This window comes from Trichosurus vulpecula, chromosome 6, assembly GCF_011100635.1.
Source record: "Trichosurus vulpecula isolate mTriVul1 chromosome 6, mTriVul1.pri, whole genome shotgun sequence".
Classification (NCBI taxonomy): domain Eukaryota; kingdom Metazoa; phylum Chordata; class Mammalia; order Diprotodontia; family Phalangeridae; genus Trichosurus; species Trichosurus vulpecula.
The window spans coordinates 116,418,425-116,490,513 of NC_050578.1; positions in this window are offsets into that span (position 1 = coordinate 116,418,425).

A 72,089-nucleotide genomic window follows, 5' to 3' on the forward strand; every position below is an offset into this window, starting at 1 on the left:
TCAGACTCAACTGAAACAAGTGAATAGCAATAAATGCTTGTTGAATGAATTAATTGATCAATGAATCAGAGGGATGATTTTCATAGTATGGTCTCCCCTCTCTCTATCCATCTGCTCCAGTTGTCCTTCTGAGCTTCCCCTCTTGGTGCTACTGGTCATGATGACGGCTCTATGTAACAGGTACCCACAAAAACAGTTCCTGCTTCCACCTTGTAGCACCTTCTCGCTTGAGGGGCATCTGGGAGACTGGGCCTCCCCGCTGTAGTCCTATACTGCTGGTTGATGCCAGTGAAAGTGCCCCTTAATGAATCAGGCTATTGGACTCTGTACTAGCTCAGTTTTGACCCCTGGGGACATTTGCCTAGAGACAGGAGGAAACTAGGGTAATAGCTCCTAGCAGTTCTTTACATTGACTCTTCAGTTCACTAATTAAAGCCTCTGAAATCCTCAGGTATTGTCAAAGATATAGCTAACAATTTTGGTGCCTTGGGCAAGCAGATTAAAAGATACATGGAAATCAATTTTGAAAAGACAACATTTGTTGAGGAGAGGGTAAAAAAGATGCCTACGGAAGGATCTATAACCTCAGGACACTCTTCTATGTTAGTTAGACTAGGGCAATGGCCCCTAATTGTGGAGAATCTGGGATCCCAGTTGGAGAGGGAACATAGTGTGGCTAGGCTGGGAGGGAGCTCATGTGGGCTATAGAAGGAAATATGCCATCTGATACCTTCCTATTTTAATGAATTCTTTTGGTTAACTAGTTGCTAAGTTTAGTTATTTCTACCTGCTGAAAAAGTTTAGGTGCTCTTGGCACCCTTGAAATTCCAGTGCCCAGAGGCAAGTCCTAAGTCACCCCACCACTGTTATAGATCTAGAAACTATGCTTTATTTGTAGACACCTTTATTTGGGGGGCATTGATGACCAAGAGTGACTGAGAATTAAGAATCCAAAAAGGCCTGCCTGATGGAGACTTCTCCAGGTTAACCCCTCAGATACATTTCACATTTGGCACAACCATGAAGGGTAGACATATTTCTTTTCATTTTTGATATAAAAATAACAATAGAAACACCTGCAAACAGCCCTGGAGGGGCAACGAGAGAGGTTCCTAGCAAACCTCTGATAGATATTGCAGTGAGGGGAGGCTATAAAAAACAAGGGTGAGGAAGGTCCTGTTAGTTAGAGATGGTGGCTGCTGTTTTAGTTGGGGATCTGGCTGATAGCTTGACAGGTCCCACATGACCCAGTGGGCTGAAGACATAGAATTCTCCAGAGGCAAAGTGTGTGTGTGTGTGTGTGTGTGTGTGTGTGTGTGTGTGTGTGTTTTAAAAGTCTTTCCAGTATAAAGTTTTTGTGACAGCCCCTGTGTCATGAGCAGTGATGAAAAGTATTTGGAAATACAGTATTATTCAAAGTTTGAAGCCAAGTTTCTTTGGAAGATGATTATTCTCTTTTATGGATGGCTTATTTCTTTGCATAATTGAGGTGACTTTTTTTTCAACCAGCAAATACTTATTAAGCTCCTACTATGTGCCAGACCACACTCTGGTAGGGTCCAGGGCCATAAGTACAAAGAATGAATCACTTCCTATTTACAAGGAGCTTACATTCTTTAAAATAAAAAAATTGCATTTCCAACAGCATTAACACAAATTCTCCAAAATAAAGCCTTACATTTTTATATTTTTTTTCTGGTGGTTAAGAATTGTAGAGCACCAGCTTCATAGTCAGGACCATCAAGGTAGAATCTCAGTTCTGACACCAGCTTTGTAACTTTGGGAAAGTCACTTAACTTTTCCAACCTGAGATAACTAATTCTATAAGCCGTTCCTCCATCTATGATACACTGAGCACATCTCACTTGATTCTCAGTTCTAGGAGGTTACGGGTGAGGGCAGGGGCAGCTATTGCTATTCCTGTCCTACAACTGAGAAAATGGAGTCTCATCAAATTGAAGTGACTTGTCTGAGGTCACAAAGTAATGCTGTTGTCAGGGCTGCAATCCCAGTTTACAGACCTACCATTGTTTTCAAGCTGCTACTCTGACAACCTCTTGCCCTTTTAAATGACACAGAGTAGGTAGAATTCCATTTTAATTATCTTGATGGGACATCAGAATTGTTTCCAAGTCTTATTAAATTGGAAGGCTACTGCTATGGACTAATAATAATATTGGACACTTACATAACACTTTAGGGTTTGCAAAGTGCTTTTTGTATGTTACACAGCCCGAGCCTGTAGCTTCAAATATTTGCAAAATGCTCAGTGCCTGGAATGTAGTAGATACTATATTAACAATTAATTAATCATATATAAGTTAATTAGGCACTATATTAGTAAACAGATTAATAATGCATATTATTATTATTATTATTATAGTATAGAGGAGAAGAGCATTGAGTTGCTTATTTTATTTAAAATTTAAAATTTATTAAAATTTTATTTTATTGAAAATTGGAAGGGTCTGACAAAAGGGTAAGTGTTGTTAGTTCCAAGGAAGTGGTGCCTGAGAAGGTAAATACTGATTCCTTATATGTCTATATTAGATCTTCTTAATTATATTTGAAGTGTTTCTCAAAATGTTGGAGCTTTATTTTTGGGGTGGGGGGTGTGAGGAATTTATTTTATTTTTGCAGTTTGTTTAGTTGCTTCCTGGCTTCCTAGCACAAAGATGCCTCGTAGAAAAACTTGGAAGTGCTATCTTCTATTTGGTGAAGGGTCATCTTTATATTAAGCTGGCCACAATTTATATTGCTAGGTACTTCATTCAAAGTGTTTTGATGGTACCTGTAACTCCTTTCCAAAAGTCCAGAAATGGTCCAGGCATAGGAGTCCTACAATTACTCAAATTTAAGCAAAATGAGGGAAGAGGAATTAAAGGACTACGTAAGGCAAACCTGAAACCCGGAGGTCATACCAAATTTAAATGCCTTGGATCTTTGCTCCAATGGGTGCTCAACTCTGAAAACTTATCACATATGTCACCAGAGGCAACCTGGTGTAGATTAGATTATTATACTTGAACTCAGTAAGCCCTGGTTACTACTTTTGTGATCTTGGGCAAGTCACTTAACCTCTATGTGCCTCTAGCAACTCCCCAGGACTTACTTAGGTTTATGTGGTGGAGTCAAATCTGTGTTGTTAGAGGAAGTTTACGTAGTGAGAATTCCCTGTGCTAAGGAAAACCCAGAACCTCATTCACATAAGATTTCCAATGGAATTAGAGGAGAGCTTGAGCTAGAGGCTACCTCAGAGGTCATTTAGTCTAAACTTCTCATTTTTGCAGATAAGAATCTGTGGTCCAAGATGATGAAGCAACTTTCCCAAGGTTCCCATGGTTCAGTTTGGTTGTTGTCCTTTATTCTCTTGAAGAGGACCAAAATGACACCACTTGACTAGAGTCAAGTTATAGTGTGTCCAACTGTGGCTGATCAGACCAATATGAGCTCAAACGTTCTAACACAGGTCAGGCACAAATAGTCCACATGAACCTTACATTTCTTTTGAGCTATTTCAATTCTGCTTTGCTCGTAGAGCACCTTCTTTGGTGAGGGCACGCCATGCTGAGCGGTCCTGTGCCAGTGTCTCCCATGTCATGCAATCAATTCCAAAGGTCATACAGGTTAATAAACCTCAGAGGTGGGATTTAAACCCAGATCTTCTGATTCCCAAACCAGGACTTTTTCTAACCGTACCTGGGTCAACTTATTGTACATAGAGAGTGTCAAAATGACAGAATCTTAACTAAATGGTTATTGCTGCTGCTGTTCAGTTGTTTTAGTCATGTCCGACTCTTCATGACCTCATGGACTTCTGTCCATGGGGTTTTCTTGGCAGAGATACTGGATTGGTTTACCATTTTCTTCTCCAGCTCATTTTATAGATGAGGAAACTGAGGCAAGCAGGGTGAAATGACTTGTACCCAGCTAGTAAGTATCTAGCTAAATGGATAGACTGCTAAATGGAGTGGGACTTCAGAATCCATCTCTTAAAAACTGATTTTATTTTTATATCACTTTTATTTTTATTTTTTATATATTATTCTTTCTCCTCCCCCACCCCAGAAACCTATTTTCTATGAGAAAGATGAAAAAAGAAATAGGAAAAACCCCAACCGTTCAGCAAAATGAACTAACCAATAAATCATACCGGACAGTAGACACAGTGCGTGGAATGCATCTGTTAAACAGAATGTTTTCGATATACATGAATAAAGTCAAGTTTTAATTTGGGCTGTCAGTTGGGACAGGGGAAAAATCAGTCAATCAACTAATTAACAGACATTTATTAGGTACTGACTAGTGCTAGGTGCTGGGGATGCAAACAAAAGTGAGACAATCCCTTCCCTCAAGGAGCTTACATTTTAAGGGAGAGAAAGGAGAGAGAAAGACAGAACTAATACTGTTGCATTAAAATGGGCATTTTACTTTTTGATAATATTTCATTCCCCCCCCAATTACATGTAAAGACAATTTTTAACATTCATTTAAAAAAATTTTGAGTTCCAAATTTTCTCCTCCCTTAGTTCCCTCCTTCCTTAGATGGTAAGCAATTTTCTATAGTTTATATATGTTCAGTCATGCAAAACATATTACCATAATTAGTCATGTTGTAAAAGAAGAGAGACCCAAAGAAGAAAAAAATATGAAAAAATAAAGAAAGTGAAAAATGGTATGCTTCAATCTGCTTTCAGTCTCTAACAGTCCTTTATCTGGAGGTGGATGGCATTTTTCCATGAGTCCTTTGGAATTGTCTTTGATCATTGTATTGCTGGGAATAGCTAAGTCATTCACAGTTGCTCATGATACAGTATTGCTGTTCCTGTATACAGTGTTCTCCTGGTTCTGTTAATTTCATTTTGCATCAGTTCATGTAAGTCTTTCCAGGTTTTTCTGAAATCCGCCAGCTCATCATTTCTCATAGCACAGTAGTAATCCATTCCAATCATATACTACAACTTGTTCAGCCATTCCCAAATTGATGAGTATCCCCTGCATTTCTAATTCTTTGCCACCACAAAAGAGCTACTATAAATATTTTGGCATAAATAGTTCCTTTCCCCTTTTATTTGATATCTTTGGGATACAGCCCTAGAAGTGGTGTTGCTGTATCAAAGGGTATGTACAGTTTTATAGCTCTTTGGGCATAATTCCAGATTGCTCTCCAGAATGGTTGGATCATGAACTGGACATTTTAGAAGGAGTTGTTAACAGGATTCTACTTATCTATAGGAATGACACTGACATTTCAAACATGTCGATATAATTTTGTGCTTTGTACTACTGCTACTACGAGATGATAGTCCCATGATTGTTCAGTTCCCCAGTTCCTCATCTTCATTTTCCATTGCTATCTTCAGTTTTAAAACTGCTGCTGTTTCTCTTTGATTGCTCAAGCCCCAAGCCCCAGGACCCCTGTGGAGAGAAGACCACAAGTTTCTCTACATTGCCTTCCTGCCATACTTCTTGTTATCAGCACATGGTCTCTTAGGTATTTTCAGAGAATTTATTATGGATGAATTACCGGGGAATATACAATGGCAGGGGAGGGGTTTGTGTTACATTAACAGGATGAACAGATTATAAATCCACAGTTATCGAGGCTCTTATGCCTAATCCCCTGCCAGACAAGGGTCATTTGCTCTACTTTAAACCAGGGATTGTTTACTTGAGGTCCATGAACTTGTTTAAATTTTTTTTCAATAGCTGTATTTCAATATACTTGTTTTTTAATAACCCTATGTGTTTTATTTTATGTACTTAAAATATTATTCTGAGAAGGGGTCTATAAGTTTCACCAGACTGCCAAAGGGATCTACTGCACAAAAAAAGTTAAAGACCCTTGCTTTATATGTAGTGTCATAGAGAGTTTCAGTTCCCTGAAAGACTGGTCTGGTAATGTTATTAGATAGATTCGCCTTTATCCAGATTCTGAAGAGGCTGGTGATCTTTTTGTTCTGCTCTGTCTGGGAGAACTGCCCTCTATAGAAGACCTCTGCAGCCAAAGCTTTAACTAGGGCTGGGCAATCGGAGTATTGCCCCATGGTGCAGAATTTAAAGGACACAGCAATACTTGAGGTTCTTCAGCTGTTTAGAAATAAGAAAGCTTAACATATAATTAGCAAAAACAATTAGTTATTTCACTCTGGGGACTGCACCCCAGCTGCCTCCCTCTACTCCCCCATCCCCTCCTGTGGCCTTTCCTGTATCCTCCTTATTTGCCATGGAGCAAAGGCTGCTGGTTATGTTTTTGTCTTTAGTTTTTAATTTTTCCTTTCTCTATCTCTCCCGCCTCCCTCCTCCTCCGCCCTCTGCAGGCCTCACTTTTCTTCTGTACCCTCTTTATTCCTTTGCCCACATGGGACCTCCTGAGACATCATCTATAGTTCTCCTTTGCCCTCCCCCACTTTCTTTCCATATTTAGATCATGCAGAAAATGGCTATATTGCTTATACATTGAGAAGTTTTCCTTTCAAACAGTGATGATTAGGTTTCATATTCAAAATGAATGAAAGTGATTTTCTTTCCTTTCCCATTAGATTATCTATGCAGTCTAGAAAACAACATTTCTATTTAAGAGAAAAAGAAACATTTGGCAAGCAAAATCTTTTCACTCTTTACCATCTACTGACAGCAAACAGGAGCACTACACTGCCCCTTCCCCTTTCATCCACCCAATTAGCCAGCCCTTCTCTCACCTCCTTCCTCCTAACCTGGTCCTCCTCATCCATCTTTAAGCCTCAATGTCCCCCAGGTGAACAAGGTGATAGATAATCAGTGAGAGAATGTTCCAGCCCAGTTTTAAGCTGCAGCCGCATAACACCGCTTAAATGGAGTTAAACACCTCTGTGACCCTGTGCTTTTTCCCTTGGGCAATGCAGTCCTAAGCCAGCTTGATCATTGGCCTTACCGTGTCCCTCTCTGCAAGACACCAGAGATGCAGGAGGGATGAGACGGCCTTGTTGCTTCCCAGCAGCTGCTGACGCGCTCTGAAATTCAATCTCCACAAGATAATTCCCTAGCTCACAGAAAGGTTTTCGGCAACCAAGTGTGGATTGCATGCAGCCCACTCAGAACAGGTTAGCAAAGGTCTTACCGAGCTCCCACAGACACCAAAGTGGGAGAATGGGGCAGTGCATTCTTTTAACCCTGGCTTTTGAGGGTCTTTTAGGGATTTCTATTTCTAGGATACATACAAATCTAAAAAAGCTCCCCTCTGGGTCAGTCTTAAAACTACTTTTGTCTCCTTCCGATTCAGAATGACCTTAAGCCTGGCTAGACCAGTAAGCTTGCCCCAGTCTTCATATGTTTTCCTAGTTTATGTTGAATGCCACCCCACTAATAGTATTGGAGAGGTCAAGGGTTGGGGGCACTCAGGCTTATTATGCTTAGTAGCAGTACCAAGACTGAGGCGTAGTTTCCAAAGGATGTGGGGTAAAAGAACGTGCACTGGATGTGGAGGGAGGAAGCTTGAATTTGAATACTTTCAAATGCCACTGCTTCTTACTACCCAGGAATCCTTGGGCAAATCACTTGAGTTCTCTTTGGGTCTCATTTTCTTCACCTACCAAGTGAGATGTTTGGATCAAATGACCTCTGAGTTTCTTTTAAACCTTTCATTCTATAATCCTGGTCTGCTTGTATAACCTTGGGAAAGTCCTTTTCTGGGTTGAAATTCAAACCTCTTCATAATCTATCTTCAGCTTTTCTTTCTTATCTGATTTTCCACATTCCTCCCTTCATGATCAATCAATCACTCAACCAACAAGCATTTATTAAGTGCTTACTGTGTGCTGGGTGTTGTCCTAAGTGCTGGGGATTCAAAGAAAAAACTAGAACAGTCACTTGTCCTTAAGACCTTACATTTGGATTGGAGAGACAACATGCATAAAAATAAGTGTTTACAAGATACATACAAATTAGACTTAAGGCAGCCTTAGAAGGAAAGACATTAGTAGCTGGGGACAGCCAGAAAGGCTCTAAAGGGCAGAGGCGTGAGAAATGGCTGGTGCAGAGGAACGGACGCAGGAGACACAGTTATGTTAGCCGAACTGGCCTACTTGCAGTTCCCCCCAAAAGACATTGTACCCTCTTGAACAGGCTATCCTTCTCCCTCCTTAGCCTTGCTCCTTTCTAGGCTATGCTCAGGTTCCACTAGAAGAGGCCTTTTCTCACCCCCTAAGTCATAATTGCCTCCTGAAATTCCTGTTTTTTATTTAGCATATGTCTTCTCTGAATACATGTGGTTTTCCTCCAGTAGAATATAGGCTTCTTGAGGGCAGGAACTATTTTTTTTTTAACCTTTGCTCCCACAGTGCCCGGCACACGAAAGGAATTTAATAAATTCTTGCTGACTTGTTCAATCGAACCGAATTGGGCCCCAGTTTCTACATCTGTAAAATGAGGGACTTAGGCTACTTACTACCTTTGTGACCTTGGCCAGATCCCTGCGCTTTAATTTCTTTGTCAGTAAAATGAGGGAGGTCCCTATACAAAACTTCTGGGATCTTTTCCAGCATTCTGTACTCCAATCCTATGTTGCCAGTGTGACCTTAGGCAAGTCTTTGTCCATATAAAATGAGGAGGCTGGACTAGAGACTGTCTGTGGCCCCCACGAGCTCTAAATCTCTGATGGGGGTGGGGTGGGGGTGGCTGTGGCTACGCTCTGTTTGCCATCTCCATATAGGCTGGTGGAGAATGGACCCTCTGCAAGACAGCACGGATGACCAGGCTTTTGGGAACATCTCAGTGGGAAAGACAACGTGTCCTAGATTATTTGGAACTCTTCTCTGCCCTTAAAATCCCTATGCTTCAAGATGATTATTTTTAGAGTAAGCGCAGTTCCCTCTTCCCCTTTTCCCTTCCTCTCCCACCCTGTGAGGGGAGAGAACTAGTCCAAGCTGGCGTAGTACAGATGCTCCGCTTGTCCCTCTGTGCCCCTCTTAAAGCAACTGCTTTGTTGTGTGAGGATCGGAATGTCCTTGTCTCCTAAAGCTGCACCACAGAGTCTCACGATGTGTTTTGGCAAGTGCAAAATCCGATCGTCATTGAATCCCTGATAATCTTTTATGCCCCGTAGAAGTATGTTTTTATTCATCCGTTTCTTCAGGAGGTAGGAAATAAAGCTGTTCCATTCTTGGCATAAATTAGCATTTGTAACAATGCAGCACAAAAAAATGTAATTTAAATAGGACTGATTAGAATTTGGATAGGGCACAGAGGATCCTCTAAACAAATGCTGATCAGGTAATGAGTGGAACAAGCCATTTATTTTAGTGGTTCAGCTATCTATTCAATGATTGGGTCACAGTTTTCCAAACATCTACGGTGACTGTTCATTAATTATGCACTTCTCACTCAGTAATTGTCCAATTTAGCAATGAACTGTAAGCTTATGTGCAAGGCCACAGAAGACAGCAGAGGGAGATCTAAGTAGCAGGCTAGATAAAAGTATGCTTTCTTCTGCAAAAACATTTAGTTGTTCAAGGACTAGAAAAAAAGGACTATTGTCAGAATTTGGCCTTGGAATTGCCTGAGTACAGGTTTTGGTGTGTGTGTGTGTGGGAGGGAATCATTCATTTGTGACACGTGGACATTTCAGCCTCTTGGTGCTGGGGTTTTCAAAGGCAAAAATATACAGTTTAGCTAGCATTTAAGCCATTTTTTGGGGGAAAATGACCCTGGTATGGTGGGTAGCAAATCTTATCTTAGGGAGGGCAGGAAGGAGGCAGAGCCATACCTAGTGATTTTTGCACCTGAGAAAGTGTCACAAGATATGTACTTAAATACTGAGGGAGAGAGAATCAATGTAGGGGGTGCTTTGGGGAGGGAGGCGGGTTAAACAGATTGGACAGAAGGAGAACTCACCTTAGGTGCTTACCCCAGGCAGAGGAAGCATGTGGGGTACCATGTTATAGCCATCTCCTTTAAATAATTATTCTGGACAACTAGATCCTAAATTCAATTGTTTCTATGCTGCTGTAAGGAGACAGTATGGTTTAGTTGAAAGTGTGCCAAACTTGGAATCACTGTATTCAAATCTCACCACCAACAGCCTCTACTTACCTGACCTTGGGTAGGTCAGCTTCCCTGAGGCTCTATTTCCTTGGCTGCAAAATGAAGGGGTATAGATAGACTAAAAGTCTCTTCCCCTTCTATATCTATGGCTAAGTATTTTTCTTCTTTGAGGCCTCATAGATATTTTTCCTTTGGCTGCTAAAGCAAGAAATGCTTCTATTTTACTTTATAAGAAAGTTCAAATGACTTTCTTAAATTTACTCTTGCTGGTATTCCATATTCATGAGCTATGATTTTACATAGATACTGACCCACAAAGTGCCTCAACATTGCAGTAATTATTGGTGTCAGAGTGTAAAGAGGTCCCCGGTTGTTAAAGAAATGTACCAAGAGAATTGTAATTTTCATTACCTAGTGTCTTTTTCACTGCTTCAATCATTTCCCCCTCATGAATCTTCAAATTCTAATCAACTGTTTCCTTCCCTATTGTTTTCAAAAATGCTCTTTTCCAGCCATCCTTAAAAAGTAACAACAAAACTTTACCAGACCCTACTATTCCCTCAAGCTATTGTTCTGTATCTCTCCTCGGTTTCTCAGTTAAACTCCTTGAAATAGTTGTCTATACTCATTCCATCTACTTTCTCTCCTCTCACTCCTCAGCTCTGAAATCTGGCTTCCAAACTCATCGCTCAAGTGAAACTGCTCTCTCCAAAGTTACTTCTCAATCCCCAAATCTGCTGGTCCTTTCTCAGTCCTAATCCTTCTTGATTTATCTGATGTATTTGACATCAGTGAGCACTATCTCTTCCTCTATCCTTTGCTCTCTGGATTTTCAGGATACTACTCTCTCCTGGTTTGCCTTCTACCTGTCTGATTGCTCGTTCTCAGTGTTTCTTTCTCTTCCTTTCACTCTTACTTTTTCTCTTTTTCTCTCCGTTCTCTTTTTCTCCCATCCTTCCTTCCTTCCTTCCTTCCTTCCTTCCTTCCTTCCTTCCTTCCTTCCTTCCTTCCTTCCTTCCTTCCTTCCTTCCTTCCTTCCTTCCTTCTTTCCTGCCTGCCTGCCTGCCTGCCTGCCTGCCTGCCTTCATCTTTAGCCATGTCAGAGGCAACTAGGTGGCACAGTGGATAGAATGCCTGGCTTGGAGTCAGGAAGACTCATCTTCCTGAGTTCAAATATGGCCTCAGACACTTACTAGCTAGGTGACCTTGGGCAAATCACTTCACTCTGTTTGCCTCAGTTTCCTCATCTGTAAAAGGAGCTGGAGAGGGAAATGGCAAACCACTTCCATTTCCTTGCCAAAAAAAACTCCAAATGAGGTCACGAAGAGTCAGACATGACTGTAAAACAACTGAACAACAATGTCATATCCACTAACTGTTGGTGCCACCTAAGGTTTGGTCACAGATCCTCTTCACTTCTCCCTCTATACTCTCTCAGCAGTCTCATCAGCATCAATAGGTTTAGATATCATCGCTATGCAAATAACTCCAAGATCTATATATTCAGTCACAACCTCTCCCCTGAGCTTAAGTCTCACATCACAAAATGCCATATTGGATATCTCACACTGGTTATCCTGGAGATATCTTAGACTCATCAAGTCTAAAATGGAACTCTTTTATCTTCCCCCCCAAATTCTCCACTTTTCTTTACTTCTTTACTTCTTTACTTCCATACTTCTGTCAGAGGTAACACAGTGCTCCCAAGTTGGCAATCTAGTCATCATTCTGGATTCTCATTCTCTCCCGCTCCACGGATCTGACCAGTTGCCAAGGCTTATCATTTCTACCTTCATAGCCTCTCTCTCATCCAACCTTTTCTCTCTACCACTCTTCCCGCAGCTACCACTCACCTTAATTTAGACTCTTACCATCTCTTTCCAAGATTATTTCAACAGCCGCCTAATTGATCTCCCTGTCTCAAAAATCTCATCACCGCAGTCCATAATACACATCGCTGCCAAGGTAATTTTTCTTAAGTGCATATCTGACCATGTGACTCCCTACTCAACCAATTCCAGTGACTTCCCACTGACACCAGAATAAAATATAAACATTTCTGTTTAGCCATTAAAGTCCTACTTATCTTGCTCCTAAACTATCCTTCCAGCCTCCTTGGGCATTACTCCCTCATTGTGATCCAGCTAAATTGACCTTCTCTCTGTTCCTCACACACTCCATATCACATCTCTGTGGTTTTTGCTGGCTATTTCTCATTCTTGATGAGAAATCTTTCCTTGCCTTCACCTCAGAGTCCCGCCCCCCCTTCTAGAATGCAGCTCAAGCACAATTTTCATCATGAAACTTTTCTAATCCCTCCAACTTCTAGTGCCTTCCCTCCCAAACTATTTTGTATTTAACTACTTTTTGTATATTTGTATTTATTCACTTCATATTTTTGTTGTATATATTTATATATGTACTTGCCTACCCCATTAGAATGTCAGCTTCTTGTGAGTAGGGATTGTTTCATTCTTTTTATTTGTAATCCTAGTTCCTAGCACGGTGCTTGGCACATAGCAGGTGCTTAATAAAAATCAAATGGAAAATAGATAAAATACGATATTGGGTTAATTCACAATAGTCATTTATTTTCTCTGGTTATAACTATTTTTTGATCCAATAACCAGATAATTATAAAAAAGTAAACCCAGTCTTAGTCACAATATCTCCACCTTCTTAATGGACCATCCCATATGAACCTTTGCTCTCTTCATTCATTCATTTATTTCTAATTCATCCACTTATTTATTTATTTTTTCATTAATTTATTTATTTATCTTTCTATTAATCAATTCCTCCATTGATTTATTTATCTCTGTTTCACTTCACCTTGGTCTTTACACTCTTTGTGACTCAATAAGCTAAAGAGAACTGAAATTGCAAAATGTCTGAGCTAAGATTATAAGCTTTTGAAAACCATAGCAGAAACTCCAGCTGCACATTTATTCTCAGCAGATATCCATGTATCTTTTGGTTTTTATGTCGTGCTTACTTTCCAATCACCGAATTCCATGTGATTATGTCTCCATTCTTTTGGTGGGCGTATTAGAACTGATTGTTACTCTCAGCAGCCCTCTGCCTCCCCCCGTGATGGCTCCACAGCTTACCTTATCATAATATTGGAAAGTAATTTCTTTTGACTGCTGTGAACCAATGCCAGAAATCCAAAATGCTGCTACAGTCATTAAGTGATTTCCAATTAGTTAATTGGCTTCACAGGCTGCATCTTTCTAAACTACATCTTAAATGAAAAGCAGAGCCATCCATTTCAAAAAGGGACAAAATCCTGGAGTCTTTTGGTTTTTAAAAACCTGAAACAGAATTGCATCATGGAGGAAGCTTCACTGAAAACAGGAGGCTAGAACTACAAAAAAAAAGCCTATTGCAGATGGGTGGATGCGTGGGTGAGAGTGTGGCGGGCAGCAGGGAAGGAGCGGTGTGTCTCTTCTAGACTATAAAAATTATCCGGAGTTGATTTACAAGCTTTAGTTTTAAATCAAAGAAAGTAAAAGAAGTTATTTGGGGTATTATACAACCACTAAGAGACTGAAGATGACTGAATCTTTTCCAGAAAACACTTTGAAGGCTTTATAACATGTACCTCTGCAAGGACATTACTCTGGCTAGCTCTCTGCCTCCTCCCTCCCCCAACCCTGCTCTCTCCCAGTTTTAGTCTCTCTTACACATCCCTCATAGATTTATCTTCCTAATGTACATATCTAAACACTTCATTTCTTGGCTAAAAAGCCTCCTCTAACTTCTTATTGCTTATTGAATAAAGTCCAAAACTCTTAGCTGAATATTCTAGGACCTCCATAATCTGGCATCATCCTGCTATCTCAGCCTTCTTTTACAACTTTCCTTTTCAAATGCCCTGAACTTTAGCTAAACTACTTTTTGTATATTTGTATTTATTCACTTCATATTTTTGTTGTATATATTTATATATGTACTTGCCTACCCCATTAGAATGTCAACTTCTTGTGAGTAGGGATTGTTTCATTCTTTTTATTTGTAGTCCTAGTTCCTAGCACGGTGCTTGGCACATAGCAGGTGCTTAATAAAAATCAAATGGAAAATAGATAAAATACAATATTGGGTTAATTCACAGTAGTCCAATAGAGCCATCCATGCTGGGGCTCTCACACACAGTCCCTACATTTTCCCACCCCTGTATTTTCTCTGACCTTTTAGAATGCCCTACTTCCCACCCCATCTCTGCCTGTTAAAATTCCACAAGGTCCATCAACTTCTATTCCTTCTATGAAAACTTCTTTGATTCTCCAATTGGAAATGATCTCTTCCTCTATGAATTCTCATAACACTGTGTACTTTTCTTGTAGAGAAAGGCAACTTTGTTAGATTTAAGGGTGTACAAGTTTTATGTCTGCTTTCAGAGAATAATCCCTTGAGAAAAGACACTGTATCTTATTCATCGTGGTAGCCTCCTTTGCTCTGAGCACGGTGTTTTGTATCTAGGAGGTACTCAAATTTTTTGTTGAAAAAAAAAAAACAAACAAACCGAAAGAAATATTAACAAAACTATACTAAAAGTACTCTTTCCATTCTACACTGCCTCCCATTTACTACTTCTGTGACCTTGGGCAGATGATTCTCTCAGGGACTTGGTTTCATCATCTGTGAAATGAAGTGACTAGCCTTTGTGATCCCTTCCACGTCTATGAAGGGGCTAGCTGGCTTGTGAGATATCTTCCAGGTATAGATCTATAATCCTATGACTGGGTGGTATCTGGACCCACTTTCACCTCTTGATAAATAACCCTTGAGCATTAAAAAATCACCTTCTACATCCCTGTGCAGTTCCCTCATTTCTATCATAGCAAAGAGAAAATCCTTTATTCTTACTTTAAGACATACAGGTATGATGTTCTCTTAGGAGGCACTGGGGAAGATCTGAGTCTGAGTGGACAAATATTTTCCTTCCTGGATGCGTCTACCTGAATGCTTTGGGGCGAAGACTACCTGGATCACCATTTCCTTGGAAAGTCACTTTCAAGACTCTTTGGCCTAAAGCCATCCAAGAGATATCATCCACAGGAAGAGTATTTGCCTGCTCAAATACAGGTTGGCCCCCAGACCTTTTGTGTGGAACATGGATCTGCTATTAAAAATAACCTTTCTTTAAAAAAATATATTTTGATTAGTATCTTTTGTTTTTATATCACCAAATTTCCCCTTAAAGAAACACTGTCTATGAGTGATCTTGACTTAATCCTTCAAGTAACTAACCAGAATAAAATGAAGCATGTGACAAAGGAAATCGTCATTGATGTTTTCTAAAAAGGCGAATGTTTTCTTGCAATGAAATTTTTTCAAGGATTGGTTTAATAGTAATAGCTGGCATTTATAAAGCGTTTTAGGATGTATAAAGTGCTTTACAACTATCATCTCATTAGACTCTCATAACAATCCTGGAAAGTACTAATTATTATTATATGACAGACAAAGAAACTGAGGTTGAGAGGAATTGGATGACTTGCTCAGGGTCATAACAGTAGTAAGTTTCTGAGTCAGGATATGAATTCAATCCTTTTTGATTCCAAGTCTACCTCTCTGTCCATTAGGTGACACTGGTTTTTATGGGGCATGAAAATATTAAAGTCTCAAATGCTAAACTGATTAACCAGAGACCTTGTCTGGGGGCATGTTTTATGAGCCTTTTATTCTTTCTCTATGGATCTCATAGCTTATCTCCCAAGGGCAGAACTGGGACAGCACCCGGGGCTTTCTTTTTGCCTGCTCCTCAGACGAAGAACTTGGTCTACATCCCTACTGGTTGTAATCACCTGGTGTGGCTCCCTGGGAGAGACAGCTTGGCAGACTCCAGGGGCTAAGCTTTCCTCATCTCCCACAGTGGAGCTTTGGATATAATCGACTAAGAATTTGGGATCTAATGAATTAGTGTCTTAGGACCCAATGAAATAAAATTGATGGAGGAATAGTAGTGCAGCAGAAAAAGGGCTGATTTTGCAATGAGAGGATCTTAGGTTTGAATCCTGACTTTATTGCATACTGTCTATGTGACCTTAGGCAAATCACTCAAGTTTTCTGGGCCTCCTCTTCCTTATTTATAAAATGAGGAAGTTGGACAAGAAGATTTCCAAGGCATCTTTCACCTCAAACACTTTGATCCTATGATGATGTGCCCCTTTTTGCTTCCCTCTTTTTTTTACATTATTTCTCCTTTGTGGGAAATAAGATACTCTATTCTCAGAGACAGAGGAGACCGGGGGAGTTAGACATTTAAATCCATTGACAAGCTGAAAAGAGGGTTTCCCTAGAGTTGTTACCTGGGTAGGAAGAGTGTGTGTGAAACATCCTCCATCCTAACAAGAGTTAACTCCTAAAAAAAGCAGTGAGCTCAAGACTATTGACGGTCATGGACCAAATAAGCCTGCAATGGATCTCCTGAGGTTAAGGCAAGGAAGATGAGTACTCTGGGATAGGAGAATGCCATCTGTTAATCACAGGATTAGAGCCACAATTCAATTACACGGGGGTACCACTAAAAGCAAAGCTGCCCTCATGCTCGTCTTACAGAGTGTCTTTTCCATTTTGGAAAGCAGCAGAAAGCTGCCCACATGGTCGATGCATGTAGAAAAGCCTGATTAATTGTATTGTGGTGTGCATGGAATATTTGAGTCTCTGGGTATTATTTATGTTGAGACAGGAACTAGTCTCGGGGGATTGCAAATGCATTAAACTATACATACTTAACTGATTATCTTTAGCTTCCAGATAGGCTAGAAGTTGTTGTTTGGGCTCTACTGGCCCTGAGTAAGCTCTTGGCTTCTTCCTGACCTGCATTAAACTTGATCTTGGTGCTGGAGCTTGATCTGAAATAAACAAAATGTACTCGTTTGAATCGATACCAAGCATTAAGTGGCTCCTGGGCTGTGCACCCGGCTCTCTCTGATAGGAACAGCCATCCTCAAATTGCACTGGGTTTTTGGCAACAGCCAGTGTTACATTTAAGATGGGATGAAAGTTTTTACTGCTTGCCACAGTCAGTCCTGAGCATCGTTCTCTAGGGAAGTCCCAGGACACGAAGAATGGGGGGAGGTGAGCAGCAACCCACAGTGGAAAGATTTGGGTTGGAATCCTACTTTTGCTCCTTGCTAGATACGTGACAATGGGAAAGTCACTGACCTTCTCTGACCTTTAGCTCCCTCATAAAAGAGAAATGATAATACCTGCATGATATACTTTGTGAGGATCACAAGAAATAACGTACTTAGAATGCTTTACAAACCTTAAAACTATATAAACGTCCGCTGTTATGGATCTTTAGGGAAGGGATCAAGCATTTATTAAGCACCTACTGTGTGCTAGTACCTACTGTGGAGGGTAGCTGGGTGGTGAAGTGGATAGAGTACTGGGCCTGGAGTCTGGAAGAATCACCTTCCTTGAGTTCAAATTCAGCCTTAGATGCTTCCTAGCTGTGTGACCCTGGGTAAGTCACTTAACCTTGTTTGCCTCAGTTTCCTCATCTGTAAAATGAGCTGGAGAAGGAAATGGCAAACCACACCAGTATCTTTGTCAAGAAAAATCCAGATGGGGTCATGCAGAAGTGAACACAGCTGAGCAACAAAAGCAAAACAACTGTGTGCCAGGGACAGTGCCAAGCACTTGGCCTGTTATCTCATTTTATCTTTACCTCTGTATTTATTAGGTATTTTTTTTTTTGGTCTTGAGTTCATAATACTGAATTGGATCCCTTTGTTGCTCCAGGTCTCAGACTTTTTGTAAAATTCTTTTGTCAGTGAAGTGTAGTAGCTGGAGAGCTGTCTTTAAAGTCCGAAAGACCTGGTTCCAGTGTGACCTCTGACACCTACTGCATGTGTGATGCTGGCAAATTTCATGATCTCTCAGTGCTCTAGGTCCATGGTGTCAAACTTAAGAAGAAAGTGGGCCAGTAAACTGTAGTTTAGGGATAAACATAAGGAGGCCTGGGGACTGCATATTGACTTGGAAACCTCCCTATTAAAATGATTGGTTCTAATGAATTTTTATTTATTTTGTTAAAAATATTCCTAATTATATTTTAATTTGGTTCAGACTAGACTGCGGAGTGTTGTGGGTTGCGTGTAGCCATAGGCCTTGAGGTTGATCTCTCTTCTAAGTCGGTAAGTTGGAAGTTCTCTTCATGAATGTAATCACCGATTTAGTCTCTATCCTCATATTCTAGGATATTCCAAACTGGAGAAGGGGGAATAAATATAAGATAAAATATTCATAGATTGTAAGCTTCTTGAGAACAGGGATTATTCTATTTTCTGGCCTTGCACTCCCAGTGGTGCCTAGCATGGGGTTTGGAGAGAAGAGCTACTCTTCCCTGGAATTTCATGTAACCCTAGAAGTGAGCTGCCAGATGATGCAGTGCAGCATGGTGCGGAGGCCAGGGTACCTGAGCTGGGCCCCAGGGGACCCTTGTTCTCATCCTCCTCTGCCTACTGTAGTTTTGTGTGACCTTGGTTAAGTGATTCTACTTTCTGTACCAACCAACATTTATTAAATGTCTATGATGTGCAAAAGTAACTAGCTAAAATGCAGGGAATAGACTAGAATCTAATAATCTCCAATTTGAGGTCCCTTCTGGTGCTACCTTTCTGTGTTCTATGAGATATTTGGGCTGTAATTAGATTGGAGTAATAGTGGCATTTCTCTATGGTACTATGATTTAACACAGCTCCTACGGTAACTCATTTTTCCAGCAGTCTACGTGAATTTGTCTTACTTTTTTTTCTTTTCTTTTTTTCCTGAATTTGTCTTAATTACCTTCCCATCCTGAATGGCCACCAAAATGGACTTGAAGGTCAATATCCTACTGCTTTCTTTAGGTGCCCTATATCATCCTTGTACTGGGGCTGTTTTCTGCTGCTTCATCGAGGAGCCAAAATCTCTAGTTTAATTCTGGAAAGATCTCTTACTCCCTTTAAAATACTTTGTGAAAACAATATTTTACCAGGAACAGGGCCTTTCTAGAGTCATATTTATTGCATGGAAGTAAAATTCTGCTGCAGTGAAAGGCAGATCTGGTAGAAGGGCTCAGGTGAGTTGGTCTATGTTGGGCTAACTGAAAACATTGGACGATTATTCCACAGGAACGAGCTTTCTTAGTTTTATCCTCATCATTGTGGTAGCCAAGAATGTATCCACCCAGTGAGCTGGATACATTGGTCTGGATGGTACTCTTACTGTGATGGTTGGGTTTCAAATGAAGATTTCAAATATTCAATGACAGCCGCACATGAAAAAAAAAAAAGAGACAGCGTGATACAGTCACTGCGGTGTCAGACACAGAAGCAGGAAGACCTGGGGGCTTGTCCTGCCTCTGACACTTACTAGCTGTTCACTAAACCTCTCTCAGACTCCTCTCTCTCATCTGTAGAATGAGGATAATAAAATCTGTATTATAAGTACCTTACAGCAGTGGTGTCAGATTCAAATAGAAACAGCTGTATATTGCCTCAGAAAACCACATAATAATATTATCTCTATTCTATTGTATTTTAAAATTTATTTTGTTGCATATTTTCCAATTACATTTTAATCTGGTTGGGACTGTACTTGTTGTAGAAATGGAGCTGGCCAGTGTCCTGTTGGATACCTCTGCCTTACAGGGTTTTTGGGAAATCAAAGTGGGATAATGTATGTAAAATGCTTTACAACTTTAAAGTGTTGTAGAATTGTCAGCTGGCATCACTTTCCTTAGTCAACACATCTATATATCATTTATCTTTATATATTCCTGTTTTGTGCCTGTCATTCATTCTTTCAACAAGATTTATTATGCACCTACTCTTTGCGAAGCACTATGCTAGGTACTGGAGACATGAAAGCAAAAATGAAACAAAACAAAACAAAACAAAAAACCCCAACCCATCCCTGATTTTCAGGCCTGGCACACAGTAGGTGCTTAAGAATTTATTAAGCGATTGAAAATAGCTGGTTTTAGTCCTGGGAAATAATATATGTATATATACATATACATACACCTATATTTATATACACATTACACATATGTGTGTGTATAGCTCTATATATCTATATCTATCTTAGATAAATGCTTAAATATAAGATAATTTGAAGGGTAGGGATCATGAGTAGGTGGCATCTTGAGTTGGAGAGGACCTAAGTATGGAAGAGTAAAGTATTCAAGGGAATGCATTTACATTTTGGGGTCACTATTGTGACCGGTATCTCCCTATTGTGAGATATCGTATCTAGAGCTGGAGGAGTCCTTGGAGAACAGGACCCCAGTTCCCTCACTGAAGGCCAAATAGGTGAATTGAGTTGCTCAAGGTCACACAGGTTGTAAGTCATGGAGCCAAGATTTGAACCCAGTAAAATTTTTGCTCTGTTGCCAGAGGATCTGTCTGGCTGCACAGCTTGAAGCAAAGTCGAGATCTGGCCATTATCCATTTCATTTACTTGCTCTGGACAGTCAGACAATCAATTCAGGCCAAGAAATGCCCATTCTCCTTCCAAAAAAAGAAAACCGCACCTACAAGCCTTGCTGTACAGGGGCTGGAATTCTCTAGGTTCATTGCCCACGTTTGTCAGCTGAGCTGAAGAGCTGCCAGCCCCCCATATCACTTTGTGCTCTGCAGACGGAGCCTAAGATAGATGTTAGACCACAGACTCCAGGGGGTGGCAGGGCCAATGTATACGACCCACTGCCAGCTTTCCTAGCTCTGTGACATTGTGCTTTGGCAGAGTTCCTGCCGCACACTCTGCAGAATGGATATCACATGGGAGACGCTGTGGCCTGCCAAAGTACAGAGATGGGGACCAACCGAAGGATAATGGCTGTAAATTCCAAACAGCGGGCAAAGACAGAAATGTCAGCAAAAGAAAAAAAAAACAACAAAAAACCTCCAACCCACATTGTGTGTCTCCACAGCACCATCCTCACCAGATAGCAAAGCAGAGGGAGTAAGAAAGCAAAGATGTTTAAAAAGGCCAAATTCATCAGAACCAGCTGTGACAGGACAGTTGGAGGACATGTCAGTCAAAGTCCAAATACCTTGCTCAGAGAGGCTTCAGGTACCAGCTTCTTAAAACAGAAAATGTCGACATAGATTCACTTGATACTTACTTTTAAGTTAACCATTATTGAAAATGAAATTAGGTCAGGGATTTTTAGCCAGTAAAATAAAAAAAAAATTAAATTTTTTTTGTGGAAGTGCGGGGGATTGAACCCAGGGACTCACATCTTAGCCATTTTTGTGTGTGCTACAGACCACTTTGTCAGTTTGATCAAGCCTTTGGGGCCTACATTTGTAATGGAAGGAAATGCTAACTATTAATTAGGTGTTACTGAAAATAAAGGTGCATTTTTATTCCCCTCTAAGTTCATGGACTGTTTGAAATCTATCCACAGACTCCTAGGTTAAGAAGCCCTGAAAGAGATGAATTTGAGGATGTCCTTGTGGCCTAAAAGAGTTAGCGCAGTTTGAAGAGGCTAGTGTAACGTAACTCTTAAGGAATGCATTTTTGTTGTTGCTGTTCAGTTGTGTCTGACTCTTAGTGACCCCATTTGGGATTTTCTTGGCAAAGATACTAGAATGGTTTGCCATTTCCTTTTCCAGCTTGTTTTACAGATGGGAATACCGAGACAGAGGTTAAATGACTTACCCAGGGTCACACAGTTAGCAAGTGTTTGAGGCCAGATTTGAACCTAGGAAGATGAATTCACTTTATCTACTGGGCCATTTAGCTGCCCAAGGAATGCGTACATTTGAACATTACAACAACCTTGTGAGGAAGGTTTTATTCCTCAGTCTACAGATGAGGCAACTAGAGTTCAAAGATGTCACATTGCTAGCATGTGTGTATGGTAGGATCTGAATTCAGGTTTTCTTGACTCCAAGTCTAGTGCTTCATCCACTATATGAAGCTGCTTTGCTCTGCCCACTGTGCTTTATGGTCCCTAAAGAAAGACAGAATGGTATATTGGAAAGACTGAGGATTAAGAGATTTGGTTTCTACATCAAACTATGGCATAGACTTGCTATATGAACTCAAACAAGTCATTTACTTTCTGGGCCTTATCTTTAATGGGGTTTGGAATAGATAATCTTTAATATCTAATAGATAGATTTTCTCTTGCTTTTCCCATACCTGGAACATTCTCCCTCCTTTGCTCCAACTACTGACCTCCCTGGCTTCCTTTACATGCCAACTGCAATCCTACCTTCTACCAGAAGTCTTTCCAATTCCTCTTAATTCCAGTGTCTTCCCTCTGTTAATTATTTCTTATTTATTCTGAATATAGCTTGCTTTGTACATATTTGCTTGCACATTGTCTTCCACGTTAGATTGTGAACTCCTTGAGGGCAGGGATTGTCCCCAGCACTTAGTAAGGCGTATGGCACATAGTGGGTGCTTAATAAGTGTTTATTGATTGATAGAAGTCCCTTCTAGTGCTACAATTCTGATTGGCAGCTTTGTAAGAAGTCAGATTATTCATACTCTCTCCTTTTAGGGTTCTTATTTCTCTGAGTTCTAATTTCAGCACTGTGCATCCCATAAATGGAATTTATCTGTTGATTCTGGATTACAGGGAGAAAGTGCAGACAACTTGATGCAGTCCATCACCCTTCTAAACTGATTATGTAAAAGAATTGCATTAAGAAGGGAATGAATGGCCAGTGCTGCAGAAGGTGGGATTGTTCCAGCGAAGTGAAAAGTAAACAACTAACATTTAGCTTGGGTTGATACTGGGATCTAGTGATAAGAAAAGGCCTGGGAGAGGGGGGAAGGGTGGAGGGAAAAAAAGGAAAAAGTTACATGATAACTTTATTATATGTTTTAAAGGAATAGCAAGTTATACATAATAGATTTGCAGTTTCATGTACAATCATCTCCCCCCACCCTCCGCCCATTCTGCTATGTTATGGAAATACTTGTTTTATTTCTTAAGTTCAGAATAAAATGAATAAAATTAAAAAAAAAAGATCTTAGAGGTCATCTTGTCCAATAGTTTCATAGTATAAATGATGAAACTGAGGTCCAGAGAAGGTCATGTGACTTGTCTAGAGTCATCTGGGGAGTAACCCGCAGAGGTGGGACTCTGATCTCCAATTGTTACTGCCATCTTCCTTGGAATCACTTTGTCAATTGGTCAGTCAATAAATAATTATTAAATATCTACTGCGTGCCAGGCACTGTGCTAAGCCCTGAGGATACAAATTTTTAAAAAAAGAATTTGTATTTACTCTTCCCTATATGTGTGGTTTCTTTCCAATAAAAGGTAAGCTGCTTAAGGGCTGGGGCTGATTTCTTTTCGTCTTTGTATTCCCCATTGAGCACAGGGCCTTGAATAAGGAGCTTAGTAAATACTTGTTAAATAGAATTGAACTTTATGATATTAGTTGGTCTTTAATCATGACTCTTCCTTAGCAAGTGGGTTATTTGGTTATTCTGACTTGGAGGCTGGCTTTGGAGCATGTCCTGAAAAAAAGGATGAGGGTGGGTTAAGAAAGGAGACCATAAACACTATTTCCTTCCCAGGTCCAGTGGATGGGAAATGAAGTGGAGCCTCTGGGAACCTCATGATTGATAGCATAGAGGGTCCTTGCCTGTCCTTGTAGTGCGTCGAGTCACATCAGACACTGCTTGCACGGGCTGTTATGATTTTCAAAATGTGGGGGCTGGATTTGGGCTCTAAATCAACTATTTCTGCCTTCGAAGTCTCTGCCTCCTGAAAAATGCTTGAGCATCTGAGTGCAAAGCAGGATTCCAGTCTTTGGCTTTGCTCAGCAGGCCATTCGATTTGCTCATAACCTTTGTGTGTGGGGCAGATGATTCTGGGACTCCTGCAAAGAGGCTGAAATAGTTTTCTTCTGTTGTGAGGTAAACTGCTATTAAATGAAAGTTGCACCTCTGCATAGAAAAATCAGCGTTGTTATTTCATTAAAAGTCTGTGTTCGTAGGCTGTGTAACATAAAATAGGCCACTTGATGACATTGCTTCTTCAAGATGGCAGCTTTAGGGGACAGTTCTCATGGTAATAGTAATAACACAGTCCTTCTCCTACATTGCTTTATGGTGTATGGATGACTCTACATTCTCAAAAGTTAAAGCAGGGAAACGCAAGTGAAACACAAGCTTGCGTAAGTTGTATCAGACTGGAATGTCTTTGAATATAGTCCTGGCAACAGATTGAACCAACTCAGTGAAATGTAGAGAGGCTGATTACCAATAGCTCAGTCACTAGGTGATAAATTCTTGGCATATGGTAACCCAATAAACAAATAAAAACAGAAGAAAAAAAGATGGTCTTAGTCCTGTGTGGACCCATTTTGCTTTTTCATTAGCAGCAGTGAAGTGTTAGGAAAAATGATGGAGCGTGTTAAGAATCACATTAACTTCAGGTACTCTAATAACCAATGAACGGATGGTAAGTTGGAAAATCTGGGCTCCATCAATACTGACTGTGATAAATGAAACTGGAACACAACAGGTTGTTGTGACTAGAGGGAAGGATGGATCACCGTTTCTTCTTGGAGAGGTAAGCAATGAAGTTTCCAGAATCCATTTAATCATATCCTCAAAGGCAATAAGAAAAATCATTTCATGGAATATTTGGTCATGTTTTCTTGCATTGTTTATGATGAGCATAAATAAAAAAGACCATTATGAAGATAATTGCAGTTCGAACGTGATCTCTTAGAGATGATGATGTAGAAAAATTCTGCAAAGAAATTGATAAGATCTTTTAAGCCAAGGTAATATATATTTTGATACTGATTTAAATTCAAAAGTAGGCACACTAGAAAATTTGGCTTAGATTTGAGAAAAGAGATAAACTATAGACCCCTTAGAATCCTCACATCTATATCAATAAATTGTTTTTGCTGAGTCATTTCTGTTGCGTCTGACTCTTTGTGACCCCATTTAGGGTTTTCCTGGCAAAGACAATGGAGTGGTTTGCCATTTCTTCCTCCAGCTATGTGCAATAAATACTTTCTTTCAAAGAGAGTGGAAAGGTACTGGGCATGGCCGGCACTAAACAACACAACACACACACAGAATAAAATTGGTTATATCTTTTTTAAAAATAAGTTATTCTTTTTTCATTGAAATAATTTTGTTGATAAAGCCCTTCCTCATCCATTATTAAGTGCCTACTGTGGACTAGGCACTGAAGATACAAAAGGAGATTATACATTAGGTTGGTGTCTAGGATTAGTGGGGGAAGAAAGGGAAGGGGTACACACATAAGTGTAGTACCTACTCTTGGCACCAGTATCCCAACCCTACCCACTAGCAGCTTGGGTCCCCAAGCAGTTGATTAATTCTCCCCTCAGGGTTCTTAGGAGTATTCCTAAAGACTTCAGAGTGCCTCTAATATTATCACTCACCAAACCTCATCCAGCATGTTCACTCATCAATATGATTATTCAATTGATATCAATATCAGTTAGCCAGCCAGACAAGTAGTTTTTAGTTAAGGGTATTTACTAAGGAGGTTTAGTAAGAACAAGAGTGCCAAAAAACTAAGCCCTCAAAAGTCTGGAACAAAAAGTACACAAATAATTCAAGGGAAAGTGGGCTCAAGCTTAGAGAGTGCATGTGGCAAAAGAGTAATTCACAGCTCCTGAGTATTAAAAGTCTTCCGTACTTCAGAAGTCCTCATGAGCTCCACCGTAGTGCATGTAGCTACTGTGGGCTGCAAGAGTTGGTGCCCTCCTCTTTCCCTCCCCCCACTACCCTTAAGCGAAACTATCTCATATAGCAACAGTAACCAACCGATTGTGTAATATTCCACACCTGTAGTTCACCATATCTCCACTTACTCTCTAACGTTAGTCATAAGGAAACAGTAGTGGTTCTTTTTTTTCATTTTATTTTAATTTATTTATTTTTTAAGATAAATTTATTTTTTATTTTTAGTTTACAACATTCAGTTCCACAAGTTTTTGAGTTCCAAATTTTCTCTTCCTCCCTCCCTCTCCTCCCCCCTCCTCCCCAAGACGGCATGTAAGTAACCCAATTCTCCATTTACCTTCACATTGAACTTATTTACATAATAGTTCATTTGTAATGAAGAATTATAACCAATGGAATGAATCATGAGAAAGAAGAAATGAAACCAAAAAAGAAGGAAAAAAAGAGAGAAAAAGTTTTCTTCTATCTGCATTCAGACTCCGTAATTCTTTCTCTGGATGTACATAGAATAGTAGTGTTTCTTGATCTGTGCCAACACTGCGTTATTGTTGTCACGGGGTCATGGCACCACACATATAGAGCTGGAAAAAACCTCAAAGGGAGTCTGACCTCCTCATTTTACGGCTGAGGGAATTGAGATTGAGAAAGGTTAAGTAATTTGCCCAGTGTCATACAGGCAAGTGCATCAAAGGTGGGATTTGAATCCAGGCCTTCTGACTGGGCTTTCTCCATTGTACTATGATGCCTTTATTGGGCATATTGTTCTGTTTTTGCTTTCTTTGTTCTCAATCAGTTTACACAAGTCCTTGAATCTGTCACATTCATTGTTTCTTATAGCACAATAATATTCGATTTCTTTTGTATACTATGGTTTGTTCAGTCATTACCTAGTTGAGGTACTCCTACTTTTGCTTGTTGTTGCTACCACACAAAGTGTTTCTGTAACTATTTTGGTCTACAGAGGAGCTTTTTTTTCCCTTTTGTCTTTGACCTTCTTGGGGGATATGACCTGCTGGATCATTGGGTCACAGAAGATGAACAGTTTGACGACTTTATTCACAAAATATCCAAATTGTTTAAATTCACTATAACTTAGAAAAATGGCTGGTTACTGACAGAGGAGTCATATCAGAATTTGTGGTCTATGTGCGTAGACAGACCACTAACTAGCTAGGGGAAAAGTAATAAAAAATCAATCTCAAATTGGAAAACAGGATCAAGGTTGGAAGATGCAGCATTAAATTGAAACAGTTTTACTTGACCTCTTCTACTAAGCCACTGTTGCCAAAAAATTAGAAATGAAAAAAAAAAACCCAAAGATTTCAACTTGATCGTCATCATTTATTCAAAAAATTTAAAGCAATGAGATGTAAAGTGCAAAGAGGAGACAACAGAGCTAAGAAATCATCTTCTCTGGAAACAATTGATCTTGCCAAAAAGACAGCGATGGCAGCCAAGAACAATGCTTCTTCTGTCCAGAGGATTCACCCTGTGAACTTCCAAAGGTGGTAGGTTTAAACTTCCCATCAGGGTTGGTGGCAGTATCCCAGGAATATGGTGGTTTGAGAATAAACTAGACACAGTGAGGAAAGGTAGCATTAGGACTCTAAGAGGGCACTGACCCTTGCAGCTTAGAGTAGCTACATGCACTACAGTGGAGCTTCATGAGGTCTTCTGAAGGACGGAAGACTTTTAATAATCAGGAGCCGTGAATTACTCTTTTGCCATACATACTCTCTAAGCTTGAGCCTGCTTTCCCCTGGATTCACTGTGTACTTTTAGGAGAGACTTTTGAGGGCTTAGTTTTTTGGCACTCTTGTTCTCATTAAAACTCCTTAGTAAATACCCTTAACTAAAAACTACTTGTCTGGCTGGCCAGCTGATATTGATATCAATTGAATAATCATATTGATGAGTGAATACACTGGATGAGGTTTGATGAGTGATAATATTAGAGGCACTCTGAATCCTTTAAGGATTATTCCTAAGAATGCTGAGGGGAGAATTAATCAACTGCTTGGGGACCCAAGCTGCTAGTGTGGGTAGGATTGGGAGATTGATCCCAGAGTAGGTACTACACTTATGTGTGTACCCCTTCCCTTTCTTCCCCCACTAATCCTAGACACCAACCTAATGTGTAATCTCCTTTTGTATCTTCAGTGCCTAGTCCATAGTAGGCACTTAATACATACTTAACAATTAGTTGATTAAAAAATAAAAGATGGACCACACACATAGCAAAGGCATGGATAACTATAATCAGTGCCGTTTCCCACCTCTCCCTCCCCAATACTCCATTATTATTCACATAATTTCAAGATAATGCAAGGAACGCCCCAACCATGTGGGGCAGGGGGAAAAATCTCCTATAAGGGATTTATGGGAAGAGGACACAGACAAAAGAGATACAAGATGGTTAGGCCTGGGTGTGTTGTAATTTGTACCATTGAAGATACTGATGAGATCACAGATCCATCAGAATATTGGAGTCCACACTGGCTCCCACTAACCAACATCAACTTTTCTTAGAACTGGGCTACCATTGTCCATGGAACAGTCTTAAGTACAGACTAGGTTGGGGCAAGACAATTCATCGTATTTCAGCGAGCTGAGCCTTCTACAAGGATGATAACATTCAGCGGCTTGCTGAATTGATGCAGAGAGGCAGAGGTATTCAGAGTCACCTATTTTTCATTCTCTGAATGAAGTCTATCTTCTGAATTACACAAGCCACACGGAGCAGGGAAACAGAGCATCCGGGCTCTGGAAACAAAACGGTGTTCTTATCTTTTAATACAGAAAGGAGGGCCTCAGGATATTATTATTGGGGATTGATGTGGTGCATAAGAATATGATCAGGGCTTCACTGGAGCAGGCAGAAGGCTCTGGCCCTCTGTCTTTGATGATTTCCTGTATCTTCCCAGGAGCAGGTTTCTAGAAGAGAATAGCACCCACATTAAAAGTTTTGATCTGTTTGTAGAGCCTGGGTAGGGGTATTGGGAAATTTAGTCTTTGTTCTTAGTTCTGCCCCTGACTCTGCTTAGATTCTGTAGTCTCTCTGGGTTCAGTTTCTTGACTAGCGAAATAAGGGTAGCCATACCTGTCACAAGTATCTGTTTATAAAATAACTTAGGATGTATATGAATTTCCTAAAGCAGCATCGAGTATTACTATAATATAAGCTTTTCCTTCCTGCAAAAGTGGACCTGGTACAATTAATTTTATTATCAGGTAGTAAGTATATAAACAAATCCAAAACAGGAGAAGCAACTGGGAACTCTTCCCCCACTCCAGATTCCTAAGTTGTGACACATTTTTCAAAGCTGAAAATGTACTTCATTTGAAGTAACAACAAATACCTCTTAATTCTGTCTTACCAGCTAACCAGCTTTTCTGGTCACATCTTTATTTTCCAAAGATAACAGATCTGATTTTTTTTTGGCGGGGGGTGGTGGCAATGCTGTGAAGTTTCTGTGATCACATATCTGAGAGTTATCATGGCTGTTAATTTCTAACTGTTTGGACACTTTTAGTCTATAGCTAAAATTGGAAATACAGCTGTTCTTTAGCCTTAGACATACTTGATCTCCAAGTGATTTAAGTGGTCTGCTTACAATTGCCCCCTTTTGTTTTTTGGTCTTCATTCCTTTTCTGCTGGCTTTCCTTCCATTGGGCCTTATTGACTTGTATCAATCATCCCTCATGGTTCTGTTTCAGTCAGTCAAAGAAACTTGCAGTCTTGCAATTTTTTTTTGGTAATGGCATCTAGCATTCCCTTTGTCCACCTTTGGAGATACCCTCAGCTCTTTGGAGGTAGGGCTATTTCCTCTAAACTTATATTCTACTTGAGCAAAGCCAGATCAATGTTTGAGTATTTCAACACCCTCATGGCCCTTCATCTTATGGCATATGAGAAAAATTCTGGATTTGACATCTGAATGATTTAACCTCCCAGGGTCTCAGTTTCTTTACCCAGAAAAATGAGTGGTTTGGAAAAGATAATTTCCAAGGTTGCTTCTAGCTCTAAATTTATGATCTTATGAACCTGTGGTTGGTTCCAGAGGGTAGAAGTAGAAGCAATGGGTAGAATTTACAGAAAGGCAGATTTAGGTTTGATATAGGAAAAGTTTACTAATAAATAGAGCTGTCCAAAATTGAGATGGGCTCCCTTGGGAGCTAGTGAGCTCCTATCACTTGAGGTCCGAATGGCTACTTGGGGGGAGGGCAAATGGTGTAGATTGGATTCCTCTTCAGGCATGGGCTGGACTAGATGACACACCATTTCCCTTCCCTTGAGATCCTATTATTCTGAGGGATAAGAACATTGGAGTGTTTCAGTAAGTAGCTGGAGGGAGAGGAGAGAGACATTTCTGATGAGATTTATACTGCAAGCTACATTTTATTTATTTATGACCTGTGGGTATCTGTTTCGTTTATTTTTTAATCTGCTTCTATAGTAACTGATCAGTGAGTTCATCCTGATTTAATGCTCCATAGAAGACACCCACTGCTAATTTCTATTCATTCCATATGTGTCTTTTACCTTAACTCATAAAACTTTGGAGTTACTACTTCCTTCACCATCCATCTGTATTTCATGGCTAATCTGACTGTTTTTGATCTATAGCCCAACCCCTCTCTTGCCCATTTCTTTGTTTTTTCCGTGCCCATGCCAGACCTCAGTATTGACATTACAACTATCTGATTTATCCTATCAGGTTTCTCTGGTATGTCCAGACAGACTTTAATTCCCTTTCTGGTAGCATCACTTCAAAGTATCCTTGGCTGTTTCCCTGGGCTTCCAGTATCTGTGGAGATGTCTGTAGCTATATCTATATCTATAGCTATGTCTGTGTCTATAACTACATCTATATCTATCTATATGAGTGTGTATTTATCTATCTAAAGCTATTATGTATAGTATCAATCATCTATCTATCTATCTATCTATCTATCTATCTATCTATCTATCTCTGTGTCTGTCTGTCTATCTAAAGTTATATATCCATAGTGTCTATCTATCTATCCATCCATCTATCTATCTATCTATCTATCTGTCTGTATCTGTCTATCTAAAGCTATATATATCTATAGTGTCTATCTGTCTGTCTGTCTGTCTAAAGTTATATATATATCTATAGTGTATCTATCTATCCATCCATCCATCTATCTATCCATCTATCTATCTATCTATCATCTATCTATCTATCTAGCTATCTGTCTGTGTCTGTCTATCTAAAGCTATATATATCTATAGTGTCTGTCTGTCTAAAGTTATATATCTATATCTATAGTGTATCTATCTATCCATCTATCTATCCATCCATCTATCTATCTATCTATCTATCTATCTATCTATCTATCTATCCATCCATCCATCCATCCATCCATCCATCCATCATATCTATCTATTGACCTAAGAGATTTGCTATTGATTTGTCCACTCTTTTTATTACCAGTTTGCTTGGATCCAAACCCCTGGAATCATATGAAATGATGGTCATATGTGATCAAAATGATGGACATATGTGAGGGTTAGACTGTTCCATCTCAAGCCCTGCCATGGAAGGCATTGCCTGGAGATCCAATAAAATTGTGCAGGACCAACAGACATGGAGAGCTGGCTCTTTGGCTCTTTGTAGCTCCAGTGGCTAGATGTACAAACTCTCCTGATAAATCTTTTCTAAAAAGATTCTAAGAGGGACAAGGAATGCATTGAGACCTTGGCTCCATAGCTATTCTGTAAGCCCTTTCCAGTGTTTTTTTACTTCTCATTTACGGTGACTATTGGCTCAGTATCTGTGAATGCTCTTCCTTCCTCTTCCCCTGCCCTGTGTATCTGGACATTCTAGTGTTCAGGCCAAGAGGAATACAGAAACTTTCATTGTCCTGATTTGCATTTATGTCACCTGTTTCTCTTGGCAGCTGCTGCCGCTACATCTAGCACCACCAAGACCTGACTTTAAATCGTGCTTTAGAGTTTCCAAAGCCCTTTATGTACTAAGAGCTAGCATTTATATATCTCCTTAAGGTTTGCAAAGTACTTCAGGAATATGATCTCATTTTATTCTCACAACAATCCTGGGAGGTAGGTGCAATTATTATCCTCATTTTACATCTGGGGAGACTGAGGCAGGCCGAGGTTAAGTGACTTGCTCAGGGTCGAGCAGCTAAGTAAATATCTGAGAAGGGATTTGAACTTAGGTCTTTCTTGACTCCAGGTTTAGCTCTATCTGTTGTACCACCTAGTTGTTTATTTAATTTGAACCTTAAAACAACACCTGGGAGGTGGTTACTCAGATATTTAGATGGATTTATTATCTCCTCGATGTGAATATTCCCTCTAAATAGGCATATTACCACACAGTCCATCTTTGCTTGCCTATCTGGTGTGACACCTGTATACGTCTCTCATAAATTTACCACAGAGGGCATGTCTGATATGCTGGATAGATCTCTTTTTCTCAACGGAAGCATCACTGGAATACATGGTCATCCATCTGTTATCTCTCATTCTTGTTATTAGAGACAAAAAAGAAAGGTCCATTTTGAGAATTGAGGAAGAGGGGCAGCTAGGTGGTGCAGTGAGTAGAACACCGGCCCTGGAGTCAGGAGGACCCGAGTTCAAATCCCACCTCAGACACTTGACACACTTACTAGCTGTGTGACCTTGGGCAAGTCACTTAACCCCAATTGCCCTGCCATCTCCCCTCCAAAAAAAAAAAAGAGAATTGAGGAAGAAAGAACAGGTATTATGTCCCCATTTTAGAGATGAGGAATCTGAGGTTTAGTCTAAGTTTCATTCCTGGATACCTTTTGTTACTATTATATGATTGTATCAAATAACAGGTTATATTAGGAAGGACCTTTGAAAATCAGCAAAATATGGGCTATCATCTCTTAGTAAAGCTTTCTTAAAGTGAGAGGCTGCCATTGGTCTACTTTATATCGTTACTGAACTGTAAATCTCATGAGGGCAGGGACTGTTCTTTAGTTAAACTTTGTGTATCCTACACTCCCCTCCTTGGATCATTGCCTTGTCAAGGTGGAGAGGCTTGCATAGATCAATGAAGCTATGAGCTAAGCAGCGCAGGGTTACCCGAGATGGACAGGTCATAGAGGAGAATTCTGCCAAAAGGTGATCCACTGGAGAAAGAAATGGCAAACCACTATAGGATCTTTGCCAACAAAACACCAACACCAAAATACTAAAAGGGATGACATCAGAAGATAAGCCCCTCGAGTCAGAGGGTGTCCAACACATTTAACAAACATGAAGGTGGACAGACTTTGGGAGGCAGAAGTGTCTGGCATGCTATGGTACATGGAATTGTGAAGAGCTAGCCATTGACTGAAGGACTGAACAACAACTACAACCAAATCCTCTAAGTGCCCAGAGAGATGCACCAAATACAATAGGTGCTTACTAAATGTTTGGTGGTGGTTTTGTCACTAAACCATAGCTCTGTCCCTCATGGTGCATATCTCATCTTGCATGGAGACTCTAGCTGAAAGCATGAAATGAGCTCACTCTCAGTGGGTCTGTTTCTCTGATCTGGGGGAAGACACAGAGAAAGCCTGGGAGGAAGATATTAAAAGGCTGACTTTTAGTGGATTATGTAAAACTCATAACTACTAGTTTTCTTTCCTACCTATCTGAGTAGAAACGGGAAAGAGACATGGCTTAGGAGTCATGAAACCTGAGGTCTTGGCCAAGTGACAATGGCCAAATCTCTTATGTTCACTAGTCCTCAGTTTACCCCTCTGGAAGATAAGGATTTAGATTTGACTATCTGAAAGGCCACTTTTAAAAAAAATTATTTTTGATGATGCAGACTAAATTTATTTATTTCTTTTTTCTAAATGTAATTAATTTATTTTTAGTTTTTAACATTCACTTCCATAAGGTTTTGAGTTTTAAATGTTCTCCTCTCTCTCCTCCTCCCTCCCCAAGATGGCTAGGTTCAATTTATACATTCATATTAAGGATATTTTCATATCAGTCATGATGTAAAGAAGAATTAGAACTAATGGGAGGAACCATGAAAGAGAAGAAACAAAACAATAAAAGAAAAGGAAAGCAAAGAGTATGCTTCCATCTGCATTCAGACTCCAAAGTTCTTTCTCTGGATGTGGATAGCATTTTTCATTGTGAGTCTTTTGAAATTGTCTTAGATCCTTGCATTGCTGGGAAGAGGTAAGTCTATCAAGGTCAGTCATTGCACAATGTGGCTGTTACTGCGTACAATATTCTCCTGGTTCTGCTCATTTCACTTTGCATTAGTTCACATAAGTCTTTCCAGGTTTTTCTGAAGTGTGCCTGCTCATCATTTCTTATAGCACAATAGTATTCCATTAGTTTCATATACTACAACTTGTTTAGCTATTGCCAGTTGATGGATATCCCCCCAATTTCCAATTCTTTTGCCACCACAAAAGAGCTGCTATAAATATTTTTGTATAGGTAGGTCCTTTTCCTGTCTTTGTGATCTCTTTGGGATACAGACCTAGACGTGGTATTGCTGGGTCAATTTTATAGCCCCTTTGGGCATAGTTCCAAATTGCTCTCCAGAATGGTTGGATCAGTTCGCAACTCTACCAACAATGCATTAGTGTTCCAATTTTCCCATATCTTCTCCAACATTTGTCATTTTCCTGTTTTGTCATGTTAGACAATCTGATAGGTGTGATGTGATACCTCAGGGTCTTTTTGATTTGCATTTCTCTAATCCATAGTGATTTAGAGCATTTTGAAAAGTCACTTTTAGAAGGGTGCAATAAATAGAGAGCTGGCCAGGAAGACCTGGGTTCAAGTCTCAAATCTGGCACATACTGGCTGTGTGATCCTGGGCAAATCGCTTAACCTTTCAGTGCCTACCATAGCATATCTGTAGAGGTGTTGACCTATATTTGTAGAGTGGGGTTCTCATCAGGTTGTTCCCTGAACCAGTTGCCTCACCTCAGATACCCACTTTTCATGTGACCTTGGACAAGTCATGTAACCTCTCTGAGCCTCAGTTTTCTCATATATAAAATGGTCACAATGGTTTTTGTGATACCTACTTCACAAAGGCATTGTGAGGCTCAAATTAAATGAGTTAGTGTATTTTGGAAACCTAAAGTGCTATAAGAATGTGAGAGGTGTAATAATATTGATAGTGATAGCTGACAAAGATTACTTGTATAATTTGATAAATCAACCTCTCAAGGCAACAAGGCAAAGCAACAAACATTTATGAAGGTCTTATTTGTATGACGAGAATGGGGGACACAAATACAAGCAAAAAGAAAGACTGTCCTTGTCCTCAAAAGGCTTCCAGTCTAATGGGAGATGGAAAGGAAGGGGTGGGGTTAAGGCACTTACTCAAGGAGGGGTGGAAATGACAAAATCTATAAAGTCAGAAGCATAACCATTGGGGAGGGGGGAATAGAGCGAAAGCTGGCCAGCCTGGCCCCTCCCCAAATAGAGGCCCCAAGAGGAACTCAATAGTTGGCGGTGGGTGAGCATAGGAGAAGGATGTTCTAGGGTGAGATGGCTGCAGGTGGTGATGAATGTTCAAGGTTGAGGAGGTCACAGGCACTGTGGGTGGTTCTAGGACGAATCTGTAGCTGAGGCAAAGGGTTGACAGTCAGAAGCACAGCTAGGAGGGCATTAAAAGTTGTCTAGCTTCTCCCTAAAATGGCGGCTCCAGGAGGAACCAACCAATGGAAAATGGGGGATTGGTATAACAGATTGATGTGCCAGATGAGAAGGGCACAGGGGATGGTGGCTGTCTCAGCATGAAAATGCAGCTGAGACATGGAGTCAAAGTCTATAAATTTTTAGGACCATCTCCAGGAGGGGAAATCTCTCATGAGGCTAAAATGAAAAAAAAAATCTCTTTGAAGTCCTTAATTCTTGCCTGAAGGAATAGAAGTGAACTATATTGACACTGTGGAATTTTAGCATCAGAAGGGAATGGATTGTCTCTCTATTCCAAGCATACCCCACCATGACAAATTTGATGAGTGGTTATCTAGTCTCTGCATAAATACCTCTAAGGAGAGGGGGCCTGCCATCTCCTCAGGCAGTCCATTCAGCTTTTGGATGTCTCTAATAGTTAGGAAATTTCTCCCGATAACAAGCCTAAAGTTTCCTCTTGGAAACTTCTCCGTATCTCTTTTGGTTTTGTACTCTGGAGCCAAATAGAACAAGTCAAATCCTCCTTTCTGTTGGTTGATTCAGCTATCCTGTCTTGCCTACACCTTCTCCAGGTTAGTCATCTCAAATTCCACCAATGGATATTCATATGAGAAGGTCTCAAGGCCCTCAGCCATCTTGATTATTTTGAATACTCTCCAGTTTATCAATGTTCTTACTAAACTGGAGAGCCCAGAACTTCTCCAGATGGTTGTAGTCTGAGCAGGATAGAGTACCGGATACAGAACAATACTTCCTCTCTATTTCGGTACACTACACCTCTCAATGGAGACCAAGGTCACACTTTCTCTTTGGCTACTCTATTGCACTGATGATTTATACTGAGCTTGTGGTACACTAAAACATATTTTCAGGGTGTTGTCTGACCACGCCTTCCCCATTTCAATCAAATACTGTGATTTCCTCAACACAAGTGAAAAACTTTACATTTAAATCCCTATTGAATTTCAACTTAGATTCTGTCCAATGCTCTGATCTGTCTTGATATTTTTGGATCCTGACTCTGCCAACCATCCCTTTCAGCTTTGCGTCATCTGTAAATTTGATTAGCATACAACTATGCCTTTGTCCAAGTCATTGATAAAATCATAGTTGCTTTAAGTCCCTGGAGGTTTTATGGTTATGTGATGTTACTCTCCAGAACAGCAGAAGCAGGGTGATGTCAGTTTGTCACTTCTCATAGTGATGCATGGACATTTTCCTGTTAATTATATTTATTTTATTAAACCTAAATTGATACTGGAATCCTATTACAGAAGCACAACTTTATAGATGGGATGAATGGATGAATAAGATGAAAGTAACAACCAACAGTAGAAAGGAAAAAGCTAAAAGAAAAAGATGATGAAATGCACATATAATTGACCAAAGAGCAGATATAGTCATTATAAGGGAAACTTTTTTTTTTTGTGGAGGAAAAAACCGCACATAGATAAGCAAACCATCTAGTTTTATAGCCTCATTTAAAAAAATTGCAATTGCCATGGGGACAGATTTGAGGACATAGAGGAAAAAATAAGATCAACAGACAAGCAATTTAAAAACATCTCCTGGGAAATTGGACCTGCATCTCCAAAGGCCCTAAATTACTTATCAAATACACTAGGAGCTAAAAATAATACATTCATACTGCAATTGAAATTGTCATTGCATACAATGCAATAGAAAACACTGGTTTATTTTGGCTTTCAATATTTGGAATAGTTTTTGTGATATCCAGTGGCATAGCGGGTACATTTCTGGGCTTGGAGTCAGGAGAACTTGGGTTTGAATGTCTCATTCTTACTAGTTGTGTGACAACTAGTCACACACTAGGCACATCATTAGCATCTTTTGCCTCTATTTCATCATTTGCAAAATAGGGATAATAATTTCTTTATTACTTACTTCAGAGGGTTGTTGTAAGGCTCCATTGAGAAAATTTATGCAATTTTCAAATGTTTAATATATATGTATATATGTATGTATATGTATACACACACACACACATATATATATATATATATATAAGTGTATATTCACACATGCTGGTGATTATTATTATAGCATTATTAATCCTTCTAATTAGATTTGAAAGGCAGAATACTATGGTGACCAGAGGGCTGAGAAGGCTGGTCTCCCCATCCTAATTCTGATGCATGGTAGCTGTGTGACCATAAGGAAGTCATGGCCTTTAACTTCTCACTGACCCAAGCATTGATGGGAGGGAGTTACTACACTAGAAATTTCTGACACAGTGAAATCATAGGTTTAGACCCCTGCAAATAAGCTAAAAAACCCCAATTAATTAGCTGAGAAAGGCAGCTCAGGAGGCACAGTGGATTTAGAGTGTCAGGCCTGGAGTCAGGAAGACTCAAAATCTGGCCTCAGATGCTTACTAGCCATGTGACCCTGGGCCATCTGCCTCAGTTTCCTCATCTGTAAAATGGGGCTGATAGTAGCCCCTACCTCCAAGGGTTATGGTGAGGATAAAACTATATAATATTTCTAAAGCACTTAACATAGTGCCTGTCACATAGTAAGCACTACAGAAACGTTTGTTATTATTATCATCATTATTAATTGGGTTTAATGAGTATTATAGAATACATGAATAGTATAGGACTATTACAGTAGTATGCTACTTTTTTTTTTTACCAGACCCTTGATTTATTGGTGTAAGGAAACCTCCTCTACCAAAACAAATTGGCAATTACCCTGTAACTTAGAGTATTGGGAATGTCCTGGGGGCACTCAAGGGTTAAGTCAATTGCCCAGTCACATAGCCAGTACCTGTCAGAGACAGGATTTGAACCCAAATCTTCCTGACTCCAAGTAGAGCCCTATCCACAACACCAGACTGCCTCTCGAGGTGGTAGACATTGATTAACATTAGGTATCTGCTACAAGTGTTGATCAAATCCTTGCCTTTTAGTTGAATCTGAGAGATGGAATACTCGTTTTTGGAGTGGTAGAAAAGTTTTTTTTTTCCAAAGCCAAAATTATAGTTTGAAGTGTTAAATGCATATTTATATGAGTCTTAGTTTTCTTCAAAATGGCCTCTCTCTGTTAAAATAAAACACAAAAAACCAGAGGCTAAAAATTATTTTGCCATTAATGAAAGGAACTATAATTTGTGTTGAATAAAACAATGAAGTTTGCAGTGGCAGCTTCTTCTATTCTTGGGGTTACCATTTTTGCCTCTGCTTTTGAAACGAATACCTAGTACAAAGGTGGGGGAGGGCCTCAAAAGAAGTCAGACAGAAAGTTCTGTGTTTTTCTACGAGGGTCTGGTTGGAGATGGATTAATGGCAAGCCACGATCAATTATTTATCAGATAATAAGTGTGATAATTGTTCTTATTTATCATCACTATAACTTGCCTTGTTCCCCTGTCACGCTTTCAATCAAGCAGTCCCCAAGGACTTGCTGGATTAAAAAAAATGCAGCCCAAAGGTCATTCCAACAATTTTTACTCATAATGGCATACTGATTGTCTTCTAATTGTAAAATGTAAACGAGGAGCAGGCTAAGTGACCCTTCTTGGCATTTCTAACACAATAAGCAAACTTGGTCCCACTTCAACCTTTCTGCCACAGAGGAGACAATCTTCAGTAATTCTGCTGGTCTTCAAAATTAATCAGAAATAACTTTTGTTTTCAGTGAGAATGAAGAAACACACAGCACACAATTGCCTGAAATTGGCTGAAGTGTAGAGATGTAAAATACCACTATCTCCCATCCTGCTGGGCAACTAATGCAACCCAGTTTAATTGTAATTTTTCAGTGGGTCTGGGCCTCACTAGAATACCGATTATCCCTACGTGCATTTTCATGGACTGTGGCTGTGTGTATAGAGCCTGTTTCAAAGTTTCATGGAAATTCATTTTTTCACGGCAGTGGGAATGACTCATTGGCTGTGGGCTGTTCTCTGCTTGGGTGCAATGAGACTTCTGAGGTTCTTTACAACTTTAATATCTGAGAGTGTGGGAAAGGAATAGAGCCCCAACCTGTCTTCCTGGAGAGGCAGGAGGGGTTAGTGGAAAGGACCCTGAAATAGGAGCCAGAAGATCTGGCTTTTAGCCCCATCTCTGCCATGAAGTAGATATCTGACATTGGCATTAAGAGAATGTATTGGAATCTTTCTGACTGGGGAATTGAAAAGTGGGCATACATCTTCCTAAATGTAAGGATGTGTGTTAGTCATGTAGGCTATGTATGTCTCCATGGATTGTCCAATCATGAAGGTCTTAAGTATCTCTAGGGATTTTTCCGCAGATATTGAAGGGAGATTTTTGATTCCTGCCTGGAGGGTAGCTGAAGAAGGACCATGGGCACTGGATTAGAATTATATCTCTTTGCCTTCCTAAATTTTGCTAGGTTTAGGAGATTTTTTTTTTCAAAATTCCAAAGCAACCAACCTGTAGGCTTCCCTGGCCTTTCTTTCCTAAAAATGGAGGGTACCTCAAACATACCTGAAGGCTTGACTCCTCACTAAATGTTAGTACACAAAAGACCAATATCACAGATAGTGAGTAGACCGATTTATCCAAGCAAATAGCAAATAGAAATTGGAGAAGTTATGCAGATTAGAATATATTAGAAAATACACAGAGTGAATGAACTTTCTCATTGGGAACAGGATAAGTCAGCTCAACCAAGAGATAGGCACTGATCTTATCCGAAGGAGAAATTCCTTTCTAAGTCTCTAGGGAGATAACCTGAACATCAGCTCCTCTATGCGCCTTCTATTTTTAAAGTCTTCCCCCACCCAGTCTCTTCCTAAAGAGAATCTGAAACCACATGTCTCTCTCAAAGAAGCAAATGAAAAGTGTTTCTCTTCTAGGGCTATGTCATTACTCTCTCCAGCAGTTAAGAAATAGGTTCCACAGGGAGCACGCAGCACAGGACAGCCTCTTCCTCAGGGAGCTACAGTAAAATCAGCATTGTCATTGCCTCTACAAAGGATGTATCCATGGAGTGCCCATCCCACTCGCCAGCTTTGTCACTTCTCTCTGACACAGTGGGCCTGGAGTTAAGAAGGCTCCAGTTCAAATCTGGCTTCAGATACTTGGTAGTTGTGTGACCCTGTAAGGCACTTAAACTTTGTCTTTCTAGGTTTCCTCAACTGTAAGATGGAGATAATAATAGCACCCACCTCCAGGGTTGTTGTGAGGATCAAATAAGATGATATTTATGAAGCTCTTGGCATAGGACCTGGCACATAGTAAGAGTTCAAGAAATCCTCCCTTCCTTCCTTCCTCCCTCCCTCCCTTCCTTCTTCACTCCCTCCCTTCCTCCCTTCCTTCCTTCCTTCCTTCCTTCCTTCCTTCCTTCCTTCCTTCCTTCCCTCCCTCCCTCCCTCCTTCCCTTCCTCCATTTTTCCTTCCTTCTTTCCTTCCTTCTCACCATTTTTACTATACATACTGTTCCTCCCATTAGAATGTTAGCTACTTGAAAGTAGGGACAGTCTTGGTTTGGCATCTGTAGCCTCCGTATTCAGCACACACCACTTGGCACACAAGTAAACACTTAATAAATGCTACTCTTCATTCATTCAGCAGCTATGAAACAATCGAGCTGAATCCATCATTGGCAGGTAGTAAACTTTAATAAATACCAGCCAGGCTCTCTTGGGCAGGTTATTTTCACCTCTCTCTGTCTGGCTCCTCATTTATAAATTGAAGCAGCGGGATTAGATGATCTCCAAGATTGCTTCCTGCTCTCCCTCCTTGCATTCTTCTGCCTCCTTGCCCAGGATTGTCTCCTTTCAAGGGCGGTGGTCTTTTTCTTCGCAGGGGAAGAGGAAATTCCCTCCACCCAAGCAGAAATTTGGAGCCCAATTGCCCTGTTGAGATTAAGTAGGAGCCTCCTTTGGCTGGTGAAGCTTTATGGCTGAATTGTTTGTCTTGGTTTGCATGCCTCGAGGGCATAACCATTTTTTCTTATGAGCCTGGTAGAGCACTCGGCTCCCTGTCAGTGTGCAGTCCCCAATAAATCATCATCATCACAGTCATAAACATAAATCAGGAGAGCACAATTCCACTTATTTATCGCCTTACAGAAGGAGCACAATAGAAGAAAGCTCAGTTCCTTTCCATCATATTACCCTTCCACATTTCCAGGCATAATGTCATATTGTCCAGCAGTGTATAACCAGGTAATGTACTAATGTTGTAGCATGCACACTCAGAGAGGGCAGAGTTAAGATTTATTGGTCTAGAGGCTTAAATGTCCTAAATCTCTCTCTCTCTCTTTCTCTCTCTCATTTCCTCTCTCTTTGACTTTCTGATTCTCTCTCTCTCTTTGACTCTCTGATTTTCTCTCTGACTCTCTCTGTGTCTCTCTGATTTTCTCTTTCTTTGACTTTCTGATGCTCTTTCTCTCTCTGACTCTTTGATTCTCTCTCTCTGATTTTCTGTTTTTGACTTTCTGATTCTCTCTTTCTCTCTGACTCTGATTTTCTCTCTCTTGCTCTCTCTGATTTTCTCTCTGTTTGAGTCTCTGGTTCTCTCTCTTTCTCTGATTCTGTCTCTGTTTCTGTCTCTGATTTTCTCTCTTTTTGACTTTCTGATTCTCTCTCTCTCTCTCTCTCTCTCTCTCTCTCTCTTTTTTCTCTCTCTCTCTGTCTCCCTCTGATTTTCTCTCTCTTTGACTCTCTGATTCTCTCTTTCTCTGATTCTCTCTGTCTCTGTGTCTTTGTCTCTCTGATTTTCTCTCTCTTTGATTTTCTGATTCTCTCTCCCTCCTCCTCCCCCCCTCTCCCTCCTCCCTCTTTCCCCCTTCCACCCTCCCTTTCCTTTTCTTCCTTGCTTTCTCTTTCTCTCTCCCTCTCCTCCTCCCCCCTTTCTTCCCTCTCATTGAAATCTGCATCTGTGGAGCAGATGAAAGAATCAGTGGAAAGTATCTTGAAATTTTTAAAAGGAAAAATGATTGAGTCAAATTATGTGATGATATTTACATTTTTCCTATTCTGTGCATTTCCTTAGTGTCTTGCTCTCTGCAGTTCAGGGACTTTTAGAGCCGGAGGGAACTGTTAAAGTACATCTAAGTCCAATTCTCTCATTTTACAGATGAGGAAATCGAGGCTTTGATGTATGATATGGCTAGCCCAAAGTCACACAGTTAGTCTACAGCAGGATCTTAACCCAGGATTGGGACCCAGGCTGTTTGATTCAGAATATAGCACTCTTTCCAATGTGCAAGCAATGTGATCATTTTATAAATAAGAAAACAGAGACTCGAAGACATGAAGAGTCTTGACCAGAAACAATCCACACTAAGAACTTCAGGGAGTTGCAGGAGCAATGGAGTTCTTAGAACTTTGGGTGTGGTAGATGAACTTGAATGGCGAGGTGTCCTTGGTCTGTCAAGGGAAGGACTCTGACATGGGGAGTATAGAGAGATTTAGAATGACCACAGGCAGGGAGGTAGTGGTGGGGACACTGAAAATACCATTCTTAAGGTAGACTTATGGGGGCTCTAAGTTTGAGGATGTTCCTGCTTCTCACTTTCTTTTGGATTCATACTTCCCTGAAGTTCTTCTCTAGAGCAGTAAGGCTCACTGTCAGAATATAGCCATTAGGAGATGGATCTTTTAGCTACCACAACTCATAACATGATTTAGTAACTGGAGAGTGAGGAGTGGCCATCTATGCCAGAAGAGGGAATGCTCATGCTGATGAAATCACATCCTTGGGAATGCATGTTAGCAGAATATTCAATTTTCTCATTAGAAGCTAGGAGTTAGAGCTGGTAAGGACTTCAGAGATCATCTTGTCCAGTGGTCTCATTTTTACAGATGAGGAAATTGAGGTTCAGAGAGGATTATCCAGAATGATTTTCCCAAGGTCTTTCACATAGTAGGTGCAGATCAAGTTCTTCACACTTAAAATCTAATGTATTCACCATTTCACATACTTGTCGGATTTGTAGGCTCAGAGCTGCAAGTTTCCTTGTCTTCTAGTCCAATGCTTCCATTTTACAGATGAAGAAATTGAGGACCAAAGAGGTTAATCGACTTGCCCAAGGTCACAGAGTCAGGATTTGAATTCAGGTCTCCTGATTTCAAATCCAGCATTCTTTTCATTATGTCATACTATCTCTCACCTCACGCTCAAACTCACCACCTTCTGTGTTTAGACATATTGATATTCAGTTCAATTCATCTAACGCTATCATTCTCATCAGTCCCTCTGAGTGATGAGTAAGCTCTCAGATATAATCATCATTATTTGACTCCATGCACTTCTAATAAGCCTTAACACAATAAATCTCCAAGCACAACATTGAATTCTTGGTGTGAGTCTTCCGTAGAATGACCCTCATTATCATTGTGCAAACTTGTTGGTATCTAGGACTGCTGATGACTGTCAGAACTCCCTGCTCACTTCTTCAGTTTGGCTTAAGAGCAGAGAAAAGTGAGGCTTCCTGTCTTGAAGAGGTCACGATGTGTCGAGAGGTGTGTGTAGGGTGTGCGAAGAATTAAGGATTGTGCAGGAGAAGGATCAGAAAGGATCTCATCAGATGGGTATGTGACTGGAAAAGAAGGTGGGCTAGTCATGTGGTGAGAATGAGGATGAACAGATGGACAAAATGACCCCAACATGTTGGATGGACCTCCTGGGTAAGAGCGATGGGAGGACGTGGATCAAAGTTGCCCATCTTGAGAATGCACAGCTTGTCGTCAATATGTACCATTGGGAAGAACACCCACACGGATGAGATCACAGATCCATCAAATTATCAAGGTTATCACAGGTTTATTAACAACATACAGTGCTTCAAACCATAGTTCTAAGTTAAATACAGAAGAATGTCCCAAACTTTAAAAAAAACCCACTAAAGCTAATAACTTTAGTGGAAAATTATTTTTTGAAGAATTTTTAATATAAAAAGGCAGCATGGTGGGGTAGGTAGAGCTCTGCACCTGGAATCAGGAACACCTGAGTTCAGATTTCACCTCTGAGCCATACTGGTTGTATAGCCTTGGGCATAGGGTTCGAGCATTAGGAAGCTCAGTTTCCTCATCTACAAAATGGGAATAATAATAACACATGCTCTGTGGTACAGATCACAACAGAATGACATATAAAAAAGGGGCACATGAAAAAAGTGTGACAGAAACGTCAGTCATGTTTCCTAGGCTACGGTCCGTGTGGTTGTGTACTTGCCTGTGGTCAAAGCTACCTGTCATTGTCTATGTATAAACTATAAGTATAGAGGCAGCTAGGCGGTGCAGGGGATAGAGCTCTGGGCTTTACCTTAGGAGGGTCTGAACTCAACTCTAGCCTCAGGCACTTAGCAGCTGACTGATGCTGGGCAAGGCGTTAAATATCTGTTCGTCTCAGTTTCATCGTCTATAAAATGGGGATAATAACAGCCCCTACTTCTCAGGGTTGTTGTGAGAATCAAATGAGATAGTCATTGTAAAGTTCTTAGCACAGTGCCTGGCACATAGGAAGCACTATGTAAATGGTAGTTGTTACTATCAGCAGCATCATCATCACCACCACCACCACCATCACCATCACCATTATCATCATCATAATCATCATCATCATCAGCAGCAGCATCACCATTATCATCATCACCATCATCACCATCACCATCATCACCATCACCACCACCACCACTATCATCATCATCGCCATCATCACCATCATCATCATCATCATCAGCATCATCATCACTTAGTCACTGTGTTTCCTGGATAGGTCACTTAACTTCTGTTTGCCTCAATTTCCTCAACTGTAAAGTGGGGATAATAGCACCTACTATGTCCCAGGGTTGCTGTGATGATCAAATGAAATGCTTGTAAAGTTCTTAGCTCAGTGCCTGACACAAAGTAGACACTTACTATATGCTTATTTCCTTCGTATAAACAACGAATACTAATAAATAGCAGAAAAAAACCACTAAAGGGCACACTTGTCTTTGGAGCCCACTGATCAGCAGAAGAGGCCAAGTAGACCTCCTAGGACAGAAAATGACATGATCAGACTTGTTGTCCTCAAGACTCGCTCACTGCCATTCAGTGTCTGGGTATTCTTGCAGAAGATCAGACAGGATGCCAACGTTGCATAATTGTTTATGTTTCAGCCTACTGAAGAGAACTTGAGTGAATTTTCTGAAAGCAGATCTTACTGTTCTTTGGTCTAAGTCTATGATTTCAGCTAAGTGGAGAACTCCCAGAGTGGAAATTCCCTCTACTGAAGCAGTTCAACAATTCTTTTGTAATTGATACAGGGAATCGATCAGGAAATTCTTTTGAACAGCTTGATGAACTTACCGAGAGGTGAGACTTTGTGTAGGACTTTGTATCTCTCTATGAAAGGAGTAGTATGCCCATGAGCAGTTATACCATTCATATTTCTTTGAGGATGAGTGATCAAGTCTCATAGATTAGAGATAAATTTATTAGTTCAGGATAGAATTGGTTAACTTGGATGGAGTCAGCCGTTTGTGCCAGGCCTAGAGAGTCTCCACCACAGATTTTATAGGGTGTCTCTGTCTCCTTCTGTCCTTCTCTTTCCCCTCTCTCCTCTCCCCTCTCCCCTCCCCCTTACCCCCTCATCCCCTCTCCTCTCTCTCTGTCTCTCTGTCTCTCTGTCTCTCTGTCTCTCGCTCTCTCTCTCTCTCTCTCTCTCTCTCTTTTTCTCAGGGGACAGGTCAGAGACTAGAGACCCAAAAGTGAACTTTGATACTTGAAGGAGAAGGGAAATCAAAATTTGCAATCACCATATCTGAACCTGGAGTTGGTTGGGTGATTGGGACTCTGCTGGGGTGTAGTGGTGTTGGTGGTGGGGTCTGCTCTTCAGGCAAGTTTGTGTGAAGTGAGAGGTCCATGGGAGTAGTGGAAAAAGGGAATAGACAAGAAGTCCCTTGTCTGGTATGGCATCTCTGGTGGAAAATGTTTGGGGAATGTAAAAGGTTTCATCATGCCATTTTATATACTTGGAGCTTAACTCTCCGGTTGAGCTCCTATATAAGTATTTAAGGTAACACTGAATATTGAGTATAGGACTGTTCTTATTTTACCTTAACAAAAGGAATGCAAAAGTAACTTGAGGGACTCATAGTAGCCTTTCATTTATGTATGTGGAGATCTAGAAATGAAATATATTTGATCTATATTCTCAAGAGGCAACACTGGGATAGGGGAACCATGAGCCCAAAGTTATGATTTTGGGAGATGCCCCTAAATCAGGCCCTTTCTGTGTAAGCCTAAATCTTGGCCACAGGTTACACTGAAAAAAACTCAAAAGAGTTATCTGGAACACCCAGAGATGAAGTGACTTGAGTTATATACCTAGTACACTTAGGTCCTGATGGAGTCATGTGACTACTACAGCTAGGTCCCGATTAATGTGAATAATAAATCCCTTTAAGTGGTTGAATTATTTTAATTCACATTGCATATTTCCACTGGCCTTGGACCAATGACTATATTTTACTTAACTTGAATAGTGTGAATTTGGATACATGGGACTACTTCAGGGGATTCATTGTTCCCACTAATCAGTACCTAGCTATATGTGTCAGGAATGGGGCAGCTAGGTGGTACAGTGAATAGAGTGCTGGGTCTGGACTGAGGAAGACTCATCTCCCTGGGTTCAAATCTGGCCTCAGACACTTACTAGCTGTGTGACCCTGGGCAAGTCATTTGACCTAGTTTGCCTCAGTTTCCTCATCTATAAAATGAGCTGGGGAAGGAAAGGGAAAACCACTACAATATCTTTGTCAAGAAAACCCCAAATAGGGTTGCAAAGAGTCATACACAACTGGCAAAACAAGTGAACAAGAACACTCAGTGCAGGGGGTGAAGGGGTGAGGAGAAATACTAAAGAATGCAGTACAGCTGTAAATGAGGAGATATCGAGAAGCACTTGTATCTCTAGCAGCTAGATGGTGCAGTGAATAGGCTCAGAAAGACTCATATTCCTGAGTTCAAATCTGACTTCAGTCCTTAACTAGCTGTGTGACCCTGGTCAAGTCACTTAACCCTGTTTGCCTCAGTTTCCTCATCTGTAAAATGATCTGGAGAAGGAAAGGGAAAACCACTACAATATCTTTGCCAAGAAAACCCCAAAGGGGGTCACAGAGAGTCAGATACGACTGAAATGATTGAACAACAATGTGTCAGGAAGCTTGTGAGCCCAGGTCTTCCTCACTTTAAGGGTGACTCTCTCCTCTATTTCATATTGCCTTTCTAAAAGAGAATGTTTGTTATAAATTCATTAATTAGGGTCTTATTAGTGGCGGTTGTTCATTTGGTAGCTGAAAGAAAGTTTTTATGTCTTCCTGACAACCATCATTCTGTAAAAATATCAATTGGGGTAGTTCCTCAGAAAAGCCTTCCTTCACTCACAAACACAGTTTGTCATTCAAGCTCATTATCTCTTCCCGACAGATAGCAATGACTGAGAAACTGAAAAGACCTTCCTTCAAACCAGAAATGATAAGAGCTGACAAAAGAAGTCCAACCAGTGACCCTAATTAACGAATGTGCTAATAGTTGTTGACCACATAAGGGGATTAGAATGAGAGGATCAGAGAGTATTACAGTTGGAAGGAACCTCAGAGGTCATCTGCTCCAAACCATACATCCTTTCTATGGCTCCCCCAAGAAGGAATCATCCAGTCTTCTTCTGAAGATCTCAAGGGAGGAGGAATTCATTGTCTCCCAAGGCAGCAACCATTACTTTTGGACTTCAGTTTTGTGGAAGTCTTTTATTCTGTCGGGGTCTGCTTCTTGGAGTCTTCCACCTCTTGGCACCAAATTCGTCCCTCTAGAGTCGGCCAAACAAAACAAATCTAATTCTTCTTCTGCAAGACAGTCATTCAAATATTTAAAGACAGACAGCTCTCGTGTTCCTTCCTCACCCCAAGTCATCTTTTCTCTATACCAGTTTCGAACTCAGGGAGATGAGTCTTCCCGAGTCCAGATCCAGCCCTCTACCCACTGTGCCACCTAACTGTCCCATTCCTGACACATATAGCTAGGTACTGAGTAGTGAGAACAATGAATCCTCTGAAGTAGTCCCATGTATTCAAATTCACACACTAAAGAGTGTGAACCACTCATTGTGACACATTGTAAAGAGTGTAGTCAGAGGACCTGAGTACAAAACTTCTCTCTGCTACTTATTACCTGTGTGACCTTGGGTAAGTCATCATACCTCTCTGGGCTTCATCTTTAAAATGAGAGGTTGGACTAAAAGACTTCAGATTCTAAAACAGGTTTCTGTGATCCTGTTCCTCCAAAGGAATCATGTTCTCTGAAAAAAATGCATGCTAGAAAACTGAAAGAATACACAGCTTCCCCCACTCCTTCCCTTTACTGTCATTTGACTGATTGCTTCTGATGATCTGATAATCCTACCCAGTTCCCTTAGAGATTCTTTGGGATTTAGGAGAGATAGTAAAGGAGAAATGATGGTGCTTTTACATTCCTGAACCAGGCAGGAGTATTTCCTTGGGCAAGGGACACCCCTCCAGAGTGCTTGAGGGAGAAAGGAAATTGAAATTTGGAGTCACCATATCTGACCCTGGAGTTGATGACTGGGACTCTTTGTTGGAGTGTGATTGTGAGGAAGGGGTCTGCTCTTCAGGCAAGTTTGTGTGAAGTGAGAGGTCCATGGGAGTAGTGGGAATGGGGAATAGCCAAGAGATCCCTTGTCTGGTATGGCATCCCTAGTGCTCCCTGGCTGGCAGAACTGTATCGCCTACAGATAGAGAAAATTCTGGAGGTCTTCCCATCACTGAGGACTAAGCCTATATCCAACCATGGGAAGATCTCTCAGGAGAGGGACCATCAATGTTATTCAGTTAAGTGTTATTTTTCTGTTTAAATTATTCACATTAGCTTTTGTGGCTGCTACATCATACTATTGATTCATACTGAGCTTGTAGCCAATTAAAACGACTCGCTTTTCACAAGGACACTTTTTGATGGTAGCTGGCTAAATTGTATTTGTACAGGTACCTTACTTTTATAGCTACTGAATTTCACTGATTACATCCAGTCCTGATCCTTTTCCATTGGGGGGCAATGGGTGAAATTTCACTTGATCTTGCCCCAACCATGGCCTCTACCCATTTCCTGGATATTTCTTGACTGTGTGCCCTTGGACATCCTTACCTTCATCTCCTTTTCAACTACCCTTTACATGTTATCTTTCCCCATTAGGATATAATCTCAAAGGCAGGGGCTGTTTTGCTTTGTATTCTGATCTCTAGTGCTTAATAATTTCTCTGCCTGCCTGCCTACCTGCCCATCTGTCTCTGTCTGTCTGTCTGTCATCTATCTATAGTCATTAGATTTGCCCAGAAGGTTTCCTAACCAAATGAAACCATAGGCCCATTCCCTGTACCTAAGTAATAGAAAACCTAGGAACATAGTTTTATCTCTTAAAGGTCATCTTTAGTTCAGCCCAGTCATTTTGCCCTATGAGGGATCTGAGGCACAGAGGGCATTTTGCCCCAGGTCACTCAGGTAGCAGTGAGAGCCTGGGTTTGAAGGCAGGCCTTTTGGTTCCACACCTAGCACCCTCTCTGTTGCACAAGGTTGCTTTCTTCTTTTTAATTGTGTTAGTTTGCTCAAGTTCTCTTCTGTAAACTTTCTAACCTTCTCTTTACCTCTGTGGATAAGGAAGGCTTTGAGCTCTTGAATTCTTCTCGGGAGGTGTTAAAAATAGGATGGCCCTCATTCGGGGGTAGTTTAGGTGAGACCTTGCCTGAAGGCTGGAGGATGAACTACTTAACCTGCCAAGCTCCCCTGGAGCCCTGTGATTCTAGGCTATAGATGTCCCTTGTCTGGGAATTCCCCAGTCCTGTCGTCTAGTGGAAAGCTCTGTACTCTCTGTCATTTGTTCAATTCTGCCTGTATTAGAGGCAGGGAAAAGGCAGCCTGAGGGCCTAGGAGAGAATTGTGCTTTATCACTTAGATGCTAAGTGCTATCATTAGGACAATGCCTTCGGAGACCAGTGTGGTGAGGTTCCAGTAGAGCATTTCCTCCAGCCACATTTCCAGCAGCCTCTATTTTCAATAATGCTTCTCGGGTTTCTTCCAGGGGACCCTGTTATCTATCTGTTTTGCTAAACATCTTCCTTTACAGCCCAGATACTTGTGGCAAGGGAGGGCTGGGAAGTTCCTGGCTAGGAGTGGGCACTGCTCCTGGGGATATAGATAAGAGCTGGGAGAGGCCTTCAAATTTATCTGGACCAACTCACTCATTAAATAGATGAGGAAACTCAGACTGATGGGGGGGGGTGGGAAGGGAGCGGAGAGACATGATTAGACCAGAGGTGGGGAACCTGTGGCCTTGAGACCACATGTGGCCCTCTAAGGTCCTCAAGTGTGGCCCTTTGACTGAATCCCCACCCCTGGATCAGATCAATGTTATTGGCAGTTATTGGAAGAGACTGGACTCAAACCCGTATCCTCTGACTTCAAATCCAGCGTGCTAAGTGACAATGGGTCTTTAAACCTTTCTTGTACAAGTTATGTTTTTCTGTGAGCCAGAGACAGTAGGGAGTGAGTTACAGTATTTATGTTTTATTTAATAAGAATCTTTTTCACAGAGAGGAGTGGACTCTTTAGAGATCTCTTTTGTGAAGTTAGCCTGGGATTCTCTTAAAGGAGCTCGATTTGGAGGATGACAGCAAATAGCAGGGAAGAGACAATCTTTTGTATTCACTCAGTTCTTTTCAGGCAATTTAGACTATTTCTGGTGGTTTCTCTGAGGCCCTGCCCTCACCATATGTAAGGGATAGGTTTGCTTCTCTTCTACAGTGCTGGGAGAAATAGGAGGAGGTGGGGAGCAGCATGTTTGTGCTATAAAATTACCTTTTTTTTAAAAAAAAATTGTACCATTAGTTTATCACTTCAATTACCAAATATATCCCTTCCTTCTTCCCTACCCAGAGTGCAGTCCCTTGTAACAAAGAACAAAAAAGGAAGACACCAGTGCAACAAAGTTATCCAACATATCAGCTGTTTCTGAGAATATATGTAACAGTCTATACCCATAGTCTTCACACTTTCCCTTCTCTTCCCCCATGCCACCCCACCCCTTTCTTCAAAGAAGAGAATGAGCTTCATTTTTTCAACTCTGTTCTGGATGGAAGCTTGGTCATTGTAATCAATCAATCTGTCTACATTTTTGTCTTCTTTGTCAGGCCCTGTGCTAAGAGCTGGGGATGTAAAAAAAGGCAAAAAGCAGTCCCTGCCCTCAAGGAACTTATAGTCTAATCAGTTAATTATACAGTCATACTTGTAACTATATAGCGTTCAGCATAGTTTTATTGTTTTTTCATTTATCCTCCACTTATTGTGTATATTGCTTTCCTGGTTCTGCTTACTGTATTTTCTATTGGGTCATTTAAGTCTTCCCATGAGTCTTCGAGTTTTGCAAATCCATCCTTTCCCACAACATAGTAATATTCGGTTACAGTCATATGCTGCAATTGGTTTAGCCAGTCTCCAAACTGATGGGCGTCTACTACATTTCTCATGCTTTGTTAATACAAAAAGTTGTTATAAGTTGTTCCTTGATCTACCTCACAGTCTTAGAGAGTCAAGTCAAGTCAATGAGCATTCATTAAACCCTTACTATGTGCTAATCATATAGAAATTTGGTGTTGGAGCCAGGAAGGCCTGGACTCAAGTACTATGTCTGAAATATATTAGCTGTGTGACTGTAGCTAAATTGCTTGATTTTTAACGGTCTAGGCAATTTTCTTAAGACTAAAAATTAGAGATGAACTGCTGAGTTGCATTGGGGAAGAGAGTTTCCATGTTGGAAGTTCCACACACTGATGAAATCACAGGTCTGTACCTTAATATTTCAGTGACTTATGATTTCCTTTGTGTGTGTACTCCCTCCGCTGAATGAGAATCATAGCTCATTTATGATGTGCTAGACTTTGAGAGTTGCCTATATTCTAGTAGAATATAGGGTTGTCGAGGGCAGAAACAATTTTATTTATGTTTGCATTCCTAATGCTTAGGTTGTTGTTTTGGTTTGTTTTTCCTTTTTGGTCTGGAACTGTCATTTCACTAGGGTGAGGAATTCTTAGTATGGAAACTTCCTCCATCAATAGAGACCATCGACTCATCCATAACTTGGAATCTTTAAGAGTTGCCTAGAGCATTGGAAGTTTACGTGACTTACTCATACTAACATAGCTAAGCCGTGCTGAGGCCTGAAGAACAGGACTAGTTCTAGGATCATTGTATACAAAGAGAGATCATACATTCTCCAACTGAAAAGGACCCTGAGCAGCATTGTGATTTCCTCACGGTCATGGGAGTTATAAGTGGTCCAGCTGGTATCAGAGAACCAATAAGGAAGAGATAGTGAAACCAGTAAAAAAAAATCATCTGGAAAGTAGAAATATAAAAAAACTGGTTTAAACAAGTATACATATGCCCTTTGCTATAGCCAAAGAAGAAAGAGTGAAAGAAAATAAGGAAAGAAAGGAATATGTAACAGTGAGAAACAAAGTGAGGAGTGCAAATAGCTTTGGGCCTTGGAAGAAGCCTCTGATTTAACTTAAAAATAGCCTCCCAGATGTGAGACTGTACTGACCCTCTAGAGTGGGAGCTAAAGAGGCTGGGGAGTCTGTAGAATGCTGATGGAGAGTCTGGATCTCAATTTGTCCCTCTAGGTCTGTGATGAAGGCCTGTGAAGGCTTTTTCTTTTGTTCTCAGACTAGGGGCTGACAACATCAACCAACAAAATCCAAGATCTTTACAAATTTTCGCGGGCTATTGGGAAATTTTAAAAAATGACCAACCATCTCAGTATAGGAGACTATGCCTCATTTTTCTTTTTCTTTGTCAAGTACACACTCATCCAAAAAGAAGGACAAAGAATATACTCAGGAAAAGAGATCAAAGAGACAATGAGAGAAGGAGGGGGTAGGGGTGGAGTGGGATAAAAAGAGCCACCGGTGTCATAAGACTGCAATAGAAAGAAAACAGTCGAAAGGAGAATTTGAGTTGATCTGGTTGGTTGTGAAATATACTGCACTCTTGGTACCAGTTTTGGTCCAGGTCCATTATAGCAGTTTGGGGACTTAGAGAAGGTTTCACAAAAGAACCAAACAGTCAGTAATGTTCAGAGAAATTAAGCCTTTATTACAGTGCAATTTGCCTCCCACCAGAGAAGGCCCAAAGCTTAATAAGAGAAACCCAAGAAGGGGAAGGACAGCAGCCAGAGAGGCTGTCAGATCTTGGACATGATGATCTTTAGGCTACTTTAGAAAGAATAAGGTAAGATTATAATGATCTTGAAGTGAGGTAGCCACCAGGGTTGGCACAAGCAGTTCCACCAGCTCCCCATTAATTTTAGGAGTTGATGTGGCAGGCAGCTGGTGTCCTGAGTCCTCTATACTAGGGAAGTTTAATGGGTACTTCTGCACCAGAGAAGCTTGATGAGTTTTTTTTAAATGTTATTGTCTCATGGAGTTATTAACTTCTGTTTGGTCAATTCTCATTTTCAGGGAGTTTTCTTCCCCTCTTGCGTAAGGTTTTGTTATCTCTTGTTCCAAACTGTTAATTCTCTTTTCAAATCTTTTTTCCATGGCCCTCATTTTTTCCCCATTTTTTTTCTCTAGCACTCTCATTTTGCTTTTACAATAGTTTTTAGCTCTTTTTAAAAATCAACTCTCACTTTATTTCTTCCGGGAACCCTAGTTGCATTTGTGTTTGAGCTATATTTTTCTTTTAGGATTTGGAGTCATTTTCTTATTCTGGGTTTGTGTCTTGAGTGTCTCTTTCAGTGTAACAGCTCTTTGTGGTGGGATTCTTTTCTTCCTTCCTTCGTTCCTTCCTTTGTTCCTTCCTTCCTTCCTTCCTTCCTTCCTTCCTTCCTTCCTTCCTTCCTTCCTTCCTTCCTTCCTTCCTCTCTCTCTCTCTCTCTTTCTGTTTCTCTTTCTTTCTTTCCTCATTTCTTCAGCCTGCTTCTTGACTTCAGACTTCATGTTGGTATAGGGCTCTGCACACACCTGTGGAGGATATCCAGGCTGAACATTTTTTCTTCTAGAGTCCTTCTGCTGCTTTTTTGGGTGTATTGATTCTTGTGTTATTCCAGGGACAGCTTTCCTTCATTACTTGCAAGTTTTCAGTGCTCTTAAAAGGGGTGAGGGGTGAAAAAGTGAAAGGTAAAAGGTGAAAGGATTGATTGAAAAGGTTTGATTGCCACCACTAGCATCCTGGTCTGAGCTCTGCAAGTTCCTGACTTGGTTTTGTGTCTGTGCAACTTCTTGTTGGCTTGTCCTTGGTTGGAAGTTCCAGTAGACTGTTGCTGTGCTCTGCCCCATCAGCGATCTAGGAAGCTCTGTGGGATCAGAGTAACATAATTTCAGGCTCCCTTTTAGTCTGGAATTCTTGCCCTGATTATTCTCCTCCAGGCTTTAGCCTTGTATGCAGTCTAGAAATGAGACTGCCATGCTTCTGGACTTAGAGCTGCAGAGCTACCATATACTTCGGAACTAGTTCTTTGATCACTTGTGAAGCCTAGACACTCCTAATCCCAGAGCTACTGATCTTCATCCTGGAATGCCACCTTGAAGCACAGGCCTCAGATCTGGAGCTGTGACTGGGAACTAGGTAGTGAATGACAGCTGCCAGCTGGCACCTGTTCCCTTATCCTGCACAATGTCAGGATTCTCCCTTATGGGGCTGAGACCTCTTCCTGTCACTGCCTAATGATCTAGGGGAAGACTATTAGTTTTCCAGCGAGGGGATGGGTTTTCAATCTGACTGATGACCCATCTTTGGTATCAGTGGAAGAGAAATGTCAAGGGCTGGTTAGGGAATGGCCAGTTGCCTAAGCATGGAGCATTGGAGTTTCTAGAAAAGAGCAGAGGTAGGTAGGAGAATAGGTTGTCAATACAGGAGAAGGAAGAATGTGTAGAACAGAGACAGCTTGCTACAAAAATAGTAGAGCCTTGGAAGACCTGAGACCCAAGGGTTGTTTTGCACCACTAAAGTGAATGTGTTAATGAAGGACAATTTGGGGAACATATAATTCATGAGGAAATCTAAGATTGTTCTTTCTAGAGTAGGACACAGGGTTATCTTGTGCCCTCAAGTTCAATAATAGATGGAATGGTCACTTTAGGACAGAAACAGAGGCAAGACCAGTCAGAGGCAGAGCCAGGAGGGTTATTGGGTCTGGGCTTAAAACTCAAAGGGGTTCACAAATTTAGCAGAAAAAGAACTATCGATATTTAGCTTGAGGGTGAAAGTTTTTGGATGGTCACAGCATGCCTGATGTGAAATGGAATTTCATATGGGATACATGAAAAATTATGTGTTTCCTCAAACAATTAGTGCATATTCATAGGATTACTAGAAAAGAATGTTTAAGTAAAATTCAAATAGCGCCTCAGTTTTAAATGTCCTGTTTTGCTTTTATGAATCTTTATTTTTGAAAATTATGGTTAAGGGAAATTTAAAAGCTAGCATCAAGGGACCTCTGAGAGTTCCTGCATGGAGTTCAGATTTATAGGGCTAGATGGGCCTTAGTGGTCATCTATTCGAATCCCCTCTTTGATAACAACCCTAACAAGGGTCACCCAACCTGTGATGAAAGCTCTCCAATGGAGGCAAACTCTCCATCTCCCAAGGTAGTCCATTACATTTTTGGATAACCCTAAGGTTAAGAAAGTTTTGCCTTACATTCAGCCCAAGTTCACCACCCATTTCTTGTAGTTTTCTGCCTGTTCAGGCCAAGTAGAACATATTTAATCACTTCTCCACATGACAACCTTTTAAAAACTTAAAGAGTTTTATTTGTCCTAAGTGTCTTCTCTTCTCCAGGCTAAATTTCCCCAGTTCCTTCACTCTAATCATCTTCATATGGCATGAACACAAGCCTATTTACCATCTGGGTCACCCTGTTCTGGACTCTCTCCAGCATATCAGTATCCCTCTTAAAATGTGTCTGCCAGAACCTGAATCCAATATTCCATATGTGGTCAGAGGCAAAGAACAGCAGGATTATCACTTCCCTTGGCCTAGACACTATGCCTCTTTTAACATAGCCCTAAGACCACATTTGTTTTTTGGACTGCTATGTCACAGCACTGATCCAAATTCAACTTTGAGTCCACTGCATAAGAAGCGACAGGATCTGAGCTTATGAAGAATGTTGTTGTCTAGTGCTTTGTCAGTCATATCTGATTCTTTGTAACCCCATTTGGGGTTCCTTCTCTAGCTCATTTTACAGTTGAGGAAACTGAGGCAAGTTGGTGAAATGACTTCTCCAGGGTCACACAGCTAGCAAGTGTCTGAGGCTGGATTTGAACTCAGGAAGATGAGTCTTCCTGACTCCAACCTTGAGTGCTATCTACTTGGCCACCTAGCTGCCCCTTGCTGGGAATAACATATAATAAAATGAAATCTCTAGCAATGGAGTACAGTAAAGACATTTTTAATCATCCCTTTACTCATTGCATTAATATATTTGGTGTGACAACATGTGTGTGTATGTGTGTGTGTGTGTGTGTGTGTGTGTGTGTGTGTGTGAGTTTGTGTATCTCTTTTCTAAGTCTATGCCTGTGTACCGTTTGTATCACAGCGTTTTTTCTTCTCTTGCCAGTCAAATTTTCTGCTAATTACACCAGGAATAGTCACCCTTATAAAAGCTTCTTCTTGAAATAAAGGTATTTTCTCTATAGAGCAATATGAGAGAATCTGGCACCATGGTGGATTTTGAAAGAAAAAGCAAACGCAAAGTCAGGGAAGACTGATAAGTGACCTCATCACCCAGAGTCCCTGGGCACCACACTTACTTTTTGCTTCAATAAAGTCTGCATCAAAGCAATCTCAATCCTTCATCAAAGAGATTTCCAGTGCACTCCCAACGGGTTAACATAAATCTTACTGTTCTCACCCTTTTTTCTCCCCCCTCCAACTTTCCTTTTAAAAAATCAGCCCCTGTGTCTCCATTTCTTTAAATCATTTATCCTTGGGTTGCAACCACCAGCTATATGGATTACATATCAGCGGTTAAGAATATTCCACAAAGTCCGGGCTTGTTCTCACCCTGCAGTGCTTATAGTCACAGATTGTGATGAAAGGAATTTGAAAGGCCCAGCCAGGCAATCCCGAAGCAGGCTCAGCGCCTTCCGATCTACAGCTTATCACTCTCTGGCTGTTCTTTTGACCAGCCATCAATCATCACTCACGTTTGAAACTTTTGAGCGATTCCTAAGATATGAACTCCTTTGATGAAAGTTAACAATAGAGCAAATGCAGCACAGACAAAGTAAAAATACTTTGGACTTTAATGCTTTATTCAAACCCCAGTTTTTCTTTTCTTTTTGGTGGGGGTGTGTGGTGGTATTTGGAGAAGAAGCATGATGTAGTGGTAGAAACATCACTGGACTTTGATTCAGGAGTCCTGGCTTTAAGTCCCACTTCTGCCATTTTATAGTTGTGGGATCTTAGGGACTCACTTTGTTTCTCCCGAACTCAGATTTCTCATCTGTAAAATGAATGAATGAATGAATGAATGAAAAACTGTTTGTTAAGTGCTTAATATGTGCCAAGCATTGTGCTAAGCAAGCCCCCAGGATGAAAACAGACAAAATGAGGGAGTCCCTCCTCTCAAAGAGTTTACACTCTAATTAGGGGAGACAACACATAAATGTTCCATCGCAAGACAAATGGAAAAGCCTGGAAGTCCTAAGGGTGAAGGAGCAGAGTGGATGGCAAGGACCAGGGGATCCTTAGGGTACATTCCTAGGTTGTAGGATAGTGTTAGGGCACTGAAGGGTATAGAGGTAGGGAAGATGATAATGCCTGATGGTTTTCCATTTTACCAGAAGGATTAGAGTTGTTGATGCTCATATCATCCAAATAGCATGAACAGCCATGCTCTTCTTCCTGACTGGCAGCCCTGATGGAGTCTGGATGGAAGGAATTGGGGGAGAAAGCAGCTAGATGGTATAGTGGGATTGAGTGCTAGGCCTGGAGTCAGTAAGACCTGAGTTCAAAATTGACTTCCAATACTTACCAGCTGTATGATCCTGGGCAAGTCACTTAACCTCTGTTTGCCTCAATTCACTCAACTGAAAAATGGAAATAATAAAAATTTAGCACCCATATCCAAGGGTTATTGCGAACATCAAACGAATTATTTGTAAAGCACTTAGAACCGTGCCTGGTACTTATTCCATTTCATTCCAAGTGAGGGGAGACAGTGGGGAAGGTGCCCCTCATGACTGACTGGTCTTTCTATTGCCCAACCTCTCCATTGGGTTTGGATTGTTGTGGGGAAGGGCTATGCAAACCCCAAAAGGCTACGTAAGTGTAGATGATGATGATGATGATGATGACGATGATGATGATTACATCACCCTCCTCCCCTTAATAACCTTAGCAAGTTCTTTCTGGTTAAATTACATTAAGGAGACCACGTTATATGTGGTTCTAATAACCAGAAGAGAAAGCAAACCAAAGAGAAATTGTGAGCAATATAGAGCTAGGTAGAGGGAGTGAAGGACAATGAAATGTGTACTGGAAAGATCCTCAAATGGGAATCACAGGATGCAAGTTCCAATCCTGATTCTTCTACTTATCCCTTGGGGAAGCCACTTTGAGAAAGCCACTTAACATCTCTACTTCTTCCTTTCACCATCTGTAAGATAAAGAAGTTAGATAGACTAGAGGACTTCTGAGATCTTATCACTGGAAAAGGGGAAAATAGAGACAGAGGTCACCGGGAAGCTGTTAAACTCAAGAGGAGCTGAAGTTTTTCCTTTTAAGTCCTATGCGTCCACATTGTCTGCTGCAGGAGGACCTACAAGACATCCACTGTCTCTCTTTGCTCCCTTGGAGAGCTGCTAATTTTGGAATTAACAGAAAGTCAAAGGCACTCTCTGAAATTATTTCTCGGGCTGACAAAATTTAAATATGATTTGAGCTGGATCATGTTGTAGATTTCTTCTGGATTTAATTTTGCTGAAGGAGGCCAAATTTGAATGCCTTGCCTGGCTAGCAGTAAATGTAGCTAGCTCATTGCCTGGCTGATGAGAGCAAACCCTGAGCTCTGGGGGGTAATTTTTTAAAGTCAAGGAAGACCTAGCAGTTCTCAGGGCAATCAGCCAGACTTCATTTTCTGTTCCTTCTAGTTAAAATGAAAGAGTGGAACTGTCTTTAGAGTTATGGGGCCCTGGTCCCCAATATTATCACACATCATTACTGGTAGACAGGGCAACTGATTGCCCAGTCTTATGGGTAAGGCTTTAATCAATTGTACCATATAACATCATGAGTGGTACCTAAAGGCTATGAGACTGTCTGTCCCCACACAGAGGGATGGGTATAGAAAGTGAACTCACACCCCACCCTCTCATTTGTTCTCTTATTATCCGTAGTTCTAGACTTATTACTCCAGAGGTTCTTTTATGACATTGGACTATTTCCATTTAAAGACCTTTTGTCTATTGAAGTGAAATACTCTGCTGGTGGAGGGGCATATGGCAAACCTCTTCTCTTGCTTATTCTGGTTCATTGATCTAAGTTTGTCTCTAGAGAACACCTGGGAAGCTTCCAAAATGAGTCTTAGGAGTTAAAGATATCTCAGTCTAGTGGATGATGATATAAGAGGTCTCCTAAGTTGGATTCCTCTGGATTGGTCACCAGTGGATAGAGAAGTGATGGAATGTCATCCAGATTGTTGAGGCACAAATGAATAATGTTTTTGTAGGGAAAGACAGGAGGCATAATTTTTTTTTTGTGATGGAAAACCAGAATGAAAACATTTCCTCTGGACATATTGGAGAGAAAAGTCTTATTTAATGAAAAACAGTAGGATGAAACTTTTCTTATCTCTTCTAAATCCTAAAGTCCGGTATTATAAGCAAGGGCCAAAAAAAGTGATCTCCTTCTTCCCCTTATTTGACATTGTGTTTCATTTTTTGGTTACAACTGTGGAGAAGAATGAGCTGTTACCAGCTGGCTCTGAGGGGGCTACTTTAAGACCCAGGAGAGAGGAGGCAGACTAGGAAGTTCTGCTATTGTACAGTTCATTGGGTAGTCTCATCCCTCCTGAGTATTCCTCAGTAATGGATTCTGATCATCTGAAACCTAGTTGTCTTCTGAAGAAAAGATTATACAGGCTTATTGAGGCCATTTCTTGTTTCTTGCAGTGGTGCTCTATAGATCAGCTTTGTGGGTAATTTGTGGATACCTTGAGTAATGGAGGGCCAAGACTTCCCAGAGGGGATGGTTACGGGATCTGTAAGAAGGAAACGTTGCATGTTTGGCAGTTCCAATTTTCTCTTGTTTTTGGCATTTTGGTTTATGGTGCCTAATAAAACTTTAAAAAATAAGATGCACTCATGTGTATGTGCATAAACATATACGTTTACATCTACATCTACCTCCTTGCTCCTCAGTTGTGCTTGCTTTAGTTTGCCAGCTAAGCTAGTCTGTAAATAATGGTGTGCCTGTGTTTAGGGAACAAAATCAAAGATCAAAGTTTAGAAATGCTATTAATGTGTTGTTTAAACACAGACTTAGGAAGGTGTGGGATACCAGTCACATACAAGGAAACACGGAGCTCACAAGAAGATGGTAAAGCAAGCCAGCTATATTGAGGGGAGAGGCTCACAAAGTGAAAAGGCATCAGGGAAGTCTTCAAGCAAAGGGTGAATAATTCCTTATTGTGAGAATCCTTTTTCAGGTATGTTAGATTAGAGTTGCCTTCCAACACTGAAGCTCCTGATTTTGATTCTTCTTTGGTATTTTGTGACACTTAGGGGGTTATTGTGAAGCTCAAATAAGATTTTATATATGTGTACATATATACATACATATACATATACGTATAACATATATGATATATTTATGTTGTTATTCAGTTGTTTCATGACTCTTCATGACCCTATTTGGGGTTTTCTTGGCAAAGATACTGGAGTGGTTTGTCATTTCCTTCTCCAGTTCATTTTATAGATGAGAAAACTGAGACAAGCAAGGTTAAGTGACTTGCCCAGGGTCACATAGCTCATAAGTGTCAGAGGCTGGATCTGAACTCAGGAAGATGAGTCTTCCTCAGTCCAGGCCCAGCACTCTATCCACTGTATCACCTAACTGCCCATGGAAGGGACCTTAGAGACCACCTATTCCAAACTGAGGCCTAAAGAAGTTTAAGTGACTTTTCCAAAGCTACATAGGCAGTGGCAGAGGTTTGAACTCAGGAAGATGAGTCTTCTTGACTCTAGGCCTGGCACTCTGTGCATTGTGGTACCACTTAGCCATCCTTGTTTTGTATACATACACACACACACACACACACACACACACATATATATATATACACACAGACGTATATGTATATATACGTATACATACATATACACACACATCCCTCATGCCCGTAATCACAGAGCTGTGTCAAGGGATTTAAAAGGAAATCTTCCTGGATCCAGGCCTGACACTTATTCATTAATGCCATAGGTCCAGGTCAAGTATTCTTAACCTTTTATATGTCATGGGCCCCTGGGTTGGAAGTCTGATGAAGCCTATGGATCCATTCTCAGAAAAAATGTCCAAAATGCATAAAATAAAATGCACAGCATTACAAAAGCAACCAATTATATTGAAGTGATTGCTATGCTGCAAAACAAGTTTATAGACCCCCAGGGAAAGAATGTCTGCTTCTGGTGATCAGAAGCTCTTGCTCCTTTGGTAAGTATTAAGCATGTGCCAGTTTTCATGTTAGGTGCGAGGGATACAAAGGCAAAAGGGAGACAGGTCTTGCCCTCAGGCTTCTTACATTTACTTTTATATGAGAATCAGGAAATTTAAAAAAAGTCAATGAATAGAGAATATTCCCCTGGAGAAAAGACAATGGCATGCTGTCTTTAAAGGAAAGCAGAAGAATCTGATTAGTTTTATCTCTACTTAGGTGGTACAGTGGATAGAATGCCAGGCCTAAAGTTAGAAAGAGCTGAGTTAAAATCCAGCCTTAGACACTTCTGGGCTGTGTGACCCTGGGCAAGTCATTTAACCCTGCTTGCCTCAATTTCCTCATATGTAAAACGAGCTGGAGAAGGAAATGGCACATCACTCCAGTATCTTTGCCCAAAATGGGGTCATGAAGAGTAGGATACAACTGAAAAAGACTGAACATACTACACTACTTAGTGGAGCTCACTGTCCAGGGGTGAAATATTCATAGCCCATACCCCCTTTTCATTTACTAACAAAAGGTGCTGCTCTTTGCAGGAGGTATAAGGTTTGCTCCTGGTAATCTTGACTATTTTCTTTCTTCCCCATAATCCAAGCTGCTGCTTTTTCACCTAAAGGGGCTGGTTTAAATCAGAGACTTGAGGATAGAATTTATTGGACTTGAAGGTCCTCGAGGGTAGAAGCCATGGTTTTGACTGTTTTTTTTTCTTCTTAAATCTCCCCACTTTGCTTAACATAGTGTTGAACTTAGAGTACACCAATTCTTCAGACATTATCATGGAAAAAGGTATAAGAAGACCACAGTTCGAATATTGGCTCTGATGCCTCCATGGCCTTGTGTAAATTGCTTAGTGTGTCTAGGCCTCAGTTTCCTCATCTGTAAAGTGAGGGGTTTGCATCAGTTGGTTGCTAGGTTTCTTCCTATTCTGAGGCCCTTAAAGGTTCCTAAATCTATGAATTTGTTCCTGAAGGCATCCTTTTCACCAGTGCAGAGAGCTATCCCTCTACTCCTCCGTCAGTCATCCTCTGGGGGTTGGGATGAGGCAAGAAAAATGATTGCCTTGGGATTAAACTTCTGCACTTAGCTAGGCTGCTTCTTGCTTGGCAGATATGCAGCTCTTCACTGGGCTTGGACTTGAAGCATCTTCTAGCAGGTAGGACCTGGTAGGACTTCTCTTTCATTGGCATAGACTTTGAGAGCTCAAGGTCACCTCCAGGCCATAATCATTGTTGACATTTACATATGATATCTCATTTGACCCTTCCAACAACCTTGTGAAGAAGATCCTATAGATATTTCTCTCCTTGTTTTACGGTGAGGAAGGTGAGGCCCAGAGAGGCTGAATCATTAGCCCATGCTCACATAACTAAGGTCTCCTCTGACACCAGCCCTGATAACTCTTTATCCCATTGCATTGACTTCTCTCTGATGCCATCACGGAGCCTCAGAGGGGCCACCTGTGGATGGTGGTCGCCTCTAGTAGATGTGCTTAATAAATCACTATTTGATTGACTGAGTAGGAAGTGGCCAGGGGAGACAGGTGGAGGGGGTGAGAAAATTATCTTCCAGAAGTGTTCAATGCAAATGAATTCAACAAGAGATCACAGAACACTAATTCTGGGCTGATGAATCATAGAACATTCTGTTAATAAATACCAGGAAGCCCTAACATGGACTCCTTTTTCCTCATCAGGGGAAGAAGAAATATTTTAAAGTAAAAGGTTTTATTAAAAGCCTCTTAGCTTGAGGGGTGGTGGTGTTGGGGGATGGGGAGAAGCCAAATTTAGCAAATGCAATAATAAAACCAACATTTGTTAAGCACTGCAATTCACAGTGCTAGGCATAGGAGATACAAAGGTGAAAAACAATACCTCCGTTACCCTCAGGTAATCTGATAGGAAAGACATAGGATCATAGATTTTAAATCAAAAGGGAGTTTAAAGGTCATAGTATCTGACCCCCTTATTTTATAGTTGACTAAAGTTGAAGCACAGAGAGATTAAATTGTTTGTCCAGAGTCACACAGCAAGTAATTGTCTGGGGTAGGATTAGAAATCAGATTTTACTAACACTAAATTCAGTTCTCTCTCTATTATGTCATGCTGCCTCCAGGGTATACAAATAAATATGAAATAAAGTAGATTATAGTGTGACAGGAGGAAAGAGGATCCAGACAGAATATTGTGGAAAGATCAGAGAAAGGAGAGATCACTTTTATTTGGAGGGGAGGCAGAGATGCGTCAATCAAGGGAAGCTTCATGGATGAGGTATAATGTTAAATGTTTATTTATAGCTACTATTTATACAATGCTTTAAGGTCCTTTACGTATATTGATTCATTTGGTTGTCGAAACAATCCTGTAAAGTATGTGTTAATATCATTGACGTTTTACAGATGAGGAAACTGAGAGCAGAGAGATTAAGAGACTTGCTAGTGTCACAGAACCAGTAAGATCCTCCTCACTCCAAGTCCTGAGCTTGAGCTTGTGAGTTGGGCCTTGAAGGATTTCAATGGATGGAACAGTAGAGGGGATGCTTTTCAGGCATGGAGGACAACCCTCACGAATAGATGGAGGCGAGATAATTCGGGACAATTTTAACTCAGCTAGCAGCTGAGTTTGGCAAGAATCTCTCAATCTCTCTCTCTCTCCATATATACACACATAAAAATATATAATGTCTATTAGTATTTTAGAATTCAGTAAGAATATATATACAAGTATATATATACATATATAATGTATATTAGTATTCTAGAGTTTGGTAAGAGTATATATATTATAGATAGTATATATAATGTGTATTAGTATTCTAGGGTTTGGTAAGAGTATATTCATATATACATATAAAGCATACACACACATATATAATGTATATATGTAAAGGATCATAGAATCATAAATTTAGAGCTTGATGGGGCCTCAAAAGTCATCTAGTTCAATGTCATCTTCCCTTACTCCACCGCCATTTTGTAGATCAGGAAACTCACATCCTTAGGGGTTAGATGACTTGCCAAGGTTACACGGGTAAGTAAGTAGCAAAGCATGAGAAATTATTCATTTGGACCTCTACTATATTCCAGTCAGTCTGACACGATTCCATAGGGGTAGTATATTAGGCCCCAAAGCTGTGAATTGCAGATTGTAAATTCACTTGCTTAATTCTAGAAAGCTAACTAGAGGTCCCCCCCCCCATCTTCCTTGTTTTCCCTTGTTATGGTGGCCAAGCCCAGTGTGGCGGAAGTGACTCAATTACATGGAAAGTCCCCCAACACTCTCTGTTGTCTGATATGAACAGGTGACCATCTTATTATAACCACTTATTTAGTGGGGATGGCCCATGCTTCGCCCAGCCTGAGCCCCCACTGCTGATACACCATTTCTAGATGATACACAATTTTTGGCAAGCTCTATCAACCGATAGGATATTCTATAATTTGTATAGTCTCTCTAGAATGTTCAAGTATTAAATCTGGTATCAAGCCTTATAAAAATAAAGCCCCGAAAGAAGGGGGCATCTCAGACTGTGAGGAAGATCTGGGGTCCACTTCATTGTAGGAGACCATGGACCCTTCAATAAAATGCCATTGTCTTAGAGCTCTGTCTCAGTGGCTTTTCTTGCAGATTGGGCAATTATAGTCCCCACAAAAGTCAAGATTTAAACTGAGTTCCCCTGACTGTATTGCACTAGATCCTGTGCAATAAAGATGAAACAAGATGAGTTGGAGCCATATTGTAGAGGGCTTTAAATGCCGGACTAAGGAGTTTCTATCTTATGGGTTTCAGGGACCCTCTACAGAATGTTGAGTGGGGAGTGACGTGATCAGACCTCTTCACTCTAATTTTATAGACCTTAAGACACTAATGCTTATTCTAAAATGTAATGGTTAATCCCTTCTTTAAAAACATTTTTTATACACGTTTATTATATTTCCCACTCCCTCCCCTCACTGAACAAACAAAAAAAAATGAAAAATAAAGCCCTCATAGCAAAAATGCATAGTGTAGCAGAAAAAATTCCCATATCAGCTATGACAAAGAATGTGTCTCATTCTGCATTTTAGCTTTGTTTCCTTTCTGTTAGGAAGTGGGCTGCATTCTTCACCTTCAGTTCTCTGCACTCATAGCTTTTCGTCGCAATCATCTATATTCTTAAATCTTTCAAAGTTGTTTTTCTTTATAAGGTTGCTGTCAGGCAAATTATTTCCCTGGTTTTGCTCACTTCACTCTGAATCAGTTCACAGAGGTCTTCCTCTAAAACCGTCTATTTCTTTATTTCTTATGGAGCAAAAATATTCCATTACATTCATAGATTATAATTTCTTCAGCCATTCCCCACAATGCGGGTACCCCTAAGTTTCCAGTTTTGGGAAATTAAAGATCTGCTATAAATATGAAAAGACTTGCAATAAATTATTTTTGTACATATGGGTCCCTTTCTTCTTTTTTAGTCTCTTTGGGATATAGGCTTAGTGTGGAATTGCTGGGTCAAAAGGTCTGGACGGTTTAGTGACTTTTTGTACGTAGTTCCAAATTGTTTTCCAGATTGACTGGAACAATTCCCAGCTAGTGGTTAATTAGTTCTTGAGGCATGTGTTTATTTTCATATAGGCAGATTGGGGAGGGTGGAGGGACTTACTTAGACATGGATACGTATCATCTGTCCCGGAATAAATCAAAATTTAGGTAGGGCACAATTGAATTCTCTCTGTCGCTGTCTCTCTCTGTCTCTCATCTTGGATGAACCTAAGATGGTTAAAAAAAAAAGCTGGCTAGTACATTTGTTCTGTTTATCTGCAAAGCTGATGAGTGACTTTAAATCTCCAGATTGGCACACCCAAACTCCCAGGCTATCTTTTCATGTAGCTTTTTCATGCACTGCTCTTAGTACCATTAGAAACCCCATTTCCAACAGAAAAACTGAGCCCATCATTTCCTCTCCAGGCAGACCTGGAGAGGGAGGGAGGGAGGGAGGGGGGAGAGGAGAGGGGAGAGAGAGAGAGAGAGAGAGAGAGAGAGAGAGAGAGAGAGAGAGAGAGAGAGAGAGAGAGAGAGAGAGTCTGCAGAGAATGAGTGACGTTTTGAAAGAGGCTGCTGAATATCCTCTTTATTTTAGCTCTCCCTCTTTTGGGGTAATGAATCGGGGTGTCATCAGCTGCCTGCCTTGTGTTCATCACTGTCAGCCCTGGCAGGGAAACGTATAACTGGATAGATTCAAGGCCACCCAGGGAATGGAGCCTGACAGGACCTCATTCATCACTTCCCTTTTAGGGGGTCTCGGTGGAGAAGCCCACATCAACACTGTAATCCAAGCTCACGGGGTTGCATGGGGGCCAGGGAGGGTTGCTCTGCCTTGAAAATAAACTTGAGCTGTCAAATCTGTTTTGTAAATGAAGTGCTTTACTGGAGACAGCAAGTTTATAATTGTCATTCCTCATGTTGTCCCACAGTGAATGAAATCTGTTTTTTTTGCTGGCTCCCATTTTCTTAGGAATTTTTAATTTCATGATAAAGGAAAAGACATATTTAAAAAACGAGTCCTTTCGGTCTCTGGTCCCCCTAAATTTGTTTCCTATCCTTTTGGCCCTAAAGATTCAGTCTCGTTTACCTCAAGGTACTCAACAAGTCTCTCATTTCCACAATCATAGGCATATGAGGAGGCCAGAGATATTTCTGGTCAGGTGTGAATCTCAGGTATTCAACCTCAGTGCCATCCTCACCTCCCATCCCGAACTACGGAACCACTCGGTTGCCAGATCTCGCAATTTCTTTCTCTTTAACATCTCTTCCATCTTGCCGCTTAAAAAGTCACCGCCCCAGTTCAAATCCTCATCATCTCTCTCCTACATGATTGCCGTGGCCTTCTAATTGGATTGCCTGCTGCTCCAATCCATCCTTCACACAGCTGCCAAAGCAATTTTCCTAAAGTGAAGGCCTGACCCTGTCACACCCCTCCCCTCTTGCCTAGTAAACTCCTCTTAGCTCTAGGATCAAATATAAAACTCTGTTTGACATTTGAAACTCTTCAAAACCTGCCCTTCTTCCTATCTTTCCAGTTTTTTTTTTAACACGTTATTCCCTTCCACTCACTTCTCCCATCAAGCCATACTGGCTTATCTCCATCTCCTGTTTCTTTGAACTGGCTATCTCCCAAGCCTTCAAAGCTTCCCCTCTCAGCCTTTACTCTTAAATATCCTGGCTTCCTTTAAGACTCAGTTCAAGCACCGTCTTTTCTAGGGAGTCTTTCTAGGTCCTCACAGCTGTTAGGGCCTTCCCCTCTGAGGCTGCCTTCCATCTGCTCTGTATTTGTCTTGTGTACACTGATTTACGTAGGCTGTCTCATTAAGAATGCAAGGTTCTTGAGGGCAGGGACTGTTTTTTATTTCGATTTTGTATCCCCACTTAGACACCCTTAGCAGAGTGTCTGACACATAACAGGCAATTAACAAATGCTTGTTGATTGATTGCTTAATCTGTTCCCTTTTATCTACTCTACTTTCTCATTATTCCTCAACATTTATCTTTTATTCTAGCCAGATTGCTCCTTTTGTTGTCCTAGAATGATAGGACTCAGATTCAGAGCTGGAAGGGACCTGAGACCCAAGCTTTTCATCTTACAGATGAGAAAACTGAGGCTAAGAAAATTTTAAGTGACTTAACCCTAGGTCACAGAGATAGTAAGCGACAGAGTGAGATTTGGACCCAGGCTCTTTAATACAAAATTCAGAATTTTCTCCACTGCACTCTAAGTTAGTTTCATAAGAAGAATTACAAGGATGGGACTAGGGACCTTTGAAATCCAGTGCAAGCCTCTCATTTTACAGGTGAGGAAAATATGGCTCAGATGAGTTAAAACATTTGGGTAAAGTCAGTGAGTGGCAGATTGTAAGCTCTTCCTGCCTTCTAATCCTGTGAGATTTTTGTCACGTAGTTCTATACATTTCTGTAGATGATCGACCCAACAGGCTTGGAGGTCTTCCTGGCAGGGGTGCCAATGTAGCCCTCAGGTAGCCTGTTTGTTGTTGTTCATTCTCACCACATGACTCTGCTGTCTCATTTTTTGGACATTTTTTTTGGCCAAAGATTACATCTTTTTTTATGTTTTATTTTTTATTTTATTTTTTAAAATTTATTTATTTAACATATTTAGTTTTCAGCATTGATTTTCACAAGAGTTTGAATTACAGATTTTCTCCCCATTTCTACCCTCCCCCCACTCCAAGATGGCGTATCTTCTGGTTGCCCTGTTCCCCAGTCATTCCTCCCTTCTGTCACCCCACTCCCCTCCCATCCCCTTTTCCCTTCCTTTCTTGTAGGGCAAGATAAATTTCTATGCCCCATTGCCTGTGTATCTTATTTTCTAGTTGCATGAAAAACTTTTTTTTTTTGTTTTTGAACATCTGTTTTTAAAACTTTGAGTCATCATTCGTAAAATGCTAAAACTTGCTTAGCCCATCATGCACCTTCCCTTTGTCCTTTAGGTTACTTGGAATGTTGAGTCTTTCAAGAATATGGGGTTTTATGATATATATATATATATATATATATATATATATATATATATATATAGCAGCATTGGAAGGGATTCTTATTATTGTGGGAGGGGGAGAGAAAAAAGAGAGAGAAGAAGGGGAGGGACAGAGAGACAGATAGAGACAAACAGAGACGGAGACACAGAGACAGACAGAGATTGAGAGACAGAGACAGAGGTTGAGAGACAAAGAGAAACCTAAAGAGACAGAGAAAGACACAGAGACAGGCAGATAGTTGCAGGGTGTCATGCTAGAAAGCCAGATTAAGCAAAAGATATACCAAGTATAGGGTGGTCAAGGGTCCTCTCTCTAACTTTGACTAAATCAGACTAAGGATTTGAAAAAATCAAACACCAAATAGACTTGATTTCCCCTAGGACAGAAGCATCCATAAGGATATAGAGAAGTCTCTGTAGCAAGGACATGAGGGGTGGTAATTGGTAGTAAAATGGGGCAGAAGAAAGGAGGCAAGGTGCTAGTTTGGGAGAGACAGTGGGACACTTTGGAGCGTGTCATTCCTCCTCAGTGCCTAAGAAAGGGAGAAAGTTGTTAATGGACTGAGAAAATTAATAGAAACCATACCAGACTTTTAAAGAGACATGAAGTTAACCCCCAAGAATTTGTTCTTTTACTGGCACTGGGAAGCTCCCCTCCAAAAAAGAACCCTACCTCCAAATCCCAACAAACCAGAGGCTATCCTGTCATCATAATGATATTTGCTTTTTCTATAGAATTTCAATTCATTTCCACAAGCATTTATTAAGCATTAACCGTGTTACAAAGCATTTTGTTAGATGCTCAGGATATAAAGACCGAAAAAAAATCCCGAATAGTTCCTGATCTCAAGGAACTTATATTTCCATTGGGGAAAGTACTTTATGCAACTTATTTGATCAAATGAGATAATTTATGTCATAACAACCCTGTGACTTGCCCAAGGTCTTATAGCTAGTAAATGGCAGAGCTGGAATTTGAGCTCATCTTCCTACTCCAAGTGTGCTTTCCAAAACACCAGAGCTGTATTCACTCATGGGTTGTCATTACTGTGGATGACAATGATGAAAGATTGGGAAGAACTTCCTGAATTTTTGGTACTGAGAGATATGGTTATTTCTCTCTTGTATTAATAACTAGTTATTGAATTAGGACCAAGGTTTTTCTTCTTTTCTACTTCCTCAGCCAGAAATCAACCAGTGTGGGAAATCTTTCTCAAAGACTTATCCAGGAAAAGAAATTCTAAGTTTAGGCTAATTTCTGCTCATTGTGTTTACTTAGGTCTTAGAAAATGTGGATTCTCCCTTTTGTCAGATATGTGACATGGAAATTGATAAGTCTCTTTGACTAAGATGAAGGTGATCCAAGTCACATACCTCAAGATCGTCATTGCAATATAGCCAACCTCTCATTGTAATATTCGTTTTCTCATTAATTGTTAACTAATTAGAATTGATTGCCACTCTAAAGAACATCCACTCTTCCAAGAATATATAAACTGTGAGCCCACCACCATGAGAGATCTTTGGTATTTAAGAGTGCCACTGACCTCTTTTATTAATAACATGCTAGCCTTACTAATAAAATGATTAAATTACTCAGGAACTAGGTCCCTAGAATTTTTAAATGTCACAGTACTATTTATGGGACACCAGAAAATATACTCTCCTCCTTGGAGATTAAAAAAAAAGAATTTGGAGTTGGCATCCATCTCTGAAATCACTTTGCAGTCCTGCCCCTATGTGGGAAAAAAAGAAAGGATGAGGTGAACCTCCAGACTTCTTACTAATCTTAATGTGCCTAGAAAGTCCTGAGTCTATCTAGGTCAGATATAGTTGAGGAACAGCCTTCCCTGTGACAGTCTGGAGCCCTCCTCCACACTCTCAAGCAGCGTCATGAGCACAGAGGGCAACGAGATGAAAACCATCCAGCAGGGATAAAAAGATATCAAAATGTCCCCAGTGACATATCAAGTGTTAGGGATGGCTTAATGTGGTTTCACTTTGAGCCTGAAGATTAAGTTTGGGGTCAGTTCTCATCATAATGAGCTAAGTCACTTTTAGAAGCCTCTCATAACTGCCAGAATAAAAAATGTAAGTTTTAGGAGCAAGGGCTCAAAAAACTTCAAAAAACTCATTACTGGGGACAAGTTATCATCCTAGCCAAAACATTCTGGGAGAATAATCTAACTGCAGTCTCTCTTTCTCTGTCTCTGTTTCTTCATCTCTGTCTCTCTGCCTCTGTCTCTCCATCTCTCTCTCCATCTCTGTCTCTGTCTATCTCTGTCTCTGTCTTTCTCTCTGGAATAAAATAGTTAAAAGTTGAAAAATGTTGCTTTCTCTAGCTTGGGGATTATTTATATCAGCTTTTAAAAAAACCTGGCCAACAAAAGCATCTGTTTAGCTACATTGCCTTCTGCTGTAGGGTGATGGTGGAGGATACATGGTTA